Genomic DNA, 72,089 nt, shown 5'->3' with positions numbered 1-72,089 from the left:
CTAGAGAGGAAGTGGAAAGTGAAAGCCAAAGTGGTTCCAGTGGTGGTACGAGCACTCGGGGCTGTGACTCCTAAATTGGGAGAGTGGCTCCAACAGATCCCAGGAACAGCATCAGAGATCTCTGTCCAGAAGAGTGCAGTGCTAGGAACAGCTCAGATATTGCACAGAATCCTCAAACTCCCAGGTAGAGGACCTGAGGTTAAAGAAGACACTTATCACCCATAGGGGTGAGAAGGATTTTTTTTTTTTGCATGTGAGTACGTATACACATATATACACACCAAGGAAAGAGATGTGTATATTATTACTATTACTATTACTATTATGGCTGCCCATTCCAGAAGAGTGGCATATAACAGCAAACAACAACAATAGTGTCAGTGATGACCAACAACATATTGAGTAAGAATCTCAAAAAAAAAAAAAAAAGGAAAAGTACACTGATAAGGGAGCCTTATAATTTAATCTACTGTAAACTCAAAGGATTTATATAGTTGAAATAGAAGAACAGTTTACCTGAAACAAATAAAAGAATCATTGGATTAACACAACAAGAAATTTCCCTTAATGTCATCAGCGTCAACACTGGCAAAGGATTTCTGGGTCCTTTGCTCCCAATGCTGAGAATTTTCATGAGCAAAGGGCCTTCAAGATTTTACCTTGGCCTCTCAGCTGTAAGGCATCTCCACATTTTTAGTATAAAATACGTGTGTATGTCATCTTTGCTTAACTGTTCTACAAAAGGCTTTTCCTCATAATATACACTTTTTTTCCCTCCCCCCCCCTTTTTTTTTGCAGTTCAGTTGTATCCACTCCTCAGCGACTGCCTGCACTAGTCCCTGCAGTTTTCTTGGCAAGATTTCAGAAGGGGTTTGCCATTGCCTTCTTCTTCCTAGGGCTGAGAAGGAGTGACTGGCCCAAAGTCACCCAGCTGGCTTTCACGCCTAAGGTGGGACTAGAACTCACAGTCTCCTGGTTTCTAGCCCGTGGCCTTAACCACTAGATCAGACTGGCTCTCGATATACACATATTCTGACTTTAAAAAAAAAAAAAACCTCACCCAAAATGGCTTGGCCCTCTTTACTATGTATCCTAGGAACATGTGAAATAGGGGCCTTCACTTATCCTGAAGATAACATTTGGGCAATGAAGAGGGGCAAACTGTGGCATAAAAAAAAATCTCTAGACCTGCATCTTTAAATGCAGTACTTCCATACACCCTTTTTATTATTTTGGGAACCTTTCATGTGGAAGGTGATCTTTGGAAAGCAGGAGCTAAGTGAACAAACCAGATGTCTTGTAAAGCTGCCACAGTCAGAGGAAACAGTAGCAATAACTTATGTAAAAATGCAGGGAGGATTGCAAAGGGAGAAGGAAAACAAGGGCAAAAAATTAATTAAAAACAATAATACTGTGAAATGGTGCTGCAAGCAAAACCAAAGTGGGCTGCTTTGTTTGTTCCTCTGGAAAAATGATGAAATCCAGAAAGCGTTCTGACCCTTGTAAGGCTGGTATTTGCAGCTGGATGGGATTTGCACAGCAGTACATTGCTGCAAAATTCAATAACCCTTAACCATGGTGGAAAAATGCCATGTGCCAACAGCTATTTTCCACATTAAAAAAAAAAAATGAAATGCAGTTAAAAAAATTGATTTGCAGTCCTGGCAGGAATAAAGGAAATTAGTAGCAAGGAGTTGTGGGCCAATAATTCATATTTCAAATATCACAGAGTACTTTGCCTATATAATTTCAAGGGAAAATGATAATAATTAAAAGCATGCACACTCACTAATCATGACGTAGGAAAGAACATGCTGAACCAAGTAAGTGCAGGGCTGTCTTAGGGTTCCTAATGTTTCCAGTGGTGTTTTCAAGAAATTAAAGGCGTAATCATATCTGACTCATCTAGAACTGTCCCTAGACCAGTGTTTCTCAGCCTCAGCAAGTTTAAGATGTGTGGACTTCAATTCCCAGAATTCCCCAGCCAGTGCAGCTGGGGAATTCTGGGAGTTGAAGTCCACACATCTTAAACTTGCTGAGGCTGAGAAACACTGCCCTAGGCAGATCCAGTGAGTGAAGGGAAGAAAGCTATCAGCTTAAGCATTAAGTAGGAATCCCAGGCTGAAGATGGCAACTACTTCATAAATGACCTCTGCATAAGCTGATGTGAGCAAAACCAGAATTGTATACATGGCAGGTGCCCCCGGGTAAGCTTATGAATGGACCTGTTTGATCACTCTTTAAAAGACTGATGGAAGGAGGACAACCTATAGATCCATTCTGCTGAGACTACCCTAGATCACACTGCTCAGATTTATTTCAGCAGTGTGATGTTTTTCGGTTAATTTCTTTTGCAAAAATAATTAATATAATTAGTGTCTTAAATGTATGTGCAGGGGTGCCCATGGAGGTGGAAGGAGAAGTCAAAATAGGCGAAGATGGCATATGATTGAAGCCACCATCATGACTTTTTTGAACCCCTCCTCTGTGCACACCCCTGCTTGGAAGAGTTCAGGCACTGATGTTGCCCTGTCAGCCTTCAACCCCTGAGATGCCACCTCCTAAAAAGCAGCTGAAAGTTTTGACCCCACATCCTCACTGATACCATATCACTGTCCATGCCCCTTATCAAAAATAATGTGGCTATTGGCTATAAAAATTTCTACATTCAGTTTAAGTATTCAGCTCCAGATTCAGGCAGGCCCAATTCAGGGCTGACTGCTCCCCCTTGCTTCCCCATTGCTGTTGGGGGTCTCCAGCAATGGCGTTGGCCACTTGGCCTGCCCCTTTGCAGGCTAACCAAGCAATGGGTTTGGAGGTAAAGCCATTCTAACTGCCCACTGCAGAAATGTGGGGTGGGGTGGGGTGGAGTCAGGGGCCAAGCAATGCCTGCCTCCTTCCTCTGCTAAGCCCAAATGCAAGCGATTGCAAGTGACTTTAGAGCTTGCTGCTGATTGCTGGGATGATTCCAAATTCTTGGAGGCAAAGAGAAAATCAAAGCATTGACTTCATTGGCTTTCCCTGGGCTTGGGGGTTTGGGTTTGCATCCTTGTGTTGAACACCGTCCTGAGCTCTATCCTTGGGAAAGAAAACACAAGAAATATCACATAAATATCTGTGGGCTTATCTTTGGCTCTTTGCAGAAACTTGAGGAAGCATGGGGGAGAAAATCAGAGCCTGTTTGCATACTGCACACAATTCTATTTCAGTGCTGGCAGGAAAAGTTACCACAAAGTGACTTTCATTTGTTTGTTTTTCCCCAGTGGTTATATTTTATTGTGGGAGTGTCCTGCCACCCAGTAAGACTGTTTTTCCTCTTTTTTTTAATGTTCTGCAAAGTATTTTTTAAAGTAGTTTGAAACATAACAGTATAGGAATCGGAACATGTAGGGGCTTTTCATAACTTAGCTATAAAAGAACAACCACTTACCAAATGGTGTCTCTTCTTCTCGCTCTCTTGGTTAAACAAAATAAACCCTTCTTCAATCCTTCTTCATGTATTTATTTATAAGGTGATAACATCTGCATATGCTACTGCTTTATTTTTCAGTGAGTATGATCTGCACTTAAAAATAGAAGTAATTTTGCCCAAAACTCTAAATGATCCCTTTGAGATAAACTTAAAAGCTATCACACTACAGAAAACTCTAGCGTATTTGGTTGTTCTTCCAAGTCTTTCCACCTCCAAAAAACAAATGCAGCTGCATAGCTAGCAGTCAGGTGAGGTCAAGACGGTAGCTGCAAGAAGTCCACATGTCTTAAAGTTGCCAAGTTTGAGAAATACTGATGTAGAGAGTAAGGAAGATTACCTTGATAGAAATATGTAAGAACCATTGCCTAGGCAAAAGAGGCTGAAACATTTTTTAAGCCCTGAGAAACAAGATAACATGCTGAGGCAGATGCTGCCTTGATTCACTGGACTGTAAGAAGGGGGAGGATGTACAGCACAATCAGACTTGCAAGCTTTTGTTATTATAGCCAATCTCAAGAAAAGTAGTTCTAGTCTTTCTATGGAGTTAATTTCCTGGTCTGGTCTACCTAGTGGGGCTGGCAGATGATGAATGGATGGGCACAGGTATGCATGATGGTATGAATGGATATTTTGAATTAAAACTTCTATTGTTTAATTATTATATTTATACTGTTTCTCATCCTGAAATAGGCCTGAATGATTTAAATATACCATACAAGCACATTCTATACAAGCAGTCAACAGTAAACTCCAAGATAACAAACAATGGAACATGGGGAGACAAGTATTTAAGCAGAATTTGTTTAAAAAGCCGTCTAAAAGGTAATTTGCAGGGGTTGCAACAAACCAACAAACATCAGCAAAAACAAGCAAACAAACAAAAGAAATTGTGACTATAAACCCCTCACTCTTCCTTTATGACTACTATTCAGGAGTATAAAATAATAAAACTGGAAAGCCTTTGGACCAAGGTTGGACAAAGGTGGCTGATGGACCCTTTTCCAAGGATGCATCTCCCCGCAAAAATATGATAAACTACAAACCCTCTTGAGACATCTTAGCCTGTTTGTGGATAAAATGGATTCAATCTGGGGGTGTTGCATTGCCAGCCTCTGAAAAGGGAGTATAGGAGAACAGGAGCTCAGTTTGCACTGAAGAAGGTTATACTCATGTTCATATTTTTTGTGTATCCATTTGTGAACTTCTATACCTGGTAAGTTAAAAGTAGTGGGCTCACTGAATCCATTTGATTCATCCATTAAGCGAGAACCATCTGTAATTCATAAATATTCCTAACATTATAATCCTAGATATGTTTATTCAGAAGTAGAACTTGCTGACACAGTTCAGACATCCTGCTAAATTATAACATGATTTGCTTGGTTTGAGTCAACAAGCTGTAAACCCCAACATAATGGTATATTCAATAAGCCATGTTTAAGCAAATTATGGTCATCTAAAATGTCACAAATGGGTTTGATGGGTATTACATTTACTCTCAAGTAAATGTATAAAAGATTGTCTTCTAACAGTGTAATACTGCTTACTTGGAAGTAATACCCAATGAACCCAATAGGATTTATATCAAAGTCTATAATCACAGAATTGTATTCAAAGAGAACCAATACATGATGCTAATTGGTAAATGTAGAAGCAATTAGAAATATTAAAAGGTCTAAATACAGGGGAAAATGATGCTACAGTCCCATATCTGAGGCATATATTTTCCTACTTATTTTTATATGGTATTTTAAACACAAAGCTTAATACAACTTTTCTCCCAAATGTTTTCTTGCCATAAAAAATATGACTTCAACTTAAATAACAAGATGATATTGGTTTCTGCTGACATTAATATTGATTAAGCTGAACAGAGTTCCATATTTTTTCCTAGAATACTATAAATTAGGAGATTCCCTGCAATAAGACAGCATGGTACGTACAGTACACATAGATTCCAATTGTATTTAGTGGGAACTATATGAACTTTTCTCTTTCTTCCTGGTTCAGCATGGGGCACTTATATAGCAATTGTATCAATTTCCTTTGTTGTTACACCAAATCTAAGACCATTTCGTTAGGAACCAATGGTCTCTCCTATGGTTCTCTCAGCCAATTGCAAACATGATTCAGAAAAAACTTTTAGCTATCCATATCTCCACAGGAAGAAGCAGGAGAGAAGAAGACAGAGATAGAGAAGTTGGAGGATGGAAATGGGGACTCCAATGGAGAGAGAGGCAGTTCAGGGGCAGGAGGTGGCCTAGAGCAAGTAGGATGATAGCAGAATCTGGCTGATCCTAGCAGGTTGGAATAAGATACTTGCTAATAGCTTGAGTTACCACTAAACCCATAGTCTCACAGGGCAATATATTGGTTCACCTGCCATCTACAAGGTTAAAGGACCTGAGAAGTTTTCCGCTGCCACGTATTATAGGAAGAGGGTTATGTTCCCCATATACTAAAAGGAATCATTTTCTATGTATTGTCTTCCTTTGTTGACTTTCAATGCTCTCTAAAATTACACCTGCAGTTCAGAGGAACTTGATAACAGCAGAAGTATGTATACCTGTTCGGGCAACTATTGTTCCTCAGAAAAAATTGGCTGCTAGAAAATCAGGTATTGAATTCCAGAAGACCTAATTTGTTGCAGTCCCAACCTGTTGGGAGAGTGTCAGGTTGGGAAAATCTGGATTAGGCTACTTCTAATGATATTCATGTTTATTAAAGGGAATCAGTTTTTTATATCTGTGATTATCATTAAATTTCCTAAAGACCTTGTACATGAGTGCCCCTTATTAACACTCCATTATCTCATAGCTTGCAGCTGAATGAAGGGATGGAACAAATAGCATTAGGCAGCTTTTAAAAGCATGTGGCTTCTGCTCTGCAGTGCAGTTGATCCCAGCCCTATTGACCTCTGACCTCTAGAATGTGCAGCATAGAATTATTCCATCACCTGAGTGTTAAATAGGAATATTGTGGGATTCCTCACAATATGCATCAGAAATCATCTTTTTCCCACACCTAATTCTTGCTGATCCTGGAGAAAAATCTCTCCATGTGGTCTCTAAGAGTCAACACAGATTTGATGGCATATAATCACTCAATCAGTTCTTGCTGTTAGTATACTTGGAAGAAAGCTTAAACATCAAGCCAAACCGTTATTTGTTTGTGATTACCCATTCCAGCATAGTCCAACTCAGTATGGCTGTTAACTTATCTTGATTTAAAAATCTTGGTTTATTATTATGTGTGAGCTCAGTCATTATGAATTTGGCTGATGTAGCTGACTGCAATAGCATTACTTGGTCAAAGCTGGTAAGTCCAGTTTGAGGAGAAAGGATATATTATGCAAGTTTTCACAGTTCAGCCAGAGATTTCAAAGGGGAACTAGCTACATTTGAGCTTAATAGGATCATCACACCACACTGGAATGGCTTGCCTCCTCAGTTTCTTTCTTTCTTTTTTTCCAGGTAAGAAGTCAGCTCAGAAACATGTAAGGTAAAGAGCTGAAGTAGGAACCTCCCAGGACTCAGCTTAGACTTAATATATTCAAATTTGTAAAGAATGCTGTTGGTTCACCTATCAACTTGCAGAACATCTTAAGCTAAGACTATACCCCCTTTATCCCATAGCCACGTAACATATATTCATTCTAGCATGGTAGAAGATGATGGATGTGGAAACAACTGTCTGGCAGTATAATGCACATTATGTACAAACATATTCCTGACATATTTCCATGCAGCATTTGAACTTGTTTTATCAATAGAAATCAATTTCCTCAATACAAAAAGCTAAGGACATCTTACAAGACTGTGTAGCCCGCTAGGAGTGTTTGAAATAGTAGTCCAGTTATGTGAGGATTAGTTTTTTTGAGGAGTGGGATATTACAATCTTCTCTCCTCCTAAATATATTATGATTGTGAATTTAAAAAAAAAGCTTTGTGGGGTTCTTCCTTGAAATTACAGCTCTAAATGGAAAGTTGAAATTTCAAATTCAAAGCAAAAAAAAATTATTTGTCTCCTGCTGTGCAAATAATCAGTTTTGTAGATTATAGCTTCTAGCAAGGGCTTCACCTTGGGGGAGGTCAACATCACATTGTCTGCCGAGCAGGTTAAAGCATTATTTACATGCACAGGCATTATGAACCAGAAGTAAATCCAAGATTCAAAAGACAGATGCATACATTTTCAAAAGATTAGCAGGATTGAGGAATTTTAATTGTGAATGGGCAATAGCCCTGTTCTTGCCCTGAAAATCATTTGAGTCTCTTGAATTTTAAAGTCAGCTGTTTGGAAAGTCTTGAAAAGCAAGCAGGCAAGGGCGAGGCATAGCCAAATCCATGTAGCCCATTGTTTTGTTGTTTATTCGTTCAGTCGCTTCCGACTCTTCGTGACTTCATGGACCAGCCCACGCCAGAGCTTCCTGTCGGTCGTCAACACCCCCAGCTCCCCCAGGGACGAGTCCGTCACCTCTAGAATATCATCCATCCACCTTGCCCTTGGTCGGCCCCTCTGAATATGAACACTTTTTCCTGCAATATTTTATTTCAAATCCCAGATTTATATACTAATAACAAACATAGTTCTTTGAGCCAGTATTTTTAAACCATCCATTTTATGCAGGGTCAGGGAACCCCAAGGATCAAGGAAAGAAGGAAAGGGAGAGGGTGTAAAAGAGAAAGAAAAAGCATGAAAGGGATTGAGGATAAGGAGACCCAGATAAAATTGTTCTCAGCATGCTCAGCAGGACAGTGGAACATTGGAGAAGTGCAGATTACTAAAAACTGAGGAAGGAATATGCTGAACAGAAGTATACTATGTGGTAACATTTTGTTGCCACTTCCACTTAATTCAGTTTAATAATCTGAATGCAAATGATAGTCTTGGGGATCAGTAGCTATTAGCCATGATGCAGCGTGCAATGGTATGTGGGAATGACCTTGGGAAACAGGGCAAAGAGACACAGTCAAGTAATTTTATAATAAAGTAGAATTAGCTCATCTCAGACTTGCAAGATTATGTCAGCCTTGCGATGTAGACCAGACAGGAAATATGGCCAGATGAACTAATTCTACTTTATTGTATGGTTACATTAAAAGAATATTGCAAGTCTGAAAGTATGTTTCTACCCCTGTCCCCTTCACAGCCCAGAAACTCAGGAGGGTCCCTTCTGAGCTGCTTGCCCTGCCCACATTCCCGCTGTGGGCTAAGCTGACTTTTATCTTACCGTTCACTTGGCTGCATCTCTTTGCCCTGTCTCCCAAGGTTGTTCCCACATACCACTACACAGTGTGACTGCTTCTGAAGGCCATCTGCTGAGAGACTAGTGGGCTTCCTTGTGCAGTCGGCTGGCCACTGTGAAAACAGACTGCAGGACTAGATGGCCCAGGGGTCCAATCCAGTAGGGCACTGCTTATGTTCTTATGGTAAATATTCCTCCACTAGTGTCTATTGATTTCCAAGTATTTAGCTGAATGTTCACTCTGGTAAAGCAGAACAAGATAGCTAAGGGCCACTGAAGACTGACAAGGACCACAGCTAGCAAGATGAGACCCAAAGTAATATTGCAAGCCCACCTCAGAAAAACATCTTTTGACCTTGGTTACCAGATAACAAATCTGGTAGCCCATCATTCTGCATGAAGCCTCTCCATGAAACCTATCCTTTCTTGTTTCAGGAGGAATTTCTTGTCCATAAACATGGATTGGGGGGAGGGGAGAGGAGGGGACAAAATTACTGCCAGCAAAGGGTAGCTTGCATGAGCAGTGTCTGGGCAGAGGCTGACTAGACTGCCCAATTCAATGCTGCTAAAAGTAGATTGGAATGCTGGAGCTGAGTAGCTCTAGCTATAAATGCTTTTGGGCTTATGGGCTGAGGTCTCTTTAGTACCACAACCCCTAAATGATAAATGGATTTGTGGGACCCAACCCCATGGATAAAATTAATGACAATGCTCCTGTGTTGCCTGTGCAGGCAAGGTGACCATGTTGTCAAAAGTCACTCCTGCTTTGCTCTTTGCTCTGCCTGAGCAATCCCACAGCCTCCCCACACAGCTAAAGTAGAAAGCAAAGCCCACGTTCCCTGTGGAAGCCTCATCCTTCTTTAAAAAATAAATTGCTCATCATCCCTTGAGTGGTCCCAACCCACCATTTGAAAACCCCTGACCTCAGGTTGTGTCTCTAGTTATGGAGAAATAGACAGGGAAGGAAATTTACCATAGGCAAGTCAGGGCCCAAGGAAGTGGGTGAATCACAGCCATTTCCTTCTTCGCTTTACAAAAAGGTTTTCAGAGCTACAGTCACATGCAAGTTATTCCAATGTTTGACTTCAACGCTGCCCTACTATTTATTGGTTATTTATTTATTTACTTAAAAACTATAGAATGGAAACATTCAGTCCCATCATGCACAGGGAACAGGAACTTTGCTTTTGTCATTAAGCATCCCCTGCAGCCACCTTTTTGAGAAACTCTTTTTCCTTAAAAGGGGGGAGGGGGGAGGGGGAGAGAGAGAGAATGCAAGCTGTGTTAGCTCCAAGGAGCAGGTGTTTTGTGGTGTTGCTCTCAGAGGGGACTATTTCAAGACCCAGATGTCATTAGCGCTGTGAAAAGAGAACATTGCAGAACAGGAAGTGCCTCGTGTGGGACTGCTTGCTGTAGCACTCTGGAACAGCCTGCAATAGATCATGGTGGAATCATGTCAGGAAAGGTTGTCTGGAAGGCAGGAGAGGCTAGTCAATAGTAGCAGAAAAGGACATTAGTGTGTGTGTGTGTGTGGGGGGGGGATTGGAGGACAAGATGCTGCTCCACAAAGGTAGCCATAACAACAGTTTCTGGAATGGAATTTGGATTTACTTCACCCCTTTAGAGTAATCGGCTGAAATGCAATTCCTTTGGATATTTTTGGGGCTCAAGTCTTTTTATGGAATTAAGTAAGCATATGTGCACTACAAAACCCCAATACCTTGTTCAGCATTCTTGCAACAATTAGATTTGTGCGAAACCTACTTTGAGAAAACACTATAGTATTGGGACAACACCCTCATGAATCCTCCAGTGTTCTTCTCCCTTGCACACATTGGGACTGACTTCTCTCTTTTGTCTTTGGACTGGTGACTCAGGCGCCATTAGGAATCTGTTAAGAGGCTAGATCTGGCCTGGAGGACAATCATCTACTGATTCCTAGCTTAATTCCTCAATCTAAGTAAAGCTGCTTATTATATATAAGGATATGAGTAATGTATATGAGATGGGCAGCCATATAAATTTATTAAATAAATAAAATAACACAGTACTGTGGTTAGAAACAGTATCTTTTGTTTTGCTACTGGTGTTCTGGTTATTTTATCTGATATTAAGGAGTTTTATGGCTTTAAAGATGCATTTCATTGATCAATCAATCATCCATAAGCCATTTTCGTTCCTTTTTTAAACTGAGACTGTTCTGCAAACAGGAAAACCACTTACACTGGGCATTATGTGTTTTCCCTATCACTTCTTCATTATTAGCTGCCACTGGCAGAGGATGACAGACATATATCTATGGTGAGATATCCTATCAATGTAAAAATGGGGAGGTATAGAATTGGGGGAAATAGATATAGTCATCCTTAACCCTAATACTCCCATTAAATCTGCTTATGCAATGATGTCAATTATGGCAAATAATGTATTCATATTGTTCCCAATGTTAATGGAATTTGTAAATTGCATTTGGTTGCATTGGCCCTGCTGGCTTTCTTGCCTTTATCCTCTCATTAGTAAAAAGGGATGGCACTTATCAGAGAGATAAGAGTGTTGTGGCTATCATTCCTCTTATTTTAGCAGTAAATAAAGGAAGACTGTTGAGGATCTCTGGATAATAAAGCAATGGGAAAGTCCAACTCTCATGTTGCAAGAGCTTCAACAATGAATTTAGCCTTCCCCAACCTGGTGCCCTAATGGCTCATCATTCTGGGAACTGCATCTATTCCACTTATCTGGAGGCACCAAATTAGGAGAGTAGCTTCCATGATGAAAAGAAGTTCTTTCAATGAAATATGTTTTTAAATTTCCAAACTTTATTTTGTGTGTGATGGAGGGTCCTTAATGCTATTCTCCTGATCAGTTTAATACTTCAGCTATTTGGAGGGTGGAAGAAACTCCCCTATCTTCCTTACTCAATCAAGAAAGCCCCAGAGAAGCTGAAATGTGAAAAGAATATAAAGAGCTGAAAATTCCATCTAGTGGGCATTGTAATGGCTGCCTTGCTCTCAGAAAGACACGGACTCACTTAGATGGGGCTAAGGATATCCTGTTTATTGAGAACAGAGTGCATACCTGCAAAAAGACGGGAATGAGCACATGGTGTGCGGGGTACCCCGTAAATACCCTGGCGCGGACCTGGACCTTCTCCACCCCCCATTGTCCCACAGTCCAGATCCTGTTTCTTGATGGGTGATCAGGAAGATTATCGCTGGTCTCCTCTGTCTCCTTCCCATGTCCGGCGCAGGTGTGTCCCCCGGGGTAATGCATGGATGTCCAGGCGATATGCTGATGCCTTCTCTGGTCAGGGCAAAGGTGTGTCCCCTTTGTCCTTATGATTGTGTTTGTGTTTGAGTGTTTAAGGGATTAGGATGATTCCTTCCTCCTTCCTTCCCCTTTTCCTGAAAGGCATGTTCCCCGTTGTGATGCCTGCATGCATTACAACGGGGGCCATGACAGGCATGAGTTTTCCAAGATCTGTTTGGCCTGCCTGCCTGCCTGCCTTCCTTCCATGGTATTTGTTCTGCAGTCAATGTTAACTGTTCCATCTATTTAAACTCTGTCATGCCAGCTTGAGACTTTAATAACACTTTCTCTTCAACTAGTTCATAACAAAATGAAAGCCTTAGTTAAGTGGCTCTTGGATGCTTTGCAAATGTAGATATAAATCTGAGAGAGAATAATATAAGCAAGAAAGCCAGATCTGAGCCACTCTGAGAACTCACTTATGGCCATCTCCTTTTATATCTCTGCCCTTGGTAAATGATCTCTTAATGGGTAATGGAGTTCTATATCATAGTGTGGAAATTAGAATACTATGAAAGACATAAATGAAATAAAAATTGTTCATTCTCAATTAACTAGGTAGTTTGGAGAAAATATCACAGTTTATATGGTTGTTGTAAGATACAGGAAGGCTTGGGTATATGGACACCTGATTAAGCCTCTTTGAACAAAAATGTAGCTTTTGCACCAATGGGTGCCATTTGTTGCAGCCTCAGAGTGGTTTCTGTCCATCTTTCTCTTCTAATTCTAACTTTTATTTCAACCAAATGGGTGTCTGCTGATAGTGTTGATCAGCAGGGATTCCCCCCCTCCCCCAACCTGCCAATCTTCTAGCTGTTTGTTTTTTTTCTTGAGGCCAACATTCACAAAAATGCTGTGCTTCAAGTCAGTTTTGAAGCTCAAGGTTAAGTGTAGATTTCATATTTCACTTTTCTTTAATAATATTATTGCAATCAAATAATAAAAAAACCAACCACTGGAATTAGTATGGATTTTGGTGTGGTGGTTAAGGCATCAGGCTAGAAACCAGGAGACCCTGAGTTCCAGCCCTGTCCTAGGTACAAAGCCAGCTGGGTGACCTTGGGCCAGTCAACTCTCTCTCAGCCCTAGGAAGGAGGCAATGGCAAACCACTTCTGAAAAACCTTTTCAAGAAGAGTTCAGGGATTTGTCCAGGCAGTCTCCAAGAATTGGACACAACTGAAAAGATTGGGGAAAACAAAACCTCTTCCTAATCTGGTTGGCTGTCCAGGAGCAGGTGATAACAACTATATTGGGACAATGCATTCATGTGCAGCTCAAATGACCCCAATCACAGCACCTACACTGCAAGTACTTTTCTGTTTGGCCCAATGGCATAAGTGGTATGCACACGGAAGAAAAAGGGCTGTATCCTGATGTATAGTCATTCATGTGATAACAACCAGCTTATCAGATTGCACAATATCAGATTGTTTCTTTCAGAGATCAGTGTTACATCCCCTGATGAGCCAGGCCCATTACTAGGAGCTCCATTAATAAAAATGTAGCCTTAAAATTTTAAAACGTTAACTCTACTAGACATTTTCAGGGATGGAGGTGAGGGTGGCAACAAGTTTTGTAAAACATCTTGTATTTCTTTCTGTAGGGCCACTGAAAGGATTAGCAACCTGTAGCCTGTGGGGCAGATTTGGCCTGCCACCCAAAATCATCTGGCCTGTAGTCCAGAAATATATCCACCTGGCCCACAAAGGAGAGGAAGATAGCAGCCATCTGTTCAGATGCTCTTGTAAATGCTTGCCACTTCCTTGAGTGACCATTTTGGAGAGGTTCACCAGTTGCCTTGACATGGGCAAAGCAATGAGTCTCCCACCTGGTGTCATGACCTCGTTGCAAGGCACAAAAGAGCCTCACAACGTAGATCATGATCATTAAGGAATAGAGGAAGAAGATAATTAAACCAGGGATTAAAACAAGCACCCAAAGCACCCACACCCATGGACCCATAGACGGCTGAAAAGGAGGACGTCAGACGAGCAGAGATAAGCCGCACCTGGTGCCCTGGAGGACACTCCCGATTCGAGGGGACAAAGGAAGACACCGGGAAAACGCCCATGCAGCCATCAAGGATCCCATCAAGAGGGATTGGGACAATGAAGGGTGGAGGAGCCCGGGGCCCTACGAGAGGGTATAAAAGGGGCACCTCCACACCACAACCCCCGTTCCCGTTTTTCGTTCTGTCAGCCATCATTCCAATAAACCAGAAATCCTTAATACCCATTAAGTGAGTCTGTGTCTTATTACGAAGCGAGACTGACCCTGACACCTGGTGCTGCTGAGAGGGTGAGCCATGAGGCAGAGAAGGAGGAAGAAATGGCAGCAGCATGGCCTTGGGCCCCTATTTGGAAAAAGGTTGCCAACTCCTGAGCTACAGAACTAACACCATCATCTGGAGAATGGGCCTGTTCTTGAATGAGTTTCTCTTACCAGTGGCAGAGGCGCCCAAACTGGTTTCTATATGAATTTTTCCCAATTCACAATCCTTTTCTAAACCTTTGTAAGGTCTTAGTACTCCAGTACTTAGTACTTCAACTATATTTCTCATTGGTCTCTGCATTTACTACACTTTTGCCACCTATAGATTCAGTTCTGTCAGAAAGGGAGACTACCTGAAGGAGGCAATTTTAAGAGTAGGACCATTGCTTTGGTCCAGGCACACTTAGAGGAAACCCTATGGTTTAGTGGGTAAAATTAAGTTGTAGACTGATACTTTTCATTCAAAGTGTTTAATCAGTTAAAATATAGTTCCAATAATAATTTTAGTATGTTGTGTTTCCACATAAACTTCTGTTTCCTGATAATTGACTTCATGGACTCCCGCCAATAATAAATGGGGGAAAATATATTCATAGAGGATACAGTGAGAAGAAAGTAGGAGTGTGAGGGAAGGTGGTTGAGAAGGTGGTTGATTTATAGTTCCAGAGGGCCCTGGAAGAAGTGGATTATCTGGACCCATTTCAGTCAATATTCAGGCCTGAGACAACATTAGTTGTGGTTATTGATGCCCTCTGGCAGACTCAGGATAGAGGTAGTGCATCCATCTTGGACCTTCAATACCATAGTTTGGGGATCTTCTTAGATTCATAGCTCTGGCTCAAAGAGCAGGTAGCAGCCATGGCTAGGTGACCTTTGCACGGGTTCATCTTATACATCAATTGTACCAGTTACTGGACTGGGAGGCCTTGCCCATTATTGATTGATTGATTGATTGATTGATTGATTGATTGATTGATTGATTTTTCAAATTTCTATTATTCACGCCCTAGTTATCTTCCATTTGAATTACTGTAAAATGTTTTACACAGGGTTGTCTTTCAAGAGCATTCAGAAGCTGCAGCTGATCCAGAATGCAGTGGCATGGTCAGTTTTTGGTATTTCCCCTTATGCTCATATAACACTGTTGTTCCATGAGCTGCACTGGCTCCCAGTAGGCTTCTGGGTACAATTCAAGATGCTGGTTATCACTTATAAAGCCCTACATTGCATAGAGCCAGGCTATTTGCAGAACCACCATATGTTTCTGCTTAGCCCACCAGACCTAGCAGGGAGGGCATGCTCCAGGTCCCTTCTACCAAACAGTTGCATCTTGTTGGACCCAGGAGTCATGCTTTCCCTATGGCAGTGCCTGCCCTGTGGAACTGCATCCTTCCAGAAATTCAAATGAATCCCACCCTGTTAGCCTTTCATAAGGCTCTGAAGACCTGGTTGATCCCCGGGCATTTGGGCCAGGAGGTTAGGTGAGCTCTGCTGGCAATACAGTTTTTATGATTTGGGTTTAATATTTTAACCTCAGATATCATGGGTTACATGGTTGTTGATGGTGTTTTAACTTTGTATGCCACTCAGAGTCACTGTTGTGAGATGGGTGGCCATATAAATAATTTAAATAAATAAAATGTTGACTATCCAAGGTGCACCATTCTGCCTTTTGAATTTTTAAAGCAAATTATTATGGCCCATAAAGTAAAGAATGGGTTACATTGTTTAATTTATCAGTAACATACAATCTGCAAACTCTTTATATTCATGAAGGTTTCTAGAATATGAGTAAACAAAATCAACAGGTTTTTACAATGGTTTTCTTCTGAAAGGGAAGATTTCCATTAAGGTTGCAGTAGCAGAAGACAAGAATTGGGAAAGTCTTTGGCAATGACTTCTTTTGGCTTAAGTTGCTTTTAGCTACAACTGCAAACTTAATTAGAAAGTCATTTCAGCACTAATGAAACAACAAATGGCTAAGACTTAATGCACTTATAACCCATTAGCCCAATTCTAAAAATATAACTATTCGGTCAAACCAGCTGGTGGGGCAAAAACAAGACAACCAAAATCAAAAGCTGTAGGCAGCTAAAATGTTGAGATCAATTGTCCTTGTACTAAATACACTTTAAAATAGGGACACAAAACTGACTGAAGGCTTCTGAGACCTTCTCATGATCCCCTTCTGTCTAGTATCCATGAATTCACTCCATCTGTACAATACAGATGAAATAAATTCTAGTCTACAGAACCTTATCCCAGAATAAATTGACTAGTCTTTAATGTGCCATACAAAATTCTTTATTATTTTTAGACACAACTGGCATTAACTCACTGACAAAGTATAACATAAGACAAATCTAAATTATCTTTGTAGGAATAGACTTACCATCCATAACATTTTGAATTCTGCCCAGAATGAGCTCAGAACTCAGAACTCAAATCTCAAAATAGTTGATCAAAGTGACATCAGTTCTTTGTATGCACCAAAGATTATAATGAACCTCATTTTTTTTAAAAAAAATTGTTAGCTGTCCCATTGAATATGCTATCAAAATTACAGGCAGAGTCATATCAGATGTTCTCAGGCCTTCAACTGACCCCACTCACACAGGCTATCATTGGGCCATCATGGGCAGGCAGGGCTAAAAAAAAAAGGCTTCCGATTTAACCTGATTTGATCCTGCAGTTTTGATTTGGCATTCAGAATGTTCTTTGAGCTGTTGACCGGGCTCATATATTGTGTTAAACCATTAGCTAGATTGTATCACAAGCTAAGCCATTAATCATGGTTTATAAACATTAATATCTTCATACAATATGCTAAGCGAAATCAAATCATTTATTACAGCCAAAAATAATGTGAATGGCTCAGCCTACAAGTAGTAAAATATAATGTAAGATATACAATGAAGAATAAAAATATACCAATACAAAGTAAGGAGTACAATAATGGTAAAATAGAGCAACATAGAATACAAGTAAATAGATGAAAGTCAAAATCTTCAGCTACAAGCAAGTGAGTAGAAGAAATAGAGGCACAGAACTGGGCAACCTGGAAGGATATACTTGAATTCTTATCAAACAGGAGTAGCAACAAATAGTTGTGCTCTCTACCCAGAAACTTCTTCAGGATGGGGTAGACCAAACTTATGCAGAATATGCTAAGCCAAAATTTTAAAAAAACTGGTATGGTAGGTATGTAAATCAGTGCAGCCATGAAATAGGGTTTCTACCTTTATAAGAGCCCTGCAGTTTGGGATGTATTAAAAACTAATGTATATACATACATACATAAGCAAGATTTTCTGAAGTTCTGTTAATTGATTAGTGCATTAGGTAAGACTACCAAATGCACCAATATTATTACTACTACTACTATTGCCACTGCTATTATTATCCCAAATCAATTGACTGTAGGATGAAAGCCTCTTTATTTGAAGTTTGTGAAGTATAATCTATTACTCTGGTCCAGTGCAGGTTTATGTTTGTGTGTATTTATTTGTATTTTACTTTTTCTGAGAGCTTACAGCAGTTTACATGGGAGTATTCCTTCATTTTATCCCTACAACAGTCCTGTGTGATAGGTTGGACTGAGAGAATGTGATTAGCCCAAAGCCACTCAGCAAGCAAGTGGAGAATGGCCCCTAGGTTTCTAGCCAGATCAGGTGTCTAAAGTCTAAAAAGAACAGTAACCCTTCCGTGACCAGCAAAAAGAAGTTGTGACTCTGGTTTGGTAGCACAGATACTACAGAATACATGGAGATTCAAAATCAGACTTTTAATAATATAGGTCTCAAAAGTCCTTAACCTAGATGGATGAGTCTGTTGGTTTCCTTTGCTCCATGATAATTTCCCCCTCCCCGCATAATCTTGCCTTCAGTTCTTGCATAGTAACTCTGAATTTGACTAAGTTCTTACAAAACAACTGAACAAAATTCTCATTTAAACTGATTAGTTTTGATCTTTCAAGGCCTAACAGCTAAGTAACTGAAGGATTTCCCCTTCCGTGTTTACTTGACTTTGCAGGGGGAGAGTGGGGGTTATACTTCTAAAAGAGATCTGTAATTATAGAAGTATGATGGGCTGGAAAAATCATAGTTCAGTAAGTTGGATTCTGCTGTAGCTTTTTAGCATTGAGCTTAGTTTGTATAGCTACTTTTCTTATGTTAGAAGTAATCCTCATACATGCAAAGTATCAAATACCTTCCTATGAATGGGAAAACCAATGCTTTTAGTATATGTCTCTCTCCTTAGTATGCTGCATTAAAGGCATCACTGATGTTGCATGATGGGGAACTGGTTGCATTTTGTCTTGAAATCTACTTTCAAATTCAATTAGAGATCCTCTCAACATCCTGAAGAAAATGTAGGGGGCTGGGGAGCAAGCCTGAGTTCTACCAATGAGACAGGAAAATGAACATAATTGCAATTTCACATTTCAGCCTCATATATTAATCATGCAATAGTACTGTCATCCTGTTTGGTGTATGTATATTTTGTATATATTTGGGGGAGAGGGGAATAGTGATAACTAGTTTCACTTTCAGTTTCTTGAAATTGTTGAGGCATAAAATCATACCAGGCATAAAACTGAAAGGGATAGTTACATATTTTGATGCTCCCTCAGGAATGTTCTTTCATTTCAACCTATTACTTTGTCTCTATTTGATAAGCATGTATATAATATTATTTGTAATTTGTTAGATTTTGAACCTTTCCATGGTTGCACATAGCTATGGCCCGAATGTGTCCAGGCAATATTGTTCTACTTTGTCCTCATGATATTGTCTTCATTTCATGCCCAACCCACAAATGAGACAGACTTAAGTCATCCTTAAACTGTACTGGTTGAAGTAAAAAATTTTCTCCTATTCCAACATTGCCCAAGTTGTATAAAATCTGTTACCTCAGCCACCATTATCTTGGAGGAATGCCAGTGAACCTGCAGAGCCTTGAAACAGAAGCAATAGAGGCAGCAGGATAGAAATCTACAATGGGGACAGCAGATTTCATGGTGGAATAGTTTTCTGTTGACTCAAGGGAGGATGAATGAGTGAATTCAAGAAATGAATGAATGAACTCAGCAATGAGGAAATACCTTTTTCATCAAAAGTGTCATTAGCCAAAGAACTACAACTCTTTTGCTTTGATATGAAAGGTGTTATGATGCCATGCAGTAAAGAAGTACCGTTTGTTACTACCATTACTACTGCTATTACCATGACTGCCACTATACAGGTAGTCCTCAACTTATGACCAAAATTGGGACCAAAATTTCCATCGCTAAGTGATCTGGTTGTAAAGTGTGATGTCACATGACCACGTCGCTTAGCAATGGCAATCCTGGGCAGTCCCAGTTCCCAGCCTAACCCCAAGATGCAGGGGTCATTAAGTGGGAAGAGGCGGGATTCCCAGTAAAGAGCACGGGGGTGCTGGCGGGGGGTAGGCCTGGGAGGCCTGACACAGGACACACATGAGTTGGGGAAGGATGGTGCTGCAATGTGGCATGAGCTAAGGAAGGCCAGATTCAGGGGCTTCTTGGTGTGCTGTGGCTCTGGGACTTTCGGCTTTTTGCAGCTCCAGAGCTGTGGAAGCTCCTTTGTACCACGTGAAGCCCAGCCCCAGCCTGACCCAGCAGCACAGTGCAAAGCTGACATGTCCTGGGAAGCCCCAACAGCACGGTGCAAAACTTCCATGCCCCAGGAAACCCCAGCCGCCCCAGCCCAGTGCCAGCCGCAGTCATCCCTGCCACTTGCACTCCAAGACCCCTGCCACCCTGCCCTCCACTGCTCCAGCTGACATTCACCATCTTCTTGCTCCCACCGCTGATGAGGCATGCCCGCCCTGGCCCTTCATGAGGCAGCTACTGGCCATGTGAGTCTATCTTCCCCAGGTCTCATGAGGAAACCGCTGTGCACGACCTTGGGAAGAAAGCCTCACATGGCCAGCAGCTGCCTCATGAAGGACCAAGGTGGGCATGCCACATCAGCAGTGGGAACAAGAAGACAGCAAAGGTCAGCTGGGGTGGCAGGGACCGTGGAGTGCAGGGAGCCAAAAGGACAAAGATGGGGTGCTGCAATGACCAATGATCAGGGACTGGTTGTAAGTCCCTTTGTTCAGCACCGTCATAACTTCGAATGGTCGCTGAATGAATCATTGTAAGTTGAGGACTACCTGTAATAATTTCTTCTACTGTAGCACTACATTTTTGTATGCCATCTTTATGACAAGAAACACTCTTTGTTAAATGATTATGCATTGTAGGAATGAGGCAAATCAAGTAGCTGTAAAATTGCTAATTTCTAGAAAAGCTTAACAGAAACCATGTATTGAGGCAGGATATGAAGGAACAGACAGAGCATATCTATCACCTGTGATCCCCCAAAGTAGGTTGGCCTTTGCAATACAATAAATCATTTTCCTTCTCTTAGGATGTCCACACACCTGAAGTTTTCATCATATAGTTGGTTTATTTCTGGAGAGAATACCATGAAATATGATTGCTCATCTAGTTCACCACTGCTAATTAAACGCCTTCAGTTCATCTCAGTCTCTTTATTTTGGCTAGTTCTAGGAGGATATTATTTTTAACTCCCAAGTGTTAAAGGAGAAGGAAATTGCACCAGCTGCAGGTTGCTAAAAAGTGAGGATAAGCAGGAAATTCAGAGGGAATCTCCATTATGATGAAATTGCCATCCCCCAATAAAGCAGAATGCTAGTCTCTGGATCCAGCTTCAATTTAGCCACCAAACTGAGAGCTTTCTTCAAAACTGACTTAATGGAGGACTTAATTAAACAATGAGAGCCAGTTTGGTGTAGTGGTTAAGGCATCAGGCTAGAAACCGGGAGACAGTGAGTTCTAGTGCTGCCTTAGGCACGAAGCCAGCTGGGTGACCTTGGGGCAGACACTTTCTCTTAGCCCTGGGAAGAAGGCAATGGCAAACCACTTCTGAAAAACCTTGCCAAGAAAACTGCAGGGACTTGTCCAGGCAGCCTCCAAGAATCAGACACGACTGAATGGATTAAAAAAAAATTAAACAATACACTTAAGTCACCTAGCTCTGGTTGAACATTAAGTTGAACATCTGATAAAGAAAACAACACAAACAAAACTCTTTATATTCTGCTCAGGACAAATCAATTCTTTGCAAGGTTCAACCAGCTATTCAATTTCTTTTGAGCATTGCGATGTTTTCCTCCTTCCCCCACTCCTGCCACACATATCTGAAATATGGTAATAAATGGTCTACTAGTGAAGTCCTGATTAGGGAGACAAGAGGCTAATCTCCAGGTCTCTATCTGATAAAGTCTGCATCCAGACACCATACTCCACTGCGTATTGATAATCTTGGAGATTGCCGATTATTTAGTGCTGGTGTTGGATTGAGGTGTACAGCCTGCAGCACTGGCTCAAACTATGCCATCAATCTAAGTCAGCTTTGCTTTTTTCTTATTCCATTTTCTTCTGTCCTCCCCTCCTTAGTTCCATTGATTAAAGATATAGTATCGCTAGCCATTACTGACAGTGAAGAATACTGAGCCAAGCCAGGTTTGAGGCAAAGCAAGTCTGTCATGTTGACAGTTTGCAGAAGAAAAAGGGGGTGGGTGGAAGTCTTCTACACAAACCACAAAGCCCTTTCATCCTAATACATAGTGGGGAGAGGTAGCATCCTGAAAAAAGGCTGCACATTATTGCTTAACTTTTCATATAGGTAAGACTTTCCTCTTTTACATCCTGAGCAGAGGAATTCTTACAGTGCATTGGGGAGGATGCCTTAATTTTACCTAGTAACTGAGCAATATGTTTGACTTCAGTTCAAATGAGACAATGTAGTAGCAAATGAGCATCTTGACTGGGATTTCCATCAATTAGATAGACCTAGAAGTGTTCTGTCTTGATCAACTATGCTTGATGTCAGAGTGGACCCTCACTAATGACTATTCACATACCTACAGTGTCCTGATATTTTGGCTGTAGCACCCAACATCAAGAGAATTCTTCATAATATAAGGAAGATCTGCCTGGAACCTATTAAGGTAAATTTAGCCGATCTGAGTGGTTTGGTGGATTCCTCTTCTTCTTACTCACTGCTTTATTTGAATACATCCAAAAAGTATGAGAGGACAACGAGCCTGTAATGACTGCATCTCCCTGTGGAAGCTCCAAAGACTTAATACTTTTCAATTCCATTTTTTTTTTCTGCACTTAGTATTTCATATGTATTCAGCTCTACATTAGGCAAGCTAAGACTGTGAGAAACTTTAATTTACATATTTACAAATTTAGTCTAAAGGTGATTTAACTGCATCTGTAAAATGAATTGACTTTCCAAATTGAATTGACCTTTTGTATTGGATTAAAGGCAATCTCAATATCCATAATAGAATTTGGAAATATAATGGGAACTTGCCTGTTTCTCTCTGCTTTAATTTATGGTTTAAACTAGAAACATGAGGCATTCAAATTGGGGTATAATTGTTCTCCTTTTTCATTTTAACTATAGTCAAACCTGCAGTTGAACTTTGCAAAAACTCAAATCTCTTTCCATTTAATATATAAATCGATATCAAAAACATTTCCAAAGGATAGGAAAATATTAGTGTAGTTCTCATAAAGGATTGGGTTCATAAGTATTTATTTAACAATATTTAAACATATTGTAAATATGCCAATTTACAATATTTCAAGACAGAATAAAAACAAAGCAATCAAAATAATGAATGTTATTTTATTTATATAATTCAAATGATTAATTAGGTGCCATCAAGTTGGTGTCATAAATAAGACAGAACTTCTGCAGGATGATCTGGGCCCAATCTGGCCCCTCAGGACTCCTAACACTGTACACATTGTCTCTGTAATCAAGTCCATCTCCTTGCTGGTTGTCCTCTTCTCTTTCCTTCCATCTTTCCCAGCATTAAGGACTTCTCAAGGAAGCTGAGTCTTTGTATAATGTGTCTAAAATATGATCATCACATCAACCCGTCCCACCCCGTCATGCAGAGAGGGCATGCCTCGGACCCTGTCTGCAAGAGAATTCCATCTGGCAGGGTCCAGGAGATGGGCCTTCTCTGCAACAGCCCCTGCCCTTGGGAATATCCTTCCCCCAGAAGTGAGATTGGCTCCCTCCCTCCTGGACTTTAGGAAACAACTAAAGACCTGGTTCTGTAATTATGCCTGGGGCCAGAAAGAGAGTAGCCATTCCTGGGGATGGTTAGTTTCTTAGAAGGACCCTGCTCTGCTTGCAAATCATAGAGAACTTCCAGCCATCAGGGTTTTTATCATATTTATTTTATTGTATATTATAGTGTTTTACAATTTTACATTTTTATTTATATTTTATTGTAAACCTCCCATCTTTTGGGAGATGGGCGGTGATAAATTTGATTAATAAATAAATAAATATGATCACCTGAGCCTAGTTATATGTGCATTGAGTGTGAACTCTAGCTTGATTTGTTCTATGATCCATTTGTTTGTATCCTTAGCTATCCATAGTATTCTCAGAAATTGTTGGATTGACAGAAATTGATTATCCTGCTTCATTTCAGTTTCTTAAGCCATACTGTCCAACTACATTTTCCTCCTTAATATTTCCAACATTGGGCATTCCAGTCTCCAACCACAAAAGCACATCTTGATTGCATGTTCTGTTAATTTCAGACTGACTGATTGATTGATTGATTGATTGATTGATTGATTGATTGATTATGTGCCATCAAGTCATTGTTGACTCTTCCTGACCACATAGATAGATCTTCTCCATGACAATCCCTCCCTAACCTGGTCTTTCAGGTCTTCCAATGATGCACTCGTTGCTACTGTAACGGAGTCATCCTCTTCTTCTTTTCCTTCCACCTTTCTCAGTATTACAGATATCTCCAGAGAATTAGGTCTTTGCATAATGTGTCTGTAATAGGATAATGTGAGCCTGGTCATTTGTGCCTTGAGTAAGAACTCTGGGTTGATTTATTTGATAATCCATTTATTTGCTTCCTTGGCTGTTCCTGATACTCTCAGGAGTCTTCTCCAATGTCAAGTTCAAAAGCATCAATACTCTTCCTATCCTGCTTCGTCAAAGTCCTACTTTCTCTTCCATAGGAATACCATGGGTTGCACAATTCTGATCTTTGTAGGTATAGACACATCATGGCATTTGCATCTCTTTTCTGTCATGAGTGCCATTGAGCTGAAGTCATCAGCGCAATGGCACACATGACAATAGCAAGGAAATAGGTGAAGGGGGCAAGATAAGTAGCCATCAACCCACAACGACTAACGGCCAACAAACAATAACTAAACGGATCACGGAGCACACCCAAGCCATCAGCACCAATACAACGGAGATCGCCCAGCTGACAGCAATCAGCAGACGAATAGAAAACCTGATGATGGGCGATCCCAGAACCCCTCACCCACCGGCAGGGCAACGTATTGGACAATGGGGGGTGACGTGACCGCGAGTGAAGGGGCGCTGACCGGCGCGGGGTATTTAAACCCCGCACCGGCGCGCTCCTGTCACTCTCAGCTTTTTTCTTCCAACGCTGTAACTGCGCCGAGAATAAATCAGAGCCTGATCCACGAACCAGTGTCTGAGTATTATTCAGAGGCAGGCAGCGCATGACATAAAGCTGAGAGTCATAAACTCAGCCTCGCCGAGCCCCACCGGACGACAACGAGCCGCGGGAGGAGTAGACGGCGAGAAGACCAGCAAGATGAGGCCGGAGCGGCGCGGGCAAGGAGGGCGAGCCGCGCGGCAAGAGACAGAGGAGGACCGACCAAGGCCAGAGGCACCGCGGACTCCCGGAGCCATGGACGCCCACCCCACCCGACCCGAGCCTCAGCTCCAACCCCAAGGGGAGAGGGCGACGGAGGCAACCCGACCGCGGGAGGGAGCAGCACGACTTCCGAAACCAGCGGAGGACCCCGCGCCCCACATCGCACCCCAGCAACGGGCGTGGAGCGACAACCCAATGGCGGTCAACACGGAGGAGGACGACGGAGACACCCAGCAGACGGCGGAGGAAGCGGACCCGCGGCAGAGGGACGATGAACCCCGCCGGCAACCCACCCCCGAGGACGCGCCAACGGAACCGGCCCCAGCGGCGGCGCGGGCTGTGGACGAGGAGGCACGAGCTGAACTCGCGGCCATGCGGGCTCAACTGACGGAACTCCGGACCATGCTCCAGTCGCTTATGCCCCCCGCGCCACCCAACGACGTCCCCGCCCAGGCCCACACCCCGAGCGAAGCACCGAACCCCCACGTGCCAGCGGAGGGTCAGCAGACGGCACAGGCGGACAACACCACACACCGGGAAGCGAGAGGCGGGGCCGCGCAAAACACCCGGGCCCCAAAGGACTTCCCCATCTTCTTCGATGGGACCCCCACGAAACTCTCGTTTTTCGTTACGAACGCTAGGGAGTTCATGGGGAGGCACGGACACTCCTACGACTCCGAGGCCGACAAGATCGCCGCCGTGGCGATCAAACTCCAAGACAGGGCGGCGGACTGGTACGTCCAACTGTACGAGTCCAGCTCCCCCGCCCTCGCCACCTTCCCTGCTTTCATCAATGAGATGAAAAACTACTTCGAAGACCCCCTAGCCAAAGTAAGGGCGAAAAGCGCACTCCAAAGACTTAAACAGGGCACACGCACGGTCCCTGACTACGCCCTGGAGTTCAAAGCCCTCGCGGGGAAGGTCAGCGACTGGTCCGAGACCACCCTGCTGGAAATGTTCAAAAGGGGGCTCAACCGCGACGTTCTCCAATGGGCCCTCTACCGCGACGACCCAGAAACGCTACACGGGTGGATCCACCTCGCGGGGAAAGCCGAACACGCGCACCGCACCTTCCTCATGACAACCACGGAGGACACAAACTATGCCGGGAAAAAGGTACCCGCACCACACGTGGGGATGGCCGGCCCCATATACCCAAAAAAGAAATTCAACCGGGAGCCCTGCGGGAGGTGTGGCAAATTAGGGCACAAGACGGTGGATTGCTTCGCCAACCGACCGCCGACCAGCGCGCCCAAACCCACCCCGAAAACTAGCCCCAAACCACCCAACCTGGGGCCGCCCCCTCACCGCCGAATGACCGTGGCCACAGCGACACCAGAGGAAGGCTGGGACGCTTACTGGGGGGAAGAGGATAACGCAGACCCCGACCAGCCGGCGGGAAAAGCTCCCCGCCTGCCCTGAAACACGTGGCGAGGCAGGCGGTGGGACAGCAGCGCGGACCACCTCGACGGAACGACGAAAGCCCCGTAATAATGGCAGCAATCAAACTCTCTGCCGGCAACGGAGCCACCACGGCCGCGGCACTAGTGGACTCTGGGTGCTCAAAAAACCTCATCCACCCCGACCTAGTCACCAAACTCGACCTCCGCTGCTTCCCCCTCCCCACGCCGCTGGCATTCCACCAGCTGGACGGCTCTACAGCGGGAGGGAAACCAGCCACGCTACAAACCGAGCCGGTCACCCTGCAAATGGGCACTCACACCGAGCGCACATCGTTCGTCGTCACGCACATCGGACGGCCCATTGCAGTCCTGGGGATGCCATGGCTCGCGACAAACAACCCGCGGATCAACTGGGAGACCCGCACCTTCACATTCGGCGACGGCGAGTATCGAGCACCAGTTCCAGCGGGCAGAACCAACCCCACGGTAGGACGAGCGGAGGCGACCACACAAGACAACGCCGCTACCACAGCAGACCTACCAGAACAATACGCCGACTTCTCCGAGGTCTTCGGAGAGGCAGAAGCTGACCAACTACCCCCCCACCGCAAGACGGATTGCCGGATCGACCTCCTGCCCGACGTCCCCTTACCTAGACCAAAGATCTATTCGATGACCCCGAAGGAGATGGCAACCCTCCGGGAGTTCATCGATAAAAACCTAGACAGGGGATTCATAGAGCCAGCATGCTCACCGGTCGGAGCCCCCGTCTTATTCCGGGAGAAGAAAGACGGGACCCTACGGCTCTGCACCGACTACCGGGGGCTAAACGCGGCTTCCCTGTCCAACAAATACCCCTTACCCCTGGTGAAGGACATGCTCGCCCACCTGTCCACGGGCAAAGTCTTTTCCAAACTGGACCTTCGCGAGGCGTACTATCGCATCCGAATCAGGGAGGGGGACGAATGGAAGACGGCGTTCAACTGCCCCCTAGGCGCCTTCCAGTACAAAGTACTGCCCTTCGGACTCGCGGGGGCCCTTGGAGTGTTCATGCAGCTCATCAATGAGGTACTGCATGAACATCTGTTCAAAGGGGTCCTGGTCTACATCGACGATGTCCTTATTTACACAAAAACGCACGAGGAACATGTGACCCTAGTCAGGCAAGTCCTCGACAAGCTCAGAAGGGCGCAGCTCTATGCCAAGCCTACAAAGTGCGAGTTTCACAAAGAGCGCCTAGACTATCTGGGGTACCGAATCTCCGGGGACGGCATCGAAATGGACCCCGCAAAAGTCGAAGCGGTGCTAAACTGGGAGCGCCCCCGCAACAGACGCCAACTACAGAGCTTCCTCGGATTCGCGAATTTTTACAGGTCATTCGCCCGGGGGTTCGCGGAGATAGCCCTCCCCCTAACGGACCTCCTCAAAACCAAAGGGGTGGGGGACACCCGACGCGCCAAGAACCCAGGCACAGTGCTGAATTGGACTCCCGCGTGCCAGACCGCATTCAACAAGCTGAAAGCGCTGTTCACTACGGAGCCAATCCTCGCGCACCCGGACCCAGAACGGCCGTTCGTGGTCCAAGCCGACGCCTCAGACTTCTCCCTGGGAGCCATCCTGCTACAGAAAGACCCCACGGGACTCCTGAAACCATGCGCCTACCTGTCAAGGAAGTTCTCCGAGACAGAAAGGCGATGGCACGTCTGGGAGAAAGAAGCCTTCGCGGTGAAATCAGCGCTAGAGACATGGCGACACCTACTCGAGGGAGCCACCCAACCATTCGAGGTCTGGACTGACCACCGGAACCTCGAGGCCCTACGAACGCCTAGACGCCTTAGCCCAAAACAGATCCGATGGGCCCAATTCTTCAGCCGCTTTAATTTCCAGCTGAAGTTCATGCCGGGCAAAAAGAACTTCCTGGCCGACGCCCTCTCCCGACTGCCCCAAGACGAAGAGCCCGCCCCAGACACCATTGGGACGGTCCTATCCGCCTCGCAACTGGGGATGGCCGTGACCACCCGAAGCGGCGCGCGGAGGCAGCTCGACTCTACGGCGCAGCCGACGGCGGGACAACCGGCGACCGGAAGAAGCCAACCGCAACTACCAGGGGGAATGCGCACGGACCTCGCCGCCGCCCTCAAAACCGACCCCTGGTTCCTGGCAAACCCCGACAAGGTAACGATGGCACAGGACCTGGCATGGGGGGAAGGCAGAATCTACGTCCCGGACTCGCAACGCCAGGCGATCTTGCATAGGTCACACAACGCCAAACAAGCGGGACACTTTGGGTTCCTCAAGACCCTACACCTAACACGGCGTCAATTCTGGTGGCCCGCGCTCAGGCGAGACGTAAAAACCTACGTAGCGTCCTGCCCAACGTGCGCTAGGGCCAAACGGGCACCAGGCAAACCCGCAGGGCTATTACAACGGGTGGCAGAACCCTCCCGCCCATGGGAGGAAATCTCTATGGATTTTATAGTGGACCTCCCACCCAGCCAGAAGAAAACGGCCATTTGGGTGGTGAAGGACTACTTCTCAAAGCAGGCCCACTTCATCCCCTGCACGTCAGTCCCATCCTCACAACAGCTAGCCAAACTCTTCCTCATCCACGTGTACAGGCTACACGGATGTCCCGCACGTGTGGTGACCGACAGGGGCACACAGTTCACCTCCAAATTCTGGCGGGCCTTCCTAAAGCTGACGGGGACCCAACAGGCCCTATCTACGGCTTGGCACCCCCAGACGGACGGAGCCACAGAGGTTCTTAATGCCACCTTAGAGCAATTCATTCGATCATATATTAACTACCACCAAGACGACTGGGCTGAACTGCTCCCATTCGCCGAAGTCGCATACAACAACGCCGTCCACACGAGCACGGGGAAAACTCCGTTTGAAGTAGTCTCGGGGCGCGACTTCGTCCCCATACCGGAGCTACCTCAACCCCCGGAACCCCAGGTGGACGCTAGCGACTGGGGACGGAAGATCGCGGAAGCATGGCCAGTAATCACGGCGGCGCTGAAGGATGCACAGGCAGCCTACAAAGAGCAGGCCGACAAGCACCGGCGCCAACAACCGACGTTCCAAGCGGGGGATATGGCCTACCTATCCACCAAGTTCCTAAAGTCAACCCAACCCTCGAAAAAACTGGGGCCTAAGTACATCGGGCCGTTCCGAGTCACGCAAATAGTGAACCCGGTAGCAATACGCTTGGACCTGCCACACAACCTACGGAGACTCCACCCGGTGTTCCACACCAGCCTCCTGAAACCGGCGACCACCTCCCGATGGCACCCAAGCACGCCACAGCCCTCACCAGTGATGATCGACGGGCAACACCACTTCGAGATAAGGGACATTCTCGACTCCCGCAAGCAATGAGGAACTCTACACTATCTGGTCAGGTGGAAACACTTCCCCCACCCGGAATGGGTGGCGGCGCACAACGTTAACGCGCCTGACCTGACCAGAGCATTTCACCGGGCATACCCCGACAAACCACAACCAAGGTCAGCAAGCCAAACCCCCCCCGCAGGCCCCCCCCGCCTCCCGTGCCCCAAGGGAAAGGGCCCCCCCAAGCCCGCGACTTGGGTGGACCTCCCCCCCCCGGGACTCACTCCCCCTGCCCCGGGCCCACGGGGTGGTAACAAGCGTTCGCCAGCACCCTCCCCCCGCCCCCCCGGCCGCGGGGGAGTGGCAAGCAAGTCAACAGGGCAACCTGGGGGCAACGCCCAGGAGATACAACAAAGGCGACGCACTTTAAATGAGAAAAAAGAAGGGCCCTACCTGGAGCTGATAAGCACCCGACCAGCCACGCCTCTCTCCTCGCCGAACTGAGCCAAACAAACAGGGTGTGGCTGGAGCATGCGCACGCCAGGACAGGACCCGAGCATGCGCACCATGGACACACCCTGGGAAGGCACGTGGTAGAGGGAGGAGCAAAGGGAGGGGCGACAACTACTCCGGCGGGAATTTTGAAAAAAAAAAAAAAAAAAAAGTGCCGTTTTGACAGCTCCACCGAAAAAAAAAAAAAAAAAAAAAAAACCAGAAAACCGGGGGGGAACACTATTCGGAAAGGGGGCAGTATGTCATGAGTGCCATTGAGCTGAAGTCATCAGCGCAATGGCACACATGACAATAGCAAGGAAATAGGTGAAGGGGGCAAGATAAGTAGCCATCAACCCACAACGACTAACGGCCAACAAACAATAACTAAACGGATCACGGAGCACACCCAAGCCATCAGCACCAATACAACGGAGATCGCCCAGCTGACAGCAATCAGCAGAGGAATAGAAAACCTGATGATGGGCGATCCCGGAACCCCTCACCCACCGGCAGGGCAACGTATTGGACAATGGGGGGTGACGTGACCGCGAGTGAAGGGGCGCTGACCGGCGCGGGGTATTTAAACCCCGCACCGGCGCGCTCCTGTCACTCTCAGCTTTTTTCTTCCAACGCTGTAACTGCGCCGAGAATAAATCAGAGCCTGATCCACGAACCAGTGTCTGAGTATTATTCAGAGGCAGGCAGCGCATGACATTTTCCAAGAACTTCATGGTTGTTCTACCAAGTGCTAGTCTGCAGTGAATTTCTTGACTGTATATTCCTTTATTATTAATGGTTGATCCAAAAAGGCAGAAGCTATTCATTGCTTCAGTATCTTCACTGTCAATTCTAAGGCTGGTTATTCTACTTGTTGTTATTAGTCTAGTCAATTTCAGACTAAACATGACCATAAAATTAATGAACCTCCCCTTCTTCTGCATCAGTGATTGGAGCAAAAACTTGGATAATTGTCTTATTAAAGTCCTGTCCACAAAGTCTTTGTTGTTTATTCGTTCAGTCACTTCCGACTCTTCGTGACTTCATGGACCAGCCCACGCCAGAGCTTCCTGTCGGTCGTCAACACCCCCAGCTCCCCCAGGGATGAGTCCGTCACCTCTAGAATATCATCCATCCACCTTGCCCTTGGTCGGCCCCTCTTCCTTTTGCCCTCCACTCTCCCTAGCATCAGCATCTTCTCCAGGGTGTCCTGTCTTCTCATTATGTGGCCAAAGTATTTCAGTTTTGCCTTTAATATCATTCCCTCAAGTGAGCAGTCTGGCTTTATTTCCTGGAGTATGGACTGGTTTTATCTTCTTGCAGTCCAAGGCACTCTCAGAATTGTCCTCCAACACCACAAAGTCTAATTGATATTAATTGGTCATTCAGTGCATTGTGAATGTAGTACCCAAGTACTGTCTTTGCTATATCCTTCCTAACTATGGAAACAATACCATTCCTTTTTTTTTATTGTTTTTTGTGTCCTGAGTAGTGAACAGCATGATTTTCTGAGGGCAGGTGTCCAATTCTATTCCACTTTGCTGCTGTCTCAGAAGTCAATATGTAGTCAATTAATTTAATCTTTCATTAGATTTTTTTCATGTTCATTATTTTTATGTTCTATGTTCCTACCCTAATTCTGTCTTTGCAGCTTTTGATTTTTTTTTCCTCCTTGTCAGTATCAGCAATTAAACATCCTGATGGCTTTAATCTGGCTGCATCATAAACAAAACTCCAAAAGATCTTCAGCAATTTCTCAGTGGCATGGTGAGTCCATCTGATTTGAACAGACCATCATCTGAATCTAATATCATCAATCACTTGATCTTGTCTATCCATTTGGTTTTCTTGACAAAATACTGTACATGAGTAGTTTACCATTGCCTTTTCCTGAGCAATATGAAGTGATGCATTTGCCATTGTCACTAACATTATCATCTGCCTCCAGCATCTTCATATATTGCTGCTGCTCAATATTGGTGCCTGCTTGCTTCAGCTAGGCAACTGGGATGACTTCACACCTTGAGTGACCCTGCTGGAATTTTATACCTTTGAAATATACTCCTGGTATTCTTTGCTCATCCCTCCCAGGAACAGACCCCTCCTACAATAAGGTAACATAGCAGGACTTGGGCAGGGGATATAATTTAATATTATTATAGCAATATTGTAGTATTGTTACTTTTAATAATATATTAAATAATGAACATTATAACATGGCAGAGGGGCGAGATAAGTATCCTCTCATTCATTTCACAATACTGAGAACTACCATACCACCAGCATTTTCATTTGCTAATAATTTTTAATGCATTTTAAAAACAATCCATGGGAGTACAAGGAACATCAGAGATGGCAGGTACTATGAGAATTTTAAAATGTGCATTGTGTCAGCATGGATGTACCAGTAACATATTGTGACTGATGGGGGTACATGAATCCTGAGAAGTGAGGAAAAAGACAGCGCATAGACTGGCTCCATATCTATGGCAGCATGTGGCTTCCCAGATTCCTTCATATATCCTTTCATCATGGGATATCATCTCCCTGGAGGTTTGTCAGATCAGAAAGTTCAAGTGGCTGGGAAGGTTGTAGAGGTTGTTGATAGAAAGGTATGGAACACAAAGAAGGAAAAAAACCTCATTCATGAATTTCTTTGTCACCTTGCAATTATGAGCTCTGAAATACTAGCCAAAAGAAACTCAGAAAGTGTTCTGAACTAAAACCCTTTTTTGTGAATGAGCAAAACTTTCAGAAAATCAGAGACTTCAGCAAAATCCATGTCTTCTGCAGGTTTGCTTTCAAATGTCAGATACACTGCATCAAAAAACATAGAATAGCTTTTTCAGTGAAAGCACCTTGAGAAAAAAGAGGAAGACCTACTGTTCTTGCAGTTTTGTTGTACAATTAGGAAATGAATGGGACAGCCAGAGCCTGGTGCAGCATGGTGGAAACCAGTGTGGTAATCTCTATGATGGTATAGCTGTACTGGAAGATTCAATATAATATGCACTTTAATGCACTTTAAAAAATGGTAATTGTCCTTGCAAAATTGGCGCATCATTTTTACTGGAGTTCCTCTGGAACATAATAGCAACCAACAAAGGAATGGATCAGTCAGCAGGGAGACAGATCTCATATCCTTACTGTTGGATGTTAATGAAGATAGTGCATGGGGCGGTTAAACTTTGTGCTGGTTGCCTCTGTCTCAAAACGGTACACATAGTTCTGGTAAGAGTGCTAGGTACTCTTTATTTTATTTTATTTTTTATTACCATTCCCAGGCAGCAACTATTTATCGTTTTCTGTATTTCCACATTAAGAATCAAGCAGAAACTCATAATCAGTTAAATGAATTGCTACTCTTCTGGACTAAATTTCATATCCTGTTTAGACATTGCAAAAACAATTTTGAATGGAGAGGTGACTTTAAAAAAAAATCTTGCTAAATCAAGGGTAACCTGTGGACCACAAGATTTTGAAGAAGTCTACCAGATCTATTTCATCAGTTTATTATTAAATTATGTCCTTTTCTTCTTTCCAAATGTCCCACTTAATGAAACAAATGGGTTGTTTTTTTTTAAAGGTATACAGAGCTGATTCAGAAAAGTTTGTCAGCAATTTAAGAGAAAAGATGGACATAAGTGCTAATAAGACAATGTCCTGCTCTTTCTGCTAAGGTTTCCATGCTCCTTTGAGCTCCTAGTTTACTATTGAAGGAGCCAGTGTGTGTGTGTGTGTGTGTGTGTTTGTGTATTTAATTTATTCAGCATTATTTTAAAGTATTCTGTATAACAGTCCTTCCAGCCCTGTCCAGGTCCAGCAGCTTCCAGATATTTTTTAGTGCAATTTTCAGCATGCCGCACACACCTAAATTAAGTTTCTTGTTCCAAAACAGCTTCTTTTCTATACTAAGATAAAATTCTGCTTTTGATAGGTATTTTTCTGTTTGCTATCAGGTTATGGTGGAAAGAAGCTACATTCAAGAGAAAGACTTGACACATGAAATTAAGATAATAAAATTGTCTTGCCACAATTTTGTTTGGACCCCAAAGAGACTTGAATATAAGCTGTACATGTAGATCTGAAGAACTCATCCCACCCATACTATAACTGACTAGGAGTTCATAGCTTTAAGTTTGATTTTGCTTTTATCACTGGGGAAATGTTGTGGTCTTCTGTGTTTACACAGCTAAAACATTACAAAGTGTTATTTGGAGACCAGGCTGGAAACCATCAGCATTGAAGCCACATATAATACTGATGGTGATCTATATTATAAACTTGCTTCATGAAAGAAAAATAAAAAAAAATGTGCTGCCTTTGGTTCAGCATGTGTATATTCTCTATATGCATTGCCCAAGCATTGGGTTTCCTAGTGTGTTGCAAATCTGGAAGACAAAATATTAGGACTTATTAAAAAACAATGAATCCTGCCTGTGTTTTGTTTATTTTGTTTAGTTTTCAAAATTATTTTTATTATTATGATTCCTGCTCAGCATGACATCTTCCATCTGAGAAATCCATTAGCGTTGGCAAAATGGGTAGTTTCATTTCTTTGGAAAGAAGGTGTGTTTGCTTTTTTTGGACAGAAGAAATAAAATTTTGGGGAAAAGAGATGAAATGTCAAAAACCCCAAGCACATACTACTCCATAAAGCTTCTTGACAGCTTTATATATAAATATGAGTGTTATATGATCCTTGACCAGTGATCACAATTTCACAAAGAGTAAGTTTCATCTGCTATTATTTGTTCTTGAGCAGATTAGATAGATAGAAGATAGATAGATAGATAGATAGATAGATAGATAGATAGATAGATAGAGGTAGATAGATAGATAATCTCTATCCCAAACAGTTGTTCAAGCACAGGTTGCACATGAGAGGGAAGCTCAACCCCAAAGAAAGTGTTCTTCTGGTGTGAACAACCCCATAATATTCAAGAACTACCTCAATGTGTCCCTTTTCCTATTAATATGTGAGTTAGTAGTGGGTGTGTTAACATTTTTATCTTAATCCCCAGATTTATAAAATTTCAAGTGCTTCTTACTTATTTATGGAAAAAAAACACAATTTTTGATTAAATCTCATTCATCCAAATTCAGCAGGTGCAACCATTTTCTGCATTGCACTTCCCTGCAACTTAACTGTTTAAAATGACTGGCCAGCCCATGCCCTCATACCTTTGAAGATGTGGTGCTGAACTCTAATTCAGCACCACATAAATGAATGAATATATTCAGGATTCAAATCAGACTAGCCCTCTGTTTGGATAGGTAAATCTGTCAGTTTCACTTTATCCCAAATTCAGTTTCAAGCTCTTTCCGTCTCTTTTATGGATAAATATGAACATTTCAAAATTCTCTCATCCATCTTAACATGGATTCTAGCAGAAGCAATGAATAATTAGAGATGCCTGTAATCACACCCTGAAAATGTCCTGTGGATTAGTTAAAAAAAAAATCTAAAATCATTCAAAGTATGTTGGGTGTCATATCTTCCTACTCTATATACAGTACCAGTGCTGTTCATCCCAATGAACCACAGGAGCGCATAGAGCAGCATTTACCATTCTAATATTTGGTCAGTGCCAAATCCTCCTTTATCTTTCAATACTTGATTCATAAAGAAATTTGACTTGTAGGATATGTAATGGGGGGACCACTCATTTAAAAATCTGATTTGATTTGTGCCTTTTTTATTCAGGTGATGTCTTGCCTTAAGCAAAAAACCATGTTGAGACAAGGAGATTGTCTCTAGTGTTTATTAGCCACTATAGTAGACAGAAAATCCTACCAAACTGAAGGAGCATGGGAAACTCAGACAGATAAACCCCAAAATTCAAGGTGGGTCTGCTCTGAGTTTCTTTGAAGGACAGTTCAAAGCCTCTAAACTATGCATGCATTTTTCCCCCTGGATAGAGGCGCCCTCCTGCTCACCATCCATACTCATAACAGGTGATGCTGAATAATTCAGATGAGTACTCAAGGTAGCTAACACATTTTAGAAACAAACATTTGCAGAGACTAACATTGACAATAAAATAGGTACTAAAACCATTTAACAGTTAAAGACGTGGCAAAGAGATTTTTCTAAACTCAGAGTACATGGGGGACAAACACAGCTCTCAAGAATGTTTCATTGTCTGGAAGCAACACAAGAGAAGGGCTTCTCCCAAGGCCCTGAAGGAAAGGGCTTCTCCCAAGGCCCTGCTGTCAGATTTGACAGCAAAGCCATCTTCAAAAGGTCCTCTCTTGCTAACAATCAGATAGGTTTATAATAGGAGAGACTGTCCTGTCCTTTAAATAGGCCCTAAGCTGTTTAAGGCTACAAAGGCCAAAACCATACCTTAAGCTGTGTCCAGTAAGCAACTGGCAACCAGTGCAGGTCTTTCAGTGCAATGTATGATCCCTATACCTCACACTGGTTAGCTGACAAACTGCAAATTTTGCACCAAATGCAAACTTGCACTCTCCTGAAAGTACAGGTCCAAAAAGTGGGAGTGCTCCTTGATCCTGAGCTGTTATTGTCCAAAGCATGCTGGACTTCAGGTCCTCCACATCACATGGGGTAAAGACAAAGTGTTCTCACTCATAGGGAACCATCATGCTGAACTATAAGTGCTATATCAACATCTGCCAAAATTGCCATTCAGTTTAGAGAGTTTCTAACCAGCAAGCAGGATAGGAGGGGGAAGATGATGGAAAAGGAGAAGGAGAAGGAGAAAAAAGAAAGGAAAATAAAAGAAACATTCAGAGGCTGCCTCCTCATATTTCTCCATCTGTATGGTTAGCCAGGATTAGGAATTATTTTGAATTATGTTTTGAATTATTCAGAAACATGGGGGATTGGTTCAGTTTGGTTCACTGAGTAGCTGACCTTGGAGAAGTGTGAATTATAGACAGTTGTGCATAAACCCCTTCAGGTGCAAAAGGAGGTGACTGTGATTAATGCCAGAAACTCGCTGAGCTGAGGTGAAAACTGTTTGCATAACTCAATGTGCTGTGACGTTTAAGCGCTTCCAGTTGCAAGGTACTAGCTAGCACTCCCCAGTGTAGAAGCTGTACTTTCATGATGCTCACCAAGGAGAGGAAGCAGAATCTGGAAAATTATCTTCTTCCTCAACTCTGTCCCATTAAGTGGCAGATTCCTTGTTGTACACCAATAACCCCTCCCCAGGGCCCTACCAAAATTTGTAGCACAATGGTTTTAACTAAAACCAGAACCAAATTGGATTATTAAGTTCCTGATAGGGTAAACAGACCTATTTTATTTACTGTAACTCTTCCCCAGATCTCACAAGCACCAATGCAGAGGGTTGAAAATATTGTCCCTTCCTCTGGTTATGTCACCACAACAGTTTCATGGCTCAAGACACCCTGCTATGCTCTACTTTCTTCATTCCTGCTATCTATGCCTTAAATTAATACATGGAGAATATTTCAGAAATATATTGCAGTGAATCCCTTGAAGGTACCAAGCTGAAACTTGGCAGGATTAATGCCTACTATCCTGGGATTTTTGTCCAATTCTGCCAAGAAATGAATTAGCTGGAGACATTTTGATGCTTCCCCATGATAGCCTATCTACAAAAGACTGATGTTAACATCCTCCATATTCAGATCATGTTTCAACCACTCCAAAAGCAAAGACCAAATCTACTATGTGCCCATCCACATGAATCATGGCCACAATTCTTTGCAATGAGCCCATGGCTGTCATGGAGGCCATGAATTCATGAACTACACTAGATCCCTCTCCTAGAACATGGTGGTTAAAGTCACCCAAGCAGGAAGCATTAGGAACTCCAACATTGTCCGTGAGATGAAATCCATGAACTGGGTACATATTTGTTGGATACAAAGTTGGTATTTGAGCAGCAACAGTAGCTTGTCCATGCATAGGCACTTGTAACTGGTTATATCCAGGGCAGGGCTCCTTGTCATTGCAAGAGTCTCTCATATGATCATGGCAACCTCTCCTCCCCAGCCATGGTGTCACAGCTTCTGGCAGATGACCTCTCTCAGCAGCTTCATATTAAGAAGCAAGGGAAAGATAAGGGAGTGGCACCAAACCAACCTTTCTTCCCTTAGAACCACCAACTGGAACCACCCATTAAGGAAGGAGCAGAACTATTTTAAAACAGATACATAAAAAAAAAGGTAGATTCCCATTTAGTCGTGTCTACTAGGGGGCGGTGCTCATCTCTGTTTCCATGGCCGAAGAGCCAGTGTTGTCTAAGGACACTTCCGCATCATGTGGCCAGCATGACAATCATGGAAACGCTGTTATCCTCCCACTGAAGTGGTACCTATTTATCTACTCGCATTTGCATGCTTTCGAATTGCTAGGTTGTCAAGAGCTGGGGTGAGTGAGGGAGCTCACTCCATCGCGTGGCACTCAGGTTTCGAACCGCCGAACTTTCAACCTTCCAGTCAACAAGCCTGGCATCTTAACCACTGAGCCACCATTCCTCTAGGCTATTTTAAAACAGATAGTCCATAAGAAACTAGAAAATGGTATCAGAGACTACTGATCCAGGTCCCAACAAAGGCCATAAACCAGAGTGACCAATAAAATAGATAAATTAGTTCATTCTTTATTTTCCTCCTTGAATATTATTTATGAGAACAAAGATAAAACACTGACAATAATAATTTTGAAGGGATTGTGCACGTATTTCTATCAAGATGCTTTGTCTGTAATGTTTTATGGGTATCCTTCAGAGCAGAAACCTCACACAGAAATGATTGTTTTGTGTGTTGTTCTATCAGTAAATTTTCAGGTATAGATCAACATCAATATAGCATAAAAACAGAATCTTAATTAAGTGATACATATGGTTGCATCATGATCAATATTTGTTTTTAGTCTTTGTTCATTCATTCTTGAAACTTATGTGTATTTAAGTGCCTATGGTTCATCTTCAAAGGAGTTGAAGAAACTGAAAGCAGTAACAAATTGAGACTAATACTTTGTACAAAAATGAAAAAAAAAAAATACTAGAAGTCATGAAGGATAAGTAGTGCATTATAAGGGCAAATAAGACCAAATAATTCAAAACTAAAAACCTTAGAAATAAGTAGAATTTCAAAACCATCTCTAACTCAGAACAGCAGCAAAATTACTCTGGTCCACAAAGGTTTATACTACAATAAATGTGTTAGACTTTATAGTGTAACCCTATATAAGACCCTTTGTTGTTTTTGTTCAAAGCAGATAAACATGGTTTCCCCACAGGGAGAAAAAAAGGGGAATTCCATTCTAGCAGTACTGCCAATATAAAAGACTGTGTTGCCAAAGCACATAAACTGTATAAAGAAAGAATCATATATAATACTTGTTAGATTGAAATGAGAGTAATTTGGCTGTTATGGAACATTGCCATGCACCCAATGTAGAAAGTTAAGGTGCCTTTATATACCAGGAAGGTATTAATACACTCAGAACTTCTCTCAGGCAAGCCACATTTTTTAAAAGTAATTTTTTATTAAGAATTTTTCATAGATAAAACACAAATATAAAAATATATAAAGTAGAGAAAGAAAGAAAGAAAGAAAGAAAGAAAGAATCCAGAAAGCAATACAATAAAAGAAAGAAAAAAGATAATTAAAGAGACAGAAACAGAAAAAAAATTAAAAACTTCTTTCAGCAGTTACAAACTCATTGTCCCTCTTCCCTCTTTAATATTACAAAAATCCCTTCAGACCCTTATTCAATCCTTTTTCAATCATCAAATCCAGAAATAATCATTTCACCTTTTCCATTTTCAGCAAAAAGTCCATAAATAGTTTCCAGTCTTTTATAAAAGTACTTATTGTTTTATCTCTGACCAAACAGGTCAGTTTTGCCATTTCTGCCATCTTCACAATCCATTCCTCCATTGTGGGTGTTTCAGTATTTCTCCATCGTTGTGCATATAAGAATCTTGCTGCAGTTACCATATATAAAATCAGTCTTCCATCAAGTTTTTCTAATTGGGTATCTATAAGGACTAGGTACATTCTCTTGGAATTCTATTTTAGGACCGTGAGTTATGCAAATCTTCCTCCTATATTTTGATGCTTAGGTATTTTATCTATAGAGGTCTTTACACTGAGAAAAATATGGCTCCCTGAATAGTCAAGAACTGTTGGTAAATCACAAATTTACAATCATGTTATAAATGCATTCAGTCTGATGGGTTTCTCCTGGCAAAGAAGCAGCATTCTGACTATGCCAAGTTTGTTGTATTCAAATTTTGTTTACATAGATTTGTGTTCCAAATTCTACTTGCTATAGTATGTTAAATTAAGTTGGCTTAATTATATTAATTGGTGCATATGAACTGGGGCAGATATAGTGGTTGAAAGACCCTAAAATTCCCCATGAGAAGCTGCCAGAAATGTTCAAACAAAGCTTCTTTTTAGAAAAACGATGTGGCAGCCATCTCTTCATTACTATCGAAATTAGAATTGGGAGGGGTGCACAATTTCTGCCAAATCATGAAGAAACATGACTTGTCAAAAAGTACCTAAGGTGGCCCTATCTTTAGGCAGAATGAGACCTTGGGCACCACAACTGAGGTGAAGGAAGTAATGCTCCCCCACTCCATTCTGCAGTGTATGTCAGATAGCTTATTTATGGCACAAAAGCACTGGGACAAAACAGAACATATGATTCTGAGCACAGTTACAAATCTGGTACTTTGTTCATCTGTGACACCTTCCCAATTTGACTGATCCAATGTCACCACAATTTCTTAATTGTTTCTCTTCTGTCCTCACTTTATCTGATTCATCTCATTTCTTCATTTCACTTTAATTGAGAACACTCCTGTCCACCACAACTAATAGCTACCCTTCCACAGTAACAATAAGGCTATAATACTACAAAATGCAGAGAGGTAGCCTTGTCAGCTTGTTGCAACAAAAACAAGAAAAGGCACTTCTTGCAGCTGAAGGACTATTCTTCATTGAATGTATCAGATCCCTGGAGAATTACCCTCAGAGAGGACTTAGGGCTAGGGGGAAGTGTGTGTGGAGGGGGTGGGGGAGGAAAGAGCCTTCTATAGTTCATTTCCCTCTGATCTTTCCTTTTACAAGACTCTTTCTTGGAATTATCGAAGTTCCCTTTAGAAGATTCAGTATTAGCAAGGTTGCAGGGTTGATCTTTTCATGACATTGTACAGCTTCCATCCTTCTGACCTCAATGGTCATATTCTGAGTGAAGTTATTTGCAGCAGGGATGATTACATGGATTGGAATTTATGTCAGTAGATTTTATGTGTATAGACTTTCCATAGCAGCTATAATCTTGCACATTCTCTAAGTTCCCCTGGAATATTAGGCATGTAGAGTTCTACCTACACTAATGTGTGGATGTCGGTGACAAATCTTGGGTGGGAAGCTTTACTATTCCAAGGTCAGTAGCCAACAGCCTCATCATTCCTTTAATTACATGAAGCCCCTGTGTTCACTTAAAATCTGAAAGTGAAGTTGAGGTTCCAGTTTACAGTTGTCAGCACTGGGTGATGCTATTTGGCTTAATGCTAAATAACTAATGGGAAGAATGATAGGAATTGGCAAGCTGTCTTTGTGGAAACCATGTTCATCACCAATGATCTGAGAATTCTTTCATGAAACCTCAGATTTTCCCAAACCATACAGATGGTTTAATCAAAGGCTTAGAACACAAGAAATGGCTTACAAAATTAAACAAAGATCTGGATCAGGCAATCTACTCTAGCGTTCCATTTCCAGCATCAGTAGCCATGGATATAGTGAAGCTTACAGAATGAGCATATATATGATGATACAGAATAACAATCCAAGTACACTCACACACTCAACACATCAAGAGAGCAATCTGACTGTGCCTACTTGTGGAATATGTGAAGTGATCTGAGATCTACTTTCCCTGCAGATAGAAAATGGTGAACTATTACACTTTACAGCCTGCAAATTAGAGTGAAATCTTCAAAAGCACTGTCTTCAACCTTTATTCAGCCAAAATGGACTTTAATGTCTCAGGCCCATAATCTTGAGATGAATTTATACAGTTCACCAGGGTCCATGAAGGCACATGTCACATTCTGAATACAGTTCCAGTTAACTGCAAAAGTGAAGTGCCCTTTATTCTTCTCAGCTTGGAAAGTACTGATTCATAACCCTGATGGGTAGAAGAAATTACTTCTTCAAGGAAATAAATGATGTTTCCTGTGAATTATAAGACTACTTCAATATACCCAACTCAGCTTCTCCAAATATCCGATGCTTTCAAAGCCACAAATATATGTTTATTTTTAAAGAATCCTGCTTGATGAAGTAACAGACCTAAAACAACATCAGCATTTACTCTCTAGGAAGCCAAATTAAGAATAACATGGGCTCAATGCATTTTCAACTTTCTTGCTTTAAGCTATTTGCTCACCCCTGGGCAGCCCACCTTTCAGTACTACCTTGGCGCAAAGCCAAGAGAATCCAGATTCCAGTCTTGAAATCCGCTCTCTTTTTCATCATAATGAACATTTTAATCTATCACGATGTGTTGAACATCTTGGCATTGCTTTTTTTTGTCCTCTGAGTTCTTTTTCTCTCTCTCTCTTTTCTCTTTTAGTTAATTTATCTGATTACATGCAATGTTCTGCACATCCATGTTAAGGTACCTGCCGAGTTTCCAGTTGGGGACTTGGTGGAAAGATTACCATTGAAACGTGACTTCCAACCACTCCACTGAAATTACTATTGATTGCCAAAGAAAAATATTTGTGCTGTGAACCTGGGAGCTATGATGTTGAACCATATTAACATAATGTTAGCATAGCTATGGGTGTTTAGTGGCATGCAATCAGATTTGAAATGAACGTTGATTATAGATTGAGATTAATGTTCACATATTCATGGGAACACAATGAAGAAAGAGCAATTTCCTTTCTACTGCAGATCAATGGTTTCCCCATTCAATTATACAGCTGTAATAATTACATTGTGCAGAAATATTTCCTAATGGCTTATTTCATTCTCTTTCTTTCTGCATCTATGGTGTTTATACATGTATGTTTTTATTCATTTGTTGGGATACCTGACAAAGCCTGTAGACAAAATAAAAAACTTTCAAGTGATCAACTCTTTATCTTTCAACCAAGTCAGTATATTTCTGTTCACTCGCCACCTGGGACTTGCAACTTCCTGCCGGCTTCCCCACTGACTTGGTTGTGGGAAGCTGGCAGGAAGTTGCCTTGTCTAACGACCATGGGATTTGATTAATGACAGCAACCGGGACTGCAGGGATTGCTGTCACTAAGCAATGCAGTCACGCTTTATGACCACATCACTTAGCAACAGAAATTCTGGTCCCAATTGCCATCATAAGTCGAGGACTACCTGTATAATCCAAATAAATAAATCTGAAGAAAAACAAAAACATAAAAGCAATTAAATGCTATTTTAAACCTTGATAAGCATTTTTTTAAAAGGCAACTAACTATAAAAAAAATTAATAAACAAAGCAAAGCAAAGCATCAGTAGGATATTTTGAATTGCTTCATGTGAGCTACGATGTTACATCCACTATTCCCATTTTTTAACTTCTGGTTTTTTCTTATGATGATTTCATTTCATGTCTTCATCTGAATGGGTGGCCTTCCATACATCTTTCAGTATGTCCCAATATGTCTGCCTAGAGAAATATAATCTATGTGGCAAGAGGAACAATGAAACATTTGCATAATGTAAGCAATTAATATAAGTAATTGCAAAAAGATTCATGTATGATGGCCCTTTCCTTTTACACTGGGGGAAAAATGACCTCCTTCTTCAGAAAGGAAGAACAAGCAATTGCAGAGTCACCATTTCCCTTCTGATGCTGCATCATCACTTTGTTCATGAGCAATGCCCAAACATAACCCACAAATTGACATAACAACTGATCTTCCCCATGCTTTGTATTTTCACTTCTGCATAGGCAGATGTTCTATGTGCCAGCTGAGTTTCAGAGTTAGTCACCATTCCTGTCATTCTGAAATTGTTTGAACTCAGGTCCCACACTAAAACCAATCTCCGTCTTACTTTTGTGTTTCATGGACAATCTGTGGAGAGCATTATGCACAATTGCAGGCATGCAAAAGTGGGTCAACTGAGAGAAAGGGTTGTCAAATCCTTTGTAGTAGAACTCTCCCCTTTTAGTTCATACTGAAGAAGAAAGATAAAGAAGAAAAGAATCCATAATCTTAGAGCAGAAACACTGGAATACACCTTGGTTCAGGAAAGCTGATAATTCAAGAACGTTGACTAAATTGTGACACCCATAATGTAAGGAAGCACGGAGATTACCTTGGAGAAACTATGCAGCACCGATTACAAAAACATGATTTAAGCCCAGGACAAGCAGAAAACATTAGAAAGAAACTTAAACTGAATCCACCTTAACTCTGTTAAGGGAGGGAGGGGAAATGCTGTCAAACTTTTGAAAATATGTTACTATTGCCTATACCAATAAAGTAAAATTCTAGTCATTTTGAGGAGTCTGTTTCCTGACCTGGCCTACCTCAAAGGGCTGGCATCAATCCTGAAAGCCTAAAATCATGTTTTTGTAACTGCCATTGCATAGTTTCTCCAAGGCCATCTCCATGGTTCCTTACACATATAGGGTGAGTGACCTTCACACGGAGTGGCTGAGTGTTCTGCCTCATTAAGAAGGCTGTAGAACAAGGGAATCACAAGAGAGAGAGATGGGAAGGGAGTGGATTTTCAGTAACTCCAAGAACAGTGATAATCACTCAACTGTTTGGAAGGCCTATATGAGAGTAGAAGAATCCACCTGGCCAAGGAAGAAAGAAGGAATCTTTCTGTTTATCTATCTGTTTAGATAAAAAGAGAACTAAAAAGGAGTAATTGGGCCCATCTAAGTGCCTTTAGTATTCACTTGAAGAGAAGAAGGTAGACACGCATGGCCTGTGATCTGCATGGGGCCCATGGAGTCCACCAGGTACGTGCTTCTGAAATTCAGGACCAAACCACCAAATACAAGTGGTTCAGTTCCATGCTGTCTTTGGGCAGGAAACCAAGGAAAATGTGGTTAAAACTATAAGCCTGATAGGTTTAATGCACTTGTAAAACTTCAGCCCAACCTCCCATGCACTGGAGAGAAGGGGGAAGAAAAAGCCTGGACCCCAAATCCCAACTTCTCCCTTTCCAATAGAATCAGTATAACATTGTTCCACTCCCTATAGCACTCATCCACCCAAAAACCCATGGAAAGTACTGTCACTGTTCGAACAATGTTTCCATGCTCTGTTGAAAGGATATTAGCTAAGTTTTTTTTTTCCTCTAATGGCTTTTGAGTTTGTTTCCCCTGTTCTGAATTTATATGTAGATGCTAAGAGAAAGTGAGAATGGGTTTTTAAAAGGACACTGAGAGGGAGTCACTCATTCACAGGGAAGCTGGTCCTTCTTTTGGCAATTAAACCAAATACCTTGTACCTCTCCAGACAATCTCCTATAAATTGCCCAGAATCTTAGTAGATAGTCAGCTATTTGCAGGATCTTGGTTCTTCAGTTAGAAGAAAGTGTCAGAAATAAATGTTGGAGCAGTTTGCTTTATTACTTGTGGCTTTTAATATCATAAAATTATATTTAATTAAAAACATTGCTTCCCAGCTTTAGAGTGAGGAGGCCTGTGAATAGTTGGTTGCTAAATGAATTTCCCTTTACTCTTCCTTCAGTATAGCTACTTTAGATTTTTTTTTTACTGAGTAGAGTTCAGACAATCAGTGTCAAAGATAAATAAACTTAATTAAGTACATTTAAATTAATTCTGGACTATTCCAGATTAAGTCACTAGAAGATTTACGGCTTATCTTCACAACCCCCATAAACATTCCCCAGTAATTATTTTTATGCTGTGTCCTCATGACCTTGTCTTCCTCTAGTCCACAGGTTGTGCAGCTTAAAGTCATCTTCAGTTGTTTCAGATTTAAAATAGCATTGTCCTTCTTCCCTTGACAAAATGTCGCTCTGGATACAATCTAACATGCTTTACCCACAATGTGGCTGCTAACTCTAACCCTCATTTGAAAGAGTGCTAAACCTGTGTTGAAAAGAGAAGACTCACCGTAGTCTTGAGAGGGTTCTAGTCCTATGTTTCACAGAAAGTTAATTAAAACTGGGAAAAAGATCCAGTTTCTGCCCTAGGTGTGTTGCTTGTTCTGTCACCAATTGCCGGTTTTCCAATGCTGCTGCCAACAAAGGGTTTCATCTGGCCATACCCTTTTCTGTTTTTATCATTCTGGTGGCATCATTTTGCCGACCCCATCCCAAGTCCATGGCTATCCATGTGCTATTTCCATGTACTGTACTGCCATCTACAAGAACAGGAGTGGGCTCACTGCCAGCACTGCTATTCCCTTGCAACACTAGCTGAGGATAGAGTTCATCTGTTATTGATCTCTTACTCCTCTTTCAGCATCTGCAATAACTGGGCTATTTTTGCATTTTAAGCATATAATCAAATGTTCTTTTATAAAATTGATTCATACCCTTGTGTAAATTATGAAGTTCCCTTATTTGATAGAAAATCTTTCTGGACTTGTTCGTAGAATTTTTCAAAATCATGAACATTATAATTTTTTTTTTTATTTTTTAAAGTAGAGTCATTCATCACTCAACAGATAATCTTCTATAGATTTACTCAGTGGCTGTTACTTTGACCTCACACTTAACCTTGAAAGTGGGAAAGCATATGGCATGACCTTCAATTCCTAATAATCTAGAAGTGTGATCATTCAGGGATATAGGTAACAATGGAGAGAGCAAAGGTCAAAACATAGGGAAAATTGCCTTTTTTAGTAGTTTATTGCATAAGCTTTATTCCTATTAGCCTATGAGGAGTTCCCATCTAACCATTCATGCATTCAAAAACCCAACATTAAATATAATATTGGGGGGGGGGCACCAGGGGGAGAGAAAGAGATTTTTCGACTGAATTATGGAGTATTTTTTCCTATTTATCTTTAGTAATTTAGAAAAAAACTAAAGTGCCAAACATAGATGGTTTACAGAAGATGCAATTTTAATCAAACCTTCACTCAACTCTACATCTGATACATAAAACTAATTGAATTTTTTAACATTACATTTGCATATGTGAGTTTTCAGCCTGAATCCCTTTTTCTCACTGTACCCTAGGGATGGAAACCAGCATGATATTATTTACTAAGTGTGTGGCACAAATAGATGTCACATTAAGTACATGATTAGAAGACAGAAATATTCCAGTGTGGCTTATAGATTTTTAACACTGGCTTCAAAACATTAAGTTGGTCTGAAAATTATTTCCCTAAATCCATGAATAGGGTAGTACTGGGTTACTAAAACAATATATTTTAGGACATAATAATGTTTTCTTAATCATCCATTACATAGCACAGATTCCCTAGAATTTGGGTAGGTTTGTATTTGTCCCTAGATGCCAGAAATGCTAGATTTCAGTATTTAGAGCAGTGAAATAGATGCTTTTTGCCCTGCATATTTCAGTGTAGGCCTAGAAATGGTGTCATATTCTCTCTCAAATACATATATCAATCCTAGAAGCAAAGAATCAGAGTTGGGAGAAGCCATTTAGGCTATTAAGTCCAACCCTTTACTCAGTGTAGGGCTCCACATTAAACAGTTGTCTGTATAATTCTGTTTAAGCACATCCAGTGAAGGGGAGCCTACCACTTCTCTCAGTGATTGATTCCACTGTTAAAACTATTCTTACCATTGGGAATTATTTTCCAATATCCAATCTGAATTTACTTTCCTATAGTTTAAACCCTTTCTTCCATGTCCTGCATTCTGGAATGATAAAGAAAGGTCTTATCTGTGAAAGCCCTTCAGGTAACTGGAAAGGGCTCCCATATCTCCAGACTTCTCAAGGCTAAACATGCCAGTTCCTTCAATCTGTCTTCATAGGACTTCACTTCTAGTTCCTTGATTATCCTCATTGCCTTTCTGTGAATCCTTCTTAAAATATGGGGTAATGGACAGTACTTGGGGTAAGTCTGATCAAAGCAGAATATACTGAAACTATTACTTCTTCTTAGAATTTGGAAATAATTTTCTTGGTGCAGCTTGCATTTGCATTTTTGCAGCAACATCACGTTACTGATTCATCACATTCAGTTTGCAGTCAACTATTACTGAAACTGCTGGGTAAAGAGGGAAGTGTTACCCTCTGTATGCTCTGCCTTCCACATTTTCAGGTGGTAGAACAATGATGAGGCTAAAGGCAGGGGGGCAAGTTGATGATGATCTTTGACAACTTGACTGTTTCCAGAGGCCTTGCTCTAGAGATAACTGAATGAAAATGTCTACAGCTGAGATTGGACTTCAGGGACAATTCTATTGGCATATGGCCCATCTAGCTGCCAGAAGCATCCCTAGTTGAGTTTCTTGAGATCATCTCAGGGATAGTTTTTGAGTTTCCTAGGCTATTAGTGCCAGCAGCTTCACAGTTCTTACTGCCACAGTGTAGGCTTAAAAATGACCTCATACCTGTGCTCAGTCAGATTCACTTTTCATCTTTCTCCACTGGCATCCCACTCTTCATTTCTGCTACTTCATATGCCAGAGGTCAGGGCAGACCATCTTAATAGACTATTTGACCCTGTGGAGGCTGTGGTTAGCAACAAATCTGATTTGTAGACCAGAAAATGATCTCACTCAACAAAGGAATCTGCCTGATATCCTCCTTAACCAGATCATATATCAATAGCTCCTAAGGGAAACAAAGTCCAAAGTATGACTGCCTATGTATGTAGAGTCAAATATTACTTGGGAAAAGTCCAAGGTTATCATTAAGTCCATAAATTCCTGAACCTTCTCCAAGGCATGACAATTGAAGTCCCTCAGCACTAATAGCTGGGGAACTCCAGGTCAACCCAACAATAAGGTCAAAATGCTCAGGAAGGGAATCTGTCTAGCAGTAGAATGTTTGGTACACAAACAGGATCTCCAACTTGTCCCTGTTCCCAGTTGTACAGAGAGATTCTGTCAGGCCCAGCCCAAGAACAACAAAGAGTCAGTCCATTCAAACTCTAGTTCTTTATTTGCTCACACTGTATAAAAAGAATCTTGCCAGACTAAAGCTACTCTAACTAACCTAAGGGGAAATAACCTGAGAGACTCTAGGGTGGGGCCATCCTGAACCTCTTCGTTTTCCCACTATTGCCCCCCAGTCTGTGCTTCTGTTTATCTCCTCCACCTCCTTGGAATGTGTTCCCTCCTTCCTGAGAACCAGTGGACTGCCGAAATCCACCACATCACCCCCCCTCCCCTTCAGAGACACATTCCATAACAGATTCACTCCCATGACTTCTGGACAAGAAACTCTGATCACAGGAAAGTTTCTTTCATGATCATCACTTCTCTTATCCCCTGGCCCTGGAAACAAGACTACTGAAAGATCCAAAATCCTAATGAGCAAACTTTTAAAAGGGAATCATAATCTCCCCCACTCAATTATACTTTGGTAATGCATGCCACTCCTGCTCATTCATCTACTACTAAATTGCAGATGAATGTAACCTTTTGCAAAGAGATCTGGCATCCACCATCAGCAGTTTGAGTTCAGAAAGTTCATAGATCCAGGATTGTGGCATTTGGGCTAGATATAGAGCCCAACCATTCGACCTCTCTTCTGTAATAGATCAGTGCCTCTCACCATATCTCCTATGACTTATCCCCACTAAAAATGTGCTCACCCCTTCGCCCATGAGGTCAACAGATTCTCCATATTGTTAGCATGTACTTTACTCCCAACTGCTATCATAGTCACACAACCTGCTGCTGCCACCACTGGATTAGCTGTGGAGAAAAAATACAAACATACACTAATTTTATATCTTTACTTTGGCAATTCATGACACTTTGCCTTGCTAAGTTCTTTCATCCTGAGTCTCATGCGATAAATGTGGAATTAAAGGCCATTTGGTAGTAAGTGCCCTAATCATCCTAAATAAGAGGTTTCATGAAATGAGGGAAGCTTCCTCTCCGAAGTTCAGAAGATATGGCATCAAACTCAAACCATGACTTGATGACAGCATTTTATCCTGTCTATTGTTCTATACTCTCAAGCTTTCTCAGGTATACATTTTTCTGTGTTACTGGATTTTGGAGTAAGAGCCAATTTTATTGGCACGTCTATGGTACAAACAGTTAAACTTCAGTGTATGTAGAAACCATAGAGGGAAGGTTTTTATGCTCTAGCCCAATCAAAGAACATACCACTTCTGTTAACTTCATCATTGCAACCCTTCCCTTAGAACTATTCAATAAGTCACTGCTCCTGTTTTACAAGAACAATATTTGGGCTGATGTATTTGGGGGAAAAGGAGGCATGGACATTGACAACACCCACCCATCCCCTTGTCTCTATGATTTTGCTGTAACCTTGATTTCAGGAGCTGAGATTCCTTCTAAACACTAATATCCTGTATTTTTTTAAAAAATCACTTTTTTGAAAGAAGTTTATTTATGACAATTTGCAAAAAGGATTCATTGAATGTTTTGCCACTTGTGCTACCATCCCAACATTTTTGTCAAGAAGATGGTTCTCTGGGAGTGGTTCCTGAGTTCAGAATTTTGAACTTTGTAACCATTACAAATCACTATCCTTTCCCACTTGTTTCTCAACTTTTGGAATGACTGCAAAAAGCAAGTGTCTTTTTACTAAATTGGACTTGAGAGGGTCTTACAATTTGATTTATATGAAGGAGGGACATGAATATCTAACTACCTTTGACATGTGCTTTGGAAAGTTTAAATATATTAAATGCCCTTTGGCCTATGCAGTTGCCCTTCAGTCTTTGTGAGATTCATGAACAAAATATTTTTGGACATTTTGGACTCTTATGTCATGGTGTATTTACATGACATTTTGATTTTCTCTGAAATTCATCTGGCCATTCTGAACATGTCAGAAATGTTCTGAAAAGATTGTGCAAACACAAGTTGTATGCTAAGACGGAGAAATGTGCCTGTGATCTGCCTGCATATGACTTTTAGGCTGTAGAATTTCTTTAGAGGGCATTCTAATAGAACCTTTTAAGGTGGACTCCATTCTGTCCTGTCGGTCCCCAAAGAATGTCAAAGATATACAGCATTTGGGGGATTTTGTCACTTTTACAGGTATTTTATATTTGATCTTGCAAAATGTTTCAGAGATTTGATTCAGCTCACAAGGAAAGGGGCCTGACTTAAAGGTACTCAGAGATTCAAGATGCCTTCCAGGGTTTAAAACTGGCTTTTACTTCCCCACCCCTATCCAGACCCCAAACATCCTTTTGTGGTACAGACAAATGCTTCAGACTCTGCATTGGGAGCTATTTGTCTTCAGGCCACTAAGGATGGGAGAGTGATCTAGTGCCTTGTGCTTATTATTCTAGATCATTTTTACTGGCAGAAATAAATGATGAGATTCTTAATCAAGATTCTTAGTGTAAATGTCACTCTCCAAAATTAGAGGCATCTTTCAAAAAGTGAAGCACATCCAATCCATCTTCAGACTGATCATAAAAACCTAGAACACCCACAAGCTTTGCAGAAACTCACACAGTGTCAAATCAGGTGGGTATATATTTTTCTCCCATTTTGATTTTTATAACTCCCCTAGCTCATAGAATAGCAAGACAGCTGACTCACAATGGTACAAAATTGGGCTTCCTATGGTTATCGCCCTTACCCTTTTCCACACTCTGCCCCTCCCTCTTCTGATCCTGAGGCTCAGTGTTTCTCCAAGGGCTGCAGAAGAAAGGACAGCTAAATCTTGCCTAGACTTCTTACAAAAGTTTTTCAGATTCTCGCCATCAAGAAGGCCACTCTATCACTGTTGGAGATAATGCGTGGAAGGTTTTTGCCTCCATGTATCCTTTCAAAATGTTTTATTCACAATGTTTTGTTCTCTAACTATCTTCTATCATCTATCTATCCAAAGTCAAAATAATTTCCTGAAGATAATTCAGGTTTATGGAAGCAGATGGAAAACTTCAAAAAGATGGAGAAGCAGATATGTCTATAGGTGAATCAAAAAAGTTAAGATGGTGCCACAGCTGTGTGATTGAAGCCACACCTCTTTTTATATGCAACACATGTGCAACACATGTAAAAAAAGTGGCAGGGCTTTCATCAAGTGACTGCAGAGGCCATCTTAATTTTTTTGACCCTCCCTGCAGACACCCTTGAAGAAGCAGGTGGTAGAATCTTCTACTATCACAGAATTCCTGCTGGGAGAGTTTAGAAAGATAAGTGACTTCATTTTTAAATATTTGAGACTCCTAAAAGATAAAGTGAAATGTGGGTATTTCAGCAACTCCTGAGGTGCCTCCGAGGCCCACCCCAGGCATGGCAGATTGAAGTCCCCCAGAACCATAAGCCTGGGGAACTTTACTGCCAAACCCAAGATGGCCTTGAGCAGCTCAGGCAGGGAGGTTGCTATGCAGCAGGGAGGCTGGTACAATAGCAAAACCCCCAAATGTTCCTGGGAACCCAACTTGAAAAACAGGGTCTCACACCTTGCTAAATGTAACTCAATGTATTTGCTAATGATCATTAGAACAAGTCTTGTTGCTCCTGGTTTGGCTACACAATAAAAGGGTGGTGGGCTTCTGGGGGAGGAATGGCAGACTGAAGATGTCTCTGCAGAAGTGGAGCTGATGACTGTGGCAAACAATGAAGAGCCAGTGAGTAGACTGGCTCTTCAGAACCTCTCCAGACAAGGAGAGGACAGGAGATCATCCACATGTGCTCCAGATGGCTGCTCCTCATAAGGAGACTGTAAGACAGTGGCGTCCCGCAGTTTTGAGCACTGGGACTTGACAGGAATGTTGTCTTGCTCACAACCAAGGTCAACACCTTTTAAAGGACACTAAGTTCACTAACCTTACTTGCTAATCACTTTTGGAAATTGCTCATTAACTACTTTTAAGCTGTTAGAGACCTTTAGAATGATAAATTGGTAACAACATAGTAACCATAAACCTTGGTTTCAAAACCACAATAGCTGGGTTCATACAGGATGCTAGGTAGGTCAAAACCAAAGAAACCTTAGCACCAATATGAAATAAGTTTAACATCATTATGTGAATGCAGCGTATAAGACTTTACGAAAATGTAACAATAATTCCCATAATTTAAACATCTTAATATTAATATTAATTATATACAATTTTGCTATATAATATATAGCATATATTATAGTGAGTTCATAGATTTGATGCAGTAATTCTAGTCTTTAGCTCCTTTTTCCATAACTTTTAGGAAAGATTATATTGGAATAGTTGAAAATCTCATAGCTTTATATTATGCTGATCAATGACATAATAAAGATGTTGATTTAACAATTTATAGAGAAAAACTGATCATTGTATCATACCTGCTTGGTCTGCTCGCAGCTTCAAAGGTCCTGCTTTTCCTTTCTAATGCTACTGATTTCTGAACTGGAGTTAGACTGGACTTGATAATTTAGAGGACTACTCTGGATTAAGTACGACACATAGCCACCCTGATTCCAGATGAATAGAGAACCTAGAAAATGGCTAAATTCAGGTTAGTTTCTTCAACTTTCAATGACCTGAGTGTTGCACTTGGCTTTTGACTGATATTAAATAATTGATTGATTTCTCCTTCTTCTCTAGACCCCTTTTTATAGATTCTAATTTTGATACTGTAATGTTAAGAAACATCCATCCACAGTGGCACAAGGTCTGTGCAATGGCATAAGCATATTCCTAAGTATCAGTGATCCCATTTCTCAAAATGCACCAACCATACTCACTCTGGAAAGCTCATTAGCAAGTAGCCAAGTGTTAAGTTGCTGGGAATGTCCCAAATAATAGCAGAAAAGAAAAGGAAGAAGAAAAATAGGAAACAAGAAAGTTTTAAATTCTTCAAACTCTAGCCAGATGGAATTAGGACAATTGTTCCTTTGCAAATGTTGTGGAGATTAATGAGCCAGGAGAAAATAGAAATAGAAAGGATTGCAGTTTCCAAAAATACAGCTGCAACTATACTAGAGGGACAGATCAGCTTTAGTGTTTAATCTTACACCCCTATCTTGCCCAGTAGTTCTTTCATATTATTAGCATTTCAGAATATTACTTTATAAACCTACTCCTGCAAGTCACATCTCTCTACTTAAAGAAATTAGACATTCATTTTAGCAATATGGTATTTGTGAATTCCTGCCTGGTCTCCTATCAGGCACACACATCTCTTTATTTATTATTTATCTATATACTCTTCATATTAAAAAATAAAATGGAATTAGTTTACTGTGAAGCAAAGCTCGAGCATGCTGCATCATCTTTCTTATTTCCCTATACAGACCTCAGAAACATCTATAAGGTAAAGGTAAAGGTTTCCCTCGACATAAAGTCCAGTCGAATCCGACTCTAGGGGGCGGTGCTCATCTCCGTTTCTAAGCCTTAGAGCCGGCGTTGTCATAGACACTTCCGGGTCATGTGGCCAGCATGATGACTCGGAACGCCGTTACCTTCCCGCCGAAGCGGTACCTATTGATCTACTCACATTTGCATGTTTTCGAACTGCTAGGTGAGCAGGAGCTGGGACGAGCAACGGGAGCTCACCCCGCCACGCGGTTTCGAACCGCCGACCTTCCGATCGGCAGCTCAGCGGTTTAACCTGCAGCGCCACCGCGTCCCTCAGAAACATCTATAGAAGACAAAAATGGCTGATGGGTGTAGTCTGTGTTTTTGTTTAAAGTTAAGTATACCACTATCCCTAAAAAATGATAAAAGAAGCTAGAATGAGCATGAGAATCTAAGGGGATTGACTGTAAACTGGAAGTGTGAATCTCTCAGAGTCACTTATGGATTGGAGTATAAACCTAGCAAATAAACAGAACAAAAATAAATACATTTGCAGGTTATCTCGTCATAGTTTTCCTTAATATAGCAAGGCTTATAGATTTTCTTTGTGTATTGCTGACATTATTTTTCAAAATGTGTTTGAAATAATTTTTAAGCCAATCTTAAATGTGGCATCCTCCCATGACAACATATATTAGAAGGAGAAGGAGGAGAAAGAGGAGGAGAAAGAAGAACAATTCAATAAGACAGCCACTGAAAGTAAAAGTAGCAGTCAGAAACTGAATTCAAGAAAATGTCAACAAGAAAAGAGATTGTCAAAGCCTTCCTGAGGGCTTCTCATTCTAGACATGGAAAGTCACTACTAGCAATTCAAGAAGGCTGCCAAGACTGCCAAAAAAACAAATACAATTTTAAACAATGCCAATAGAAGTAAAATTTCCAAATCATAGGAAGTAATCATTTTATTCTGTTCTGCTTTGGTCAGATCCCTCTTTGAGAAATGTGTCCTGTCAGGAAATCATATTTTAAGAAGGATTCAGAAAAACAGGTTCAGAGACAACCACCAAAGGTTGGGCTGTAAGTGTCAGTTGCAGTTGTTGCTTTTGTACCAGCCTCCCTGCTGTGTAGCAACCTCCCTGCCTGAGCTCAACTCCCTGACTGGACTTGCAGTAGAGTTTCCCAGGCTTATGGTCCTGAGGGACTTCAATCTGCCTTCTCTGCATTGGGGTCAGAGATAGCTCAGTTCATGGCCACCATGACCCAGGTAATCCAGGTTTCAGGTAATCCAGGGTCTAACATATGACAGTGGTCACATGCCTGATCTGGTTGTTTTGCTGGGGTAATTGCAGTGTGATCTGGATTTGGGGGAAGCTGTCAGTTGCTGTCCTGTCTTGGTCAGATCACTCCTTGGTAACCATGGAGTTCTCTGGTGCCACACACACACACACACACACACACTGCAGAGGCTTTCCCAGGGCAATGATGAGTGAATCCAACCAAACACATGTTAGAGCCACCATTAAGGCCTAACTTGTGGTGATAAGGGTGGTAAAACATCAATATTTCTCTACCCTTATTGCATCCACAGATAGCCATTCAGTGCCCTTGTTCAGGGTGACCTGAGCCCTCTTGGACAGAGCGGACCCAGAGGTCTATCTGCAAGGCCATTCAGACAAATAAGATGGGCATCTCTCGGACCAAATTGCTTGGATCCATTCCCAGTTAGGCCTTGGAGCAGGTCCTGTGGAGATGCCTGGGGCACAGTCTTTCTCAGTTATCCACGAGGAGTTTGATCCTCTTGGACCTGAAGAAGTGGGCAGGGTCCTCATGACTGTGAGCTCGGCCACCTGTATATTAGATCCATGTCCATCCTGGCTGGCTAAGGCCACCTGGGATGTGGCATGTGTTGCATGCTGGCAGTGGTGAATTCTTCCTTGAGTGAGGGCATCGTTTCTCCTCTTCTTAAAGAGGTGACAGTTTGCCCCCTCCTCAAGAAGCTGTTGCTGGACCCAACTGTTCTGGACAATTTTTGTTGAGTCTCCAACCTTCCCTTGTTAGAATCCTGGATGAAGGGAATTATTGGGACCCCTTTCAGTCTGGATTCAGGCATGGGTATGGGACCATAATGGCATTTTATTTATTTATTTATCTATCAAACTTTATCACCACCCATTGCACCCCCACAGGGGGATTCTGGGCGGTTTACAATAAAAACAAAATTAAAGTTCAGAGCAATTACAAATACAATAAATACAATAAAAATAGAAATATAATAGAATCTAAATGGCTAAGAGTTCTTAATTAGTCTGTGAGTGTAATAGGTCCATCAAAAAATCACTCTAGGGTGCTAGCCATCCCCAAGTGTAGCTATTCCCCCTCCCATTCCAAGCCTGCTGACAAAACCAGGTCTTTAATCTTTTTCAAAAGTCCAGGAGAGAGGGGGCCTGTCTCACCTCTGGGGAAAGGATTTTCCAAAGGGTGGAAGCTACTGCAGAGAAGGCATTTTTCTGAGACCCTACCAGATGGAGTTTTCTTATGGACAGGGTCCATAACATGCCCTTCCTGCATGACCGCATGGGGCGAGTTGATGTAATAGGGATGAGATGGTCCCTCAGATATCCTGGTCCCATGCCATGTATAGGGCTTTAAAGGTGATGACCAACACCTTGAATTGGACCCAGAAGCATACTGGAACCCAGCGCAGCTCATGCAACAAAGGTGTTACATGTGCAAACCTTGGGCCACCCAATTTCCCAGTACCTGAGGTGCCATTAATCCACAGCCACTCAATCTTACTAGGATTCAGTCAAAGCCTGTTGTTCCCCATCCAAGCCCCCACAGCCCCCAGGCATCTGGAGAGGGTGATCACAGCATCACTTACTTCACCCGGGATGGAGATATACAATTGAGTATCATCAGCATACTGATGGTACCTCATCCCATGGTGTTGGATGATCTCGTCCAGTGGTTTCATGTAGATGTTAAAAAGGAGAGGAGAGAGTACCGAGCCCTGTGGCATCCCACAAAAAAGGGGGCACGAGCTGGATCTCTCGCTCCCTATCAACACCGATTGGGACCAGCTCTGGAGGAAGGAGGTGAACCAGTGCAAAACTACCCTGCCCACCCCCAACTCCCTGAGCTGACCCAAAAGGATACCATGGTCGATGGTATTGAAAGCCACTGAGAGGTCAAGAAGAGCCACAATGGATGCACTGCCTCCATCCTGCTCTCACCAGAGGTCATTCATAAGTGTGACCAATGCCATTTCCATCCCATAACCAGGCCTGAAACCTGACTGAAAGGGGTCTAGATAATCTGTTTCATCCAGGATCCTCTGGAGCTGCAACGCCATCACTTTCTCAACCACTTTCCCCAAAAAGGGGAGGTGGAAGACTGGACGAAAGTTGTCCAATATGCTAGGAACCTCCAGCAATGGTTTCTTGAGGAGGGGGCACACCAGTGCCTCTTTAAAGGTTGATGGGAATACCCCCTCTCTCAAGGATACATTTATCATCGCCTGGACCCAACCATGCATCCCCTCCTGAGCTGCCTTCACGGGGCATGGTTCTAATTGGCAGGTTTACAGCCCAGAGGATCCTGTCCACTTCCTTGGGCCCAACAGGATGAAACTGATCCCAGATAATTGGGTAAGAATGTTCCCTGGACATCTCCACAGACCCTGCCTCACACTCAGAGTCCAACTTGGAACGGATCTGAGCGATTTTATCCTGCAGATGCCCAGAAAACTCCTCAGCTTGGCCCTGTAGGTGGATCTCTGAATCCCCTTTCCCCAAAAGGGATTGGGTAATCTTAAACAGGGCTGCCAGGCAGCATTCTGTGGATGCAATAAGAGTGGAGAAATACTGACATTTTGCCATTCTTACCGCCACAAGGTAGGCCTTAATGGCAGCTGTAGCTTGTGTTCAGTCAGATTCAGTCTTTGTCTTCCTCCAGCAGTGCTCTAGGAGTTTCTTAATCCTCTTCAGAACCCTCAGCTCCCCTGTAAACCATGGGGAGTGTCAGGTTTGATGGGATAAGAGAGGCCACATAGGCGCGATCCTGTCCAAGGCCCCGGCTGCTCCTCAGGATAACCCCCAGCACCCTCTGCGACCCTGCCGGGTCTATTAGTTGCCGGGGGCGGACCAATCGAATGGGTCCTGCCTCCCTGTGGAGGGGAGCAGCATAGGAGAATCTCAGGCTCATAAGGGCATGATCTGACCATGACAAAGGAGAAAGATGTACTTCTCCTCTCAGATCACATTGCCACTGCTCCAACAAGAAAACTAAGTCCGGGGTGAGGCCACTGTCCCGAGTTGGGTCTCAAATAATCTGAATCAGGTCCATGGCCACCATGGTGATCATGAACTCCTGAGGTGCCTCTGAGGCCCACCCCAGGGATGGCATATTGAAGTCCCCCAGAACCATAAGCCTGGGGAACTTTACCGCCAACCCCGAGATGGCCTTGAGCAGCTCAGGCAGGGCGGTTGCCATGCAGCAGAGAGGCTGGTACAATACCAATACCCCCAACTGTTCCTGGGAACCCAGCTTGAAAAACAGGGTCTCATACCTGGTCACTTGTGGAGCATGGCCCCTGAAGGCCACAAGAGATTCCCGGATGACAACAGCCACCCCTCCTCCCCTGCCCTGAGGTCTCGGCTGGTGCCATATTTGAAACCCGGCCAGGCACATCTCTGAAAGAGGAACACCTCCTTCTGGGCCCAGCCAGTTTTCAATAATGCACGCCAGGTCAGCCCCCTCCTCTGTGATCCAATCGCAAATGAGGGGGGCCTTGTTGTTAACTGAACTTGTGTTACAAAGCAGCAGCCAGAGATCAGGACCTCCATGGGTCTGCTGACCAGGATCTGGGTCTGAGCACAGAGGGCCGGAACACGCCACTGGTAATAGACACCGGGGGTGTCTTCCCCATAGATGGCCCACCCTCCAGCTCCCGTCATAACATCCCTGACCCGTCACTTTTGTTGCACTTTTGGATGACCTCTAGCAGGAATGGGATGTGAGTAGTATATCTGTCCTTGCTCTTTTTGACCTCTCAGCAGCTTTCATTACGATCAACGATGGTATCCTTCTGGATCAGCTCCGGGGGTTGGGTGTGCTCAGCATTGTATTGTGCTGGTCCTCTTCCTTCCTCTGGGGCCAGTTCCAGTCAGTGTTGATCAGAGGGGAGAGGACCTACTCTCAGCCCCTGCTTTGTGGGGTGCCACAGGGTTTGGTATTTTCTCCTGTCCTTGTTCAGTGTCTACATGAAGCCACTGAGTAAAGTTATCCAAGTATCCTGCTTATGATAGTGTCTACATTTGCAGGTAGTACAGTACATATGCAATTCTCTAATATTCTAGGGTGAGAAGCAGATATCAGTATAATAAAGGAAAGGCAAGCAGACAGACTTATTTATCCCATAACAACAGGATTATTATGAGAGAACCACACGAATGATCTGTTTAGCCTACTGAAATCTATGTTTTATAGCATATATATGTCTTCTGTTTTTTTAAGAATTTCAGAGTTCCATTCTGCAACATTTTTCAGTGGGCTACCAGCAATGAAATAATAGGCAGAATTGCTTTCTTGTATTCTAGAAAAGAATGTTTTCTTTCCTGCACTTTGATGGTATATAGTATTCTGCCATAATTTGTAGCTGATGAATATTTAGCAGAGGAATTCCTTGTTGCAATCAAAATCTTAATTGAATAAGATTAATGCAAAATTTACAATCCTACATTTATACTGCCATGTCCTTCTTATAATACATTCCTGACCTCAAATTACATGTTTCCATGGGTCTTCTGTCTGAATTTGTATGTGCAGCAGGAGGGGCTGACATTAGTAATAATAATGTGGCACAGCAGTACAAGTTATCAGTCTTCCAGGAGTAATTAAATTACCTAGATTTATGCAGGCCATCACCACATACTTTTGATACTTAAACATGCTGCCAAGATCTTAGGGTGGATTCAAGCTGCATATGGAATAAGAAATTGAAGGTGGGTGTCCCAAGCTGAAGGAAGCATAACAAATGTCCTTGTCCTGTGAGTCAAAGGAATGCCAAAATCTTTTTAGCAGATACTGTAAGAATTAGCTTAGCAGATATTATGAGAGGTGGATGAACACAGAAGTAGCACTTTCCTAGTCCTAAGTGTATCTCTGGAATTGTTAGGACATGCAAGACGCCTCCAAACATTTTCAGGTTCATATGGGAGAAGAGAGGTGGTTCTTCAGTAGGAAAGGCCAACTCTAATGGTTTGTACTGTATCTGGAAACCAGTCCAAAGACAGTGTGTTCTTTTATCAAAGCGGAAAGTCTTCTATTGGCTTTATATCAAAGCTATTCATTTTATAGCTATCTTCCCAACTTTTCTTTTGAGAATAAATTAAAATTGGCCCCTGTAGTGCACTGCCAGGAAAATATAGCAGTCTTTACAACAGAGACAGAACTTTCTACAAGAACTAGAATGCAACAACCATGACATTTTCCTATCTGAGGACAAATCTCTCACTCTCTCTGCCCATGGAAGGAATGATTTGGTCTTCCTGACAAATTATTGTTTTTATTTTTTTTTAAATTAAATTTATGTCACCGCCCATCTCCCCCAATGGGGGACTCTGGGCAGTTTACAATAAAATGACACTAAAAACATATCCACCTAATTTACCATTAAAATATAAATAGAAAATGAATATAAAATCCAAGTGGCGATGGAACACAATCACTAAGGGGTGCTATGGCGCCAGTCACCCCCAGGTGGAGCTGTCGCTCTCCCCCTCCCAAGCAAAGTGGCAGAACCAGGTCTTCAGTTTCTTCTGGAAGTCTGAGAGTGAGGAGACCCATCTCAACTCCGGGGGCAAGATATTCCAAAGGGCGGGCGCCACTGCTTTCATTTGTAACCTTACATTTCAAAAAATGACAAACAAGTTAAAGCATTTTATATATAAATTAAACAAAGTTAATCACAAATTGTCTAGAAACATCATCCCATTAATTAGTATTTATTCTATAAAATGTATACAGAGTACATTAAACTAACCTCTTAAATATAACTCTAGTAAGGAATCTGAAATACAATTATATTATAGGCTTTTTCAATAGCAAGGAGAGTGTGAACTATAAGCATTGCTGAACTTTCAGCAATTAATTATGGATCTGTAACCTGGAGTTTATTTGAAAATCCCTGATTTTTCTGAGCAGGAGTGTTTTGCTTTTACCATCATCTCCTTCTTGTTCAAAGTCCCGGATTTGCCTTGAAAATACATTCAGGAAAATATTAATTGGAAGGCCTACCTAAAATTATCCTGAAGGCAATGTTTCATCTCAGTTTTTCTGCTTGTTAACCAACCCACAAACATAATAAACAACAATGAGATTATAGGGATCACTCCATAGCCCCATACATTATCTGTCTCTTTATCTAATACTGGGAAAAGCTATTATTGAAATAATGAAACCTATTATGAAAATATTTCTTAAGGATATTGCATAAGGTTGAACAAGGTGTTGACCTTGCATTTCACAATTTGTTTAGCATTCTAATTATTAATTTCTATATCCACATTATTCATATAGACACACAGAGACTGACACTCTTTCATGCATGTATACACATATGCTAAATACAAGAAAATAGTAGCAGAGAAGAAAAGGAATATTATACACTTTTCTGAAGCCTAGTTTAAACCTTGGCATTAACATAAATGTGTCTAGAAGTGTATGAATGCATTGTGTAAGAAGGGTTAATATGGCTGCTCTTGCCAGCCCTACTTTATGTCCCTAGACCTGGATCTAATCCAATAAAACTTTAATGGATTTTAATAAGCTAAGATCTCCTTTGAAGACCAGGGGGAGGGGGCACATTAATGTCAACTATTTTTTGTTGGATCATGCACCAATACCTCTTTTCTCTTCCAGACAAAGAAAAATAAACTTTACAAGTCAATGATTTCAGCAGCTGACTCACAGCTTTGACATTCAATATGTTATCACATGTTGCTATTTCCCTAGTTTTATACTCTGTATAGGTTTTTGTAGAGTTGACAGCTGCTGTCATACACAGAGAAGCTTCTAGAAGGCGATGAACATATGTCGTACACAGTTCATTTTGACTCAGTTTCTCCCTAAGGTGGAAAAATACGTTGTTCCATAACATTGTATTTTGAAGAATCTTTTAAATTAAGGCTGATACTCCAAGCTGTGGATGTTGGAATTATCAAATACATGCTCTAAAATAAGCACCTTGGCAGCTGCAATTTTGGGGGAAAAAATGAATATAGACCTGCTTAATTCTGCCAATAGTAGGATTAGTATAGTACTATGGTTGTTAGCATTGAGCACTAAGGATATGCCAGCATGTCAGAGAATAGGAAAATTAAACTGGTCTTACTTCTGGGGAGTTATAACTAATTTTAGGTCCAGGGTCCAATCCAGGGTTATTTGTGGTACATTGGTATAAATATATATTTGTATGTGTATGTGTAGGTATAGGTGTATATGTACAGTATATGTATATGTATAGTTTTGGACAAATGGGCAAGAATATAACTTTTCCCTTGCAATCCTGTGCTCTGTGACACACTGAGTTCTCATATTACATTTGGTATAGGATGGATTGAATGACATTTTATGGAGGAATGGATAGAATGAGTCAGATCTGCTTTCCTCCCTGCTTTTCTTCTTTATATTAGAAGATGTAAAAAGAAGTGTCTTGTTCAAAAAGTGTTAAACTAATTTTCTGTGACCCTGGATGCCTGAAAAGACAGCACATTTTCTAAGGATGTGTCAACTGAGTTCGAATTGTCTTCAACCATGAAATGTCTAGCTGCTGTATTTTGAACTAACTGCACCCTTTAAAAACAGCCCCACTAAAAGCAGAGTTTCATTCTTTGAAAGGGAGAAGATCGGCTCACTGTAATCAGATCTCCTGCCTTTAATTTCTTTTGCTCACCATATCTTATTTCTTTTCTACACTTGGCATAACATTGCTTGTCCATAAAAGGAATAGTGTGATGGGCATTTATGTATGCATGTGATAGTAAGAATATTACCAAAGTTTAGAGTTTTCTGTGTTCTGTATGTAGCCAAGGATTCAAAATAGGTAATATAAGAAGACATTAGCAGAGTTGGAGGAAGCCCAAGGTTTTACAGAAGTATCCTCTCCCCCAAAAAACTTTTGACAGTCCCAATGAAGATGGGTCATTATAAGTGGACACAGAATGCTGACTAACTGTTGGGAGTAAGGCTGGAATAGAAAACTAGGCCTGATAGATGCTTTACTCTGCACAAGAGAGAAAAAGCTGAGGAAAGATAAAAAGGAAAAGACTTAAATTAGTGGGAATCTGACCTGAATGCCTGCATAATATTCTCCATAATAACTACTTCCTCATCAAAGAAATGCTGGCTGAGGCCTGGGAGGGTGTATTTTACTCGGGGGCTGGAGCGCAAAGCTTGCCTCATCAGATAATTGAGCGCTGTCCTGCCGCTGGGATGTGTCGAGTTACACAGAGAAAATGATGCTCTTTGTGCCCATAAAACAAGAGTTCAAGGAGGCCTTTTAACACAGGGATCATAGACAGAAAAAGTGGAAAAAATGTTTTCAGTGTCAAAATATGCAGAAGTAGGAGATGGCTTTCCCTTGCTTAGTCTCAAAATAATGATGCTCAGGATCAGAAGCAGGAGATGAATGTTGTAAGAGATCAGACAAAGGGTAATTAAGAGTGAGACATGACAGAGGTAAAGGGGCTCTTTCTGTTGTGGAGGAAAACAAGACCTGAGAAAGTACTACAAATCCACTCCCATTTTCCCCCCATTAAACTATTTCTGTTAGCTTCAGAATAATGCAGAAAATACTTCTTACTTAATTGTTTCATCAGATTGCATATATTTAACACGATTCTCCAATAATAGGGATGGTAATAATTCTCAGATTTCTTTTCTGAGCAAAGTTCTAGGCTTTGGGGATTTCTTTCCCCTCACGCAACAAGAAAAAGAATTCCATTTTACAGATGGTACTTGGATATACTTTGTGGGAAGTCCCATCATCCTTACTATGCCAGGTATGGCTTTAGGCCAGGGGACTGGAAGATGCAAAATGATGAATAGGTTGCCAACACAGTTGGTGCTGCAGCACATTGCACAGCAATAAAAGATCAAAAACAGCCCCCTTCACCATGCCCCCCAAAAATGTAGGGGAAAAAAGGTGTGTTATTTGACTGCTAACTGTAAATCTAGTCACTGAACAACTGTTGGATTGTTTCAACTTTCCCACAAATAAAATAGCAAGTTTCAAGGAGCCTTTTGTTCCTTGCATGCAGTTCCTTTAAGAGATTATGAAAAAGACCATGGAATAAAAAATGTGGTTTCCTGTTTTATTTTTCAAGATGACAGTGATGCAGTCTACTTTACCGTAGCTATGCTGAGCATATTTCCAGCAGTTCACAGTTTTGAAGGACTTCCAAAATCTTATCTTTGAAGGCTCTGTCCTCTGTTCATAGGGCAACTGAATAGGCTTTATAGCAGCCTTTCTCAGTCTGGTGCTGTCTAGATATGTTGGATTTCAACTCCCATTACTCTATTGGTATGCTGACTATGCATTCTGAGATTAAAGTTTAAAACATCTGAAGGGTAGCATGTTGTAGAAAACTGATTTAAAGCTAAAGAAGCAAAAGATGAGGGGTGCTGTTAACACTTCAACAACACTTGGACATAGTAATTAGGAATGCAGAGGCCTCCTGATCACAAGTACAATCAGATTTTTTTTTCTTTCTCTTATGTTCCTTTGAGTCAGTCTTGACTCTTGGTGATTGCCTAAAGTAGTCCCTGCAGGGTTTTTTGGCAAATTTTTTGGAAATGGTTTGCCACTGCCTCCTTCCTAGGGCTGAAAGAGAGTGACTGGCCCAAAGTCACCCAGATGGTTTTGGACTAGAACTCACAGTATCTTGGTTTCTAGCCTTGTAACTTAACCACTACACCAAGCTGTCTCTGAATTTATTTAAATTTAGTAATTATTTGTATATGTATGTCTATACATATAATATGCCATGTGCACATTTTATATAGATATTTGATCTCTGTTGTCCTCTTTTGAGGGATATATAACAGGCCATCATAAGTTACAAAGGTTTTCCAGATGTATTAGCAAATCAGCAATGATACAGTAGTTGTAAAATTGATTATATACCTTTTCATCTTTTTGCAGTTATCTGAAGGGATATGTTTATTTATTTTTTGAAAAAAAGAGACCAAGAGACCAAAAACTAAGTAAAAACAGTCATCAAGAAGAATTGATGTAAAATAAGAGTAGGTAAATAAATGTATGTAGCATAGCATAGCATAGCATAAAATACAACAACACAAACTAACAATAAAATAAAGTAATAAAACGAGTGTTAGATGCAAAGAGGCCAGGATAAAATAAAGCCAGGCCTATGATTAAGAACTTCTAAGTTTAAATGACAACAATGCTAAAATAGCAACCTGGCTACTGACAATTGAAACACATCTGCAAGAAGATAATCCAGTCACCTACCATCAGTAATTTGGATCTGATGTTGTCATAAATTGGGCAGTGGAGGACATAGTGAATAATATCTTCCATCAGACAGTCACTCAACAGTGTGCTTACAAAATCTCCCTTCAAGATATGCCAAAGGCATAGTCTGCAAGTGAAGGGAAGCCTTTCGTACTGGGACACTGGTAATATTAACTAGATACTGGGAGAGGCTTATATGATTTTTATAATGATAAAACCAAAATGAAGATGTGGATGATCGTACTGCATTAGCATCATTACTGGCATTCCTTTAAAAAAATATGTCTCTGATATTTTTTCTGTTCCAAGAGCTAAGTTCTCCCAAAGGCTGTAGGGAATACATTTGAAGGCAGGTGACAAAAATTTTGGTCCATTGATTCCCAGCTGTGTAATGGAAAAAAACAAAGTTTGGCAAGATGGGATTATTGGAGGCTTTCTAGTTTCTTATAGTGCCCCAATAATTCAAGATGTACTCTAACAGCAATGGAAGGAAACCCTACCTCCATCTTAGATAAGCAACAAGGGTGCCCTGGGGGAGATCCGAAATCTTCCTTATGAAATTGTTGACTACTTCTAATTGGGGGAAATTGGTGTATTTTACTGTCCAGATCCTGAATCGATATAAACTGAATACCTGCTTCTAATCCTTTGGGACCAATAGTTCTTGGAATCAGATGAGAAGAGTATATATCCCCACCCATTTCAAAATAAATCTAGCCACCGCATCCCCTAAGTGACAGTATATTTGTTAAATTTCTCTATCTCTTCTTGTACGTGCATGTATGTAAGACTGTGGTTGTTAAAGGTTTAAAACTGAACCTGGAAAAAAACTTTGCTAAAAATTAGCAATTGGGCTTACTTATTGTAAAGAGTGGCATCAAGAAAGCAATAGAGTTGGTAAAAATGGGCCTTTACTAGTTATAAAAGCCATGCCAAGGATATAACAACATCAAGGTCAGGTAACCTGGAAAGTTGGTTTCCAATGATAGGTTTTTGCAGCACAGAAATACAAACTCAATTAATGCATTCATGGAAATATTTCTGAAATTAAGGTATAGAATTCTTTGTCATTAATTTTGTCTGTAGTGACCCAAAGACTATGTCACACTTCATTTTCTATTTCTTTTAATGGGTGCATCACAGTTGCATTACCATTTCTTCACTCTTCAGTTGCCAGGTTGTTCCTTTAAGTATCAAAAGGGACTTTCATTGTCAAAGTCAAACTCTTCAGCTGTTGTCTTTTGAACAGCACACTCTATCACAAATAGCCATCCAGAGGTCCAAATGTATTATATCTGCTGCATTACCCTGTCAGCTTTCATTGTCACTTCTCCTCCGAGATGTTAAGCATATTTGTTAAGGATGACCTCTTCTTTTCTTAAATGGAGGTTTCTGACTGTTGCACAATATGTTACATGTCCACTAGCAATTTAACTGGCTCCATTAAATCTTTCTCATTTTTCTCTTCTATAAATATGACTGTCTATCCAATGCTAATTCAATGAGAATGAGATGAGATCTCACTAGATGGATTTATGACCATTTCCTCTGGCTCCTGATGGCCATACTAACCAAGTTATGCTGAATGATTTTCTCAGAGCTTCTCTCAAAAGTAGAAAAAAATATGGTCAAGTACTTGAGGGAAAAACGGTATCCCTCAGATTGTTTGGGACAGTGCTGTAATAAAAAAAAATCTACATATTTGAATATCATGATACATATAAATATATGTGATAAATGACAGTCAAGTCTTTGCTGTGACATTCTTATTATGTCTTATCAGCTCATGACCATTCTACTCTTTGGACAATAGACTGACCTCCAGTTTTCTCATCCACATTGTATGTGATAATACTTCAGAGACTTCATCTCTACTAATTGGCTTCTGGCTGGTCACAGTGGTGCTACATGGACACTGGCATAGACATTTTCCTTATGGGCTATTTTGAGGAAATCTCAGCTTCAATGAAGAACTTAGTTGGAAACACATGGTGTTTTATATTAAAATATTTTCATATAGCACTTGGAATGTTTCTGTTGGATCAATCTCCTTTTTTTTTGCTGGTTCTTTTGATCTTGCCTTATGTACAAGCAATATTCTAGTCTACGTGTAACTGAGCAAAAAAAAAATAACTCAAAAGGAAAAGGCATTTAGATAATGTGCAGGTGAAAATGAAGGACCATCAGAATGAGAGGATCTGTAGCATACAGGTTAAATTTGCTACTTATTTGTCAAGGAAAAAATAAGAAGGAAAAGTGCAGGAGAAGGAGAAAGAAAAGGAGGCAATATTTTCAGAAGATTTTTATATGTCATGTACAGCTGCACCTAGAAACCTAAGTATAGATGCATAAATCTATACCCTTTATTTCTATTTCTATTATTAATGATATATAATTTTATAAGGGATTTTATATATTTATTGTTTTATTGAGTATTTTGTTGTAAACCACCCAGAGTCCCTCTAGTGATAGGAGATGGGCGGTGACAAATTTGATAAATAAATAAATAAAAATAATTGCTCTACTTTAAATAAAATGATATTATACACACACACACACACACACACACACACACATACTGTATTTCATTACAACAAAAAAATTAGGTGAGAAGCATTGTATTAATGAAGCAGTATTCCCATTAAAAAAGCAACATTAACAGAAAATATCCTATCTAAAACCCTGGGAGGTGAATCCTTGCATATTTTTTTAAAACAACCTTGTAACTAAATCTGCAATTTACCAATAAGATTCTTCAGACAGACTAGTCATTTAGCTACGATTAACATAAGACTGAGAAATCTCATAATTTTCAGATTATCAAACCCTCCTTCCTTTGATGGGCATAATTTCACTGTTAAGTGAAATAGGAGAAAGGGCTAAAGCATGCAAGAGCTATTGCCCATTTAGAGCCTCAACATGGTTATGGATCCCAAACCATATGATTGCAATAGTCAAGTTTAGTTATCACCAATAAAAAATAGTACCTTTGTGATAATGAAGATGATGAGGATGACAACAACAAAATTTCTTCATGGAGATTAGAATGGATAGGAGCTTCCAGATCAGTAAAAAATCCACTGCGATTTATTTTATTAGTCAAACAATATCCTGTTTCATTGCTTTTGAAAAGATATTCATAAAAAGTCAAAGCAGTATTCCTAAGGTTTCCAGGAACTTTCTTACCCAGGGAACAACCTAAACAAATTTAGCTTTAATAGGCTGCAGGATATGAATAAAAAAGGAAAAAATGTAAAGTGAGTCTAACAACAAAAGTAACCTATGTTCTTTGAGAAGAGCAATGCCCAATGTCTCTCTCCATATTATCTGTCCAATGCATGTCTCTCCTTACTCAGCTTTTCCCAACCAGAAGAGCTTCAAATATTTTCTACAAGGGGGATCTGCTCCAGCACTTTAATCATTTTGATTGCCCTTTATTTATTTATTTATTATTTATCCACATACCCTTCCCGGTATGGAGGTGAGCTGACCAGAACTATGTGCAATATTCCAAACATGATTTGTTTGCTTTTCTTTTCCTTTCTTTCTAATGATTCCAAGAATGCAGTTTGCCTTTTCTTTTAATGGCTGCTGTGCACTGCATTGACATCTTCATCAAGATTTAACCCTACAAAAGACTGAGAAAAAGCAGTGGAAGCTTCAGAAGGAAATTCTGCTCATGCTTAGGAATCTATCAAGTGGTAACATGGTTTGGATTTTTGCCACCATGTTTATTTTTTATCAGTGACCTGAGCTTTTCACTTGAACAGTGATGTCCATTTTATTCAGAACAGGGAAAACATCTATGGTGCTTACTGAAAAGGGTCATCCCCTAGATTAATTCCTGCTTCTTTTCTTTCTGGGTTGTTCTTTGCCATATAAGGTATTGGCTCTTCTTTTGCTTGGTCCCTGATCAGGATTTCATTTTACTTCATAAACCTTCACTTCTCACACAGTCCTATGTAAGTCAACAAAGCCAATGAGTTTGTTGGAGTTAACTTCAGTTCTGTAGGTATAAGACTGCATCCATTTAGAGCTACTGAATCCAGATGAATCCTAGCTGACAGCAAACAGATGTAGAAACCTCTCTGCTGCCATCTGGTGGTATCCAGATTTTGACAGCCAGATATAGTAGCTCTTGAAAATGTCATGCCTCAATAGACATTTTCTCTGGTCTGTTTACTTCATACTGAAATATATTAAAACTAGATTATAGTTTAAACATATTCTGTTGAAGGCCCCCTGCCAATTAATTAGGATGCAGATATGTTGCAATTTCGAGTACTCCTTTTAAGGATTCTAGCTACTGCTTTCTAATTCCTTGATCCTGGTTTCCATTTCTTCTCTAACAGCCAGTGAACAGTCTGTGGCCACTGAGTCTGCTCAGCCTTTATTAGACTTATTTGGGGGGTTCTTTCTTCTTTTAGGGTCATTTATTTAAAGATATTCTTTACTTTAATCATATGCCAAATTCTTGTTGTGGTACTATCATTTTTCAATATAAGCAATGGCTCTGACTGCCAGAATATCAAAACAGAGGAAATTACTAAGTATATATTTGAGATGGTGCTCAGTTTTTGCAATCCAGGTTCAGTAATTTGAAAATGAACCTTGAGAAATTACACAAATCATTGATAACTTTTTGGTTCCCCTTCAAGCTACTCAAACGTTTACTATCAAGATAGGAGTCAAATGATCTGGAGTAAAGATACAGCCAGCAACCTAATCAGTCTGCTACTTCTGCTTCTGTGCACTTTCAGTTGATTGTGTGGGCAACAGAAGTGGTTGCAAAGTGACAGAGGCTATTCAGTGCATTACAATCCAAAGAGGCAGTGTAAAAAAATCAGATCTGATTCTGCCTGTGGAAGATAAATGAGGTAGAGTCCCCAGTGCCCATGATTTGGTCATCTCTTTATGAGTTCTCAAGTACCTATTAGCAGCTTTGATAAGTGCTGGGGGAGATGAAGTCTACCTTGAACAATGTTAGAGACCTGAATCAAATCACTGAAATCTCCCAGAGGGAGAAACAGCCTGAGTTGGTTATATATATGCCATCCTTTCCTTCAATTGCCTACAAGGTTTATATGAGCACTTTGGATCTTTTGTGGGGTGGCGTGGGGAGATGTAAACATTTTCTCTGAAAAAAATCTCTCGAACATACATGGTATCCTTATATATCTAATAACTGCTTTCCTTGCAGTTTTATGTACATCGCTATTTTTTTTTTCTATCTCTACATATTTCAATTCCATTTTCCATCTTTACTTTGATTTTATACAGATGGAATCCCTACAAGATGGAAGGATAATGCTTTCTCATGTTTATTTATGCAGTGAGGCTATTCTGGAAGTTTTCATTAGTGGAAAATGACTGTATTTATGCCTGTATGGATAAATCTGCACAGGTTGCAAAATGCCAACCAGGCACAGTGTAAGATGTTGATACTGACCCTTAGTGCCAGACTAGCTAAGCCAGGTTTCTCAACCAGGGTTCCATGGAACCCCTGGGGTTCCACGAGAGGTCACTAGGGGTTCCCTGGGAGATCATGATTTATTTAAAAAAATATTTCAAATTCAAGCAACTTCACATTAAAGAGGTAAGTTTCATTCTTTATTTTTAGTTTAAGAACACTGTTAATGCATATATACAGGCCTCCCCATGAAATAAATATAATAATTTTGTAACTTCTGGCCTATATTTGAGCCTGAATGTGCAGGGGGTCCCCGAGGCCTGAAAAATATTTCAGGGGTTCCTCCAAGGTCAAAAGGTTGAGAAAGCCTGATCTAAGGACGGCCTCTCCTACTATGAACTTAACAGTTGTTAAGATTGGCAGAAAAGAAAATTGAGGATAGCCAGACTATCAGAGGCATATCTTTCTGCTAGGGCTATGTAATT

The sequence above is a fragment of the Candoia aspera genome, chromosome 3 (assembly GCF_035149785.1).
Source record: "Candoia aspera isolate rCanAsp1 chromosome 3, rCanAsp1.hap2, whole genome shotgun sequence".
In the NCBI taxonomy this organism is placed as follows: domain Eukaryota; kingdom Metazoa; phylum Chordata; class Lepidosauria; order Squamata; family Boidae; genus Candoia; species Candoia aspera.
The sequence above is the reverse complement of the archived record's forward strand: the minus strand, read 5'-3'. Positions refer to the sequence as shown.